At 26.5% G+C, this 72,089-nt stretch overlaps 1 protein-coding gene and 1 long non-coding RNA gene across 3 annotated transcripts; one reads left to right on the top strand and one right to left on the bottom strand.

The window, feature by feature from the left end:
- Window positions 1-15,182: 15,182 nt before the first annotated feature.
- Window positions 15,183-18,713, bottom strand: LOC132920522 (uncharacterized). Its single transcript, XR_009660735.1, has 3 exons — window positions 18,588-18,713; window positions 16,094-16,164; window positions 15,183-15,818 (listed from the first exon to the last, which is right to left on the bottom strand). It is a non-coding gene; the product is annotated as an uncharacterized LOC132920522 (long non-coding RNA).
- Window positions 18,714-18,754: 41 nt separating this feature from the next.
- On the top strand, window positions 18,755-46,351 carry LOC132920521 (ABC transporter G family member 23-like). Of its 2 annotated transcripts, none has more exons than XM_060982979.1 (16): window positions 18,755-19,410; window positions 26,709-26,906; window positions 36,866-36,998; window positions 37,884-38,038; window positions 39,531-39,638; window positions 39,714-39,804; window positions 39,880-40,014; window positions 40,102-40,235; window positions 40,567-40,798; window positions 41,893-42,070; window positions 42,402-42,517; window positions 42,594-42,664; window positions 44,513-44,601; window positions 44,939-45,115; window positions 45,353-45,439; window positions 45,631-46,351. In XM_060982979.1, exons 2-16 carry the CDS (start codon window positions 26,758-26,760, stop codon window positions 45,861-45,863), a joined length of 2,088 nt encoding a protein of 695 aa, XP_060838962.1. In that variant the 5' UTR covers window positions 18,755-19,410; window positions 26,709-26,757; the 3' UTR covers window positions 45,864-46,351. The 2 variants fall into 2 exon arrangements, with proteins under 2 accessions (XP_060838962.1, XP_060838963.1); XM_060982980.1 differs by lacking the exon at window positions 18,755-19,410 and adding an exon at window positions 20,182-20,198.
- The last annotated feature ends 25,738 nt before the right edge of the window (window positions 46,352-72,089 follow it).

Below are 72,089 nucleotides of genomic sequence, written 5' to 3'. Positions count from 1 at the left end.
TGAATTACCAGACAAATAAATAAACGAAAACGATGTTTTTAATTTAAATAAATTGATAATATTATTTAAATATTATTTACCCTAATTAATGTAGAAAACAATTTAAACACAATACGTATATACTATTTATTAGTTTTATTACTTATCGTATTAGCTGTATTAAATATTTAAACTAATAATATTAATTAAATATAACCTTTATTTTTATCATAATAAGCATAAATTAATTAATTTGCATAAATTAAAATGCATAAGAAACATTATTTCAGAATGCTCTTATTTATTGAATTTTAATATCTACGTTTGGTCCAAAATTTTTTTCCAGGTGTTTGTTAGGAACGTTATTGTTTCATTGTTATGACAACAAGATGTTGCCATAATGTTTCCCATAAATATATGCCACTGTAATGTATATTTATGTATATACATTTCACAATAGCAAAGACATAATGGTATTAGATCTTTAGTTGCAATAAAGTGGCCATGAATCCGTCTATTGCGGTCTTTTCTATAAGATTTTTAGTTTTAATGATTTATTTTCTTTCTTTAGGAAATTAATTGGATTTTGTTAATCATAAAGAGACGTTCTTTTTATTTCATTAAACTTAGTATTTGTATTACGTCAGACTAAAATTATTGGCTATTAGCAATCTATGGGTTATTACTTACTTTATACCTAATAATCAATTTTTTTTTCATATAATTATATATTTCCGGCCTATTCTTTCATTCATTTTTAAAGTTGTATGTTTTGAAAAATGTTTCATTTTACATAGCTATAAATGTCCTAAAGTTACATGAATAATAAAACAAATAATTTATTGTTCAATTCAATATATTGTATTACTTTTCATTTTGCTATTGCTTTATTGTAGGTCTGCAGTAATTTTTTTGTTAAATTAAATACGATATTTATTTGTTCTATATTTGTATTAAAGGTTTAATGGTATAATTCATATTTATTCATAAGTGATGAAATTTTTTTTTTTTTTAGAAAAACATTTTATTGAATATTCACAATCTATATATACTTTTTGTACAATAAGTTAGTCAATAAGTTAGTTTTAAAAAAAATGTTTAAATATATTGTGAAATGAGTTGTATATAAGAAGACTAAAGAAGCATTTTTACATTGGTATATTATATTCATTTATTAAATTTACATTAGAGAATTGATATGAGTTATGTTAATAATTATCGAATTCATCGTTATTTAATTAATTTCCTATAATATTTGTAAAATTTGAAAAAAAATAAACGTATCACAAACTTTTATTTAATACGATTCAATTTATTGTTTTTTATGTAAAATTATTTTTATTCAAGAAAGTTACATAATATTATATACCTACATCTTTAACTTTCATGGATTAAACATTATTTATTCCAATTTCTAGTTATATTTGGTAAGTTATAAAGTTACATCAGCACTATTCGAGGAAATTTGACGTTTTTGCAAAATGAGCAAAGCAGGAATCATAAAAATTTGTCAAAGATTGGATATTGAACATTTACGGGAAAACAAAATCACAATATAATTATTCTATTAATAGTATTAAGCTATCAAAATTTCTTTTAAACCGTCTACATTAATTAATCCTTTGATTTCCGTCCTCACCATAGTACTATACAAACGTTATATCCCACTGAATTTAACACACACTCATTACAGTGACCTACTTTGACAAAGTACACTCGACACCTACTGCACAATAGAACGTTACCTATTTGGCCACTTTAAAAAATATATAATAGTTTTGAGAGAAAATATTGAAGTGGAAATGAGTTTTGTAGAGTGTATAATAAATGCATCATCATTAAATAATTAATCCTTGATAAGTTGTGACTTGTCTGTTTAGTGGTAATTATAATAGAGTTAGACAGACTTGTTTTAACGAAATTATTCTGTCTACGAAACCTTGAGAATAGTTAATTTATCATTGAATAATATTATATTTTAAAGAAAAAAATTATATTTTTGTAAAATATAATATGCAAAAATGTCAATATATAAGTGTTTACTTTTTAATATTGCTTTTTTAAAATAATAAATGTATGAATATCTTTATTTTTCCTCAACTTTGTATTTAGAAAGAAGTAATTTCTATTCAAATATAGATTTAAAGTAATTATAATAAAAATATTATTGTATTTAATTAATAAAATTATTTCATTAAACTCGTACATATGTATAATTGTGTAATAAGACACAAAACAATTCCAATAAATAAAACGTTAGGTATATTATGATTATACTTATAAAGTCACTGGTACGTCATACACATTTAAAATTCATTAAAAAATATATGTTTTACTTTTTCGAAATCCAAAGTTTTTGTTACATTATAATTTAATAAATAAACCGCCATTGTACAGCGGAATAACACGGATACACTTATTATCAGCCCTAATAAATATAAATAGTACCATTAAAAAAAACACGTTTGCTGTGGAAGGATTGCATGTTTTTTTGCCCTCTAAATCTTAAAATTATATTACATTTTTGTATATTATTGTACCGAGTCGGAGCTGACTTTCATCATAAACCGGTTTTAGTACTGCTTATTCACGGCCTGTTCATAAATGACATTACGTTTAAATTTTAATATTGTTATCAAACTATATTATAAATATGGTAACCAGATATAAAATTCTAAAAAAGTACATTTTAAAACTTTGCTCCTCTATTATTAAACAACACTCCATCAAAAGAATTGGTCAATGTGTATTCTATCTACCCATTTCGGCCATTATCTACGAGTATATAAATTGGTTTTTATCTAATTATTCTATTATTTCTATTTCTATAATTATCAGCTTTAAAAACTAATTATTGAAATTTTAATTTCATTACTATTTCAACTTATTAGGTGTGTTTTTTTTATGATAAAAATAATTTGAAACTTAATACATTGATAATATAAGACATATTCTAATGTATGATTATTAAAATATAAAATGCTAAATGTAAACATTAATTAATATGTTTCCTACACATTTAACTTAAATAACGTTTGAAAATTTATTATTTACAATTTACAAATATTGTACTAACATTTAAAACTATATTTATTGTTTGTTAATTGTTAGTCTGCGACTTGTTATGTCCTATATAGTATAGATAATATGATTGTAACATTCATAAGTCATAACAAATTGGAATAACCACGTTACCACAACCATAGAATACCTATTCGTTTATTAACAATTATTAAAAATGTTCTCTGATATTATTTAATTATACTATATTGATTGATTTAACCGTTATATTTTACTTATCCGTGGTCCATACTATAGTGACAAAGTACTATATTTTGTTAATATTCATTAAGTCAAACCATAAAATCATTAATATGTATTAACTCGTAATATTTTCAAAAAAAGTACAACTTCACGTACTTCACATTCGACACTAGGACGATGCATACAATAAGAGTACTGCCTAACGAAAAAGAGTTATAGGTAATAGTCAACAGCTACAAAACTATAACATTATGATAATATTAGTGAAATAAATCATTTTTAACTGGACACCAGTTGTTGTCATCGCTGTAAGTTCTGATTTTCTGGCTACTAGTTGTAAAAATAGCCAATTTGTCGTTGTGAAACATATCTTACATTGGAAAGATTCATTATTTTTTCTAATCTCTCATCCAGATAATGGTTTCTGCTGATAATACCTATTAAATGTGTTTTATGATTAATGACGCTAAACTCGAGATTAAACTAAGTACATTTTGTTTTACAGTTGACTGCAAAATTTAAATGGTAGGTACGTAATAATAAAAATAACAATGAGTCGTATAGTTACAAATTATTCTTTTGTAGGCACTGCAGCAGAGTGTATATTATATACTGCGGGCTATGGTAATTTACGTCACCTACAATCGTTACAGGTAAATTAATTTATGTAATTATAAATGCCATTTGGCTGAACTTAAAGTGCGTCCTTAATGTATAAATATACCAATGAGTATTGAGTGGTATATGAATCACGTGCTGGGTTATCTAAACCACCACTATACGAATGAAAATATTTAAACTAATTTATTGAGATGAACGATTTTATGTCAGCAAATAACAATATCCATATAATATATTAGATATATGCTATATATAGGTAGCCATTTTATCAACTATTTTAGTATACCTAGCTATTGAATAAAATTAAAAGTATTTTAATTAATATTTTTAACTAAACCATTTTTGTACTTCATAAATATCACAATATTATTATAAGATTCTTAAATAACTCGCATTTACTAATTGGTTCTTTTAACCTCGAATCGGCTAAATTCAACTGTTTAATTTTTTTCAAAACTTTCAACTGTTTCCTATTTGATATGCAGGAAAAACTATATAAATAGGTATACTATAAATGTTATATTCGACTAAATGCCGTACCTGGATGTTTATGGATATATTTTTGGGAATTGTTCAACCGATCAGTTCGCAGTAACAAAACAACCCACGGTGAACACGATTATAATTTAATTATAATGCGCGATGCTTTGAGCGCCGCACATTATAATAAAGAAAGATGTGCGTATTATTGTTGTTTTGCAACGATGTAATAATAATATATTATATTATATAACATTATATCATTATACTCGAAAACCTTTGTAGTTTGTTTACGGTCGGACCGGACGCCCGTGTTATGCCAGGATGAATGAATTCCCGTTTTGTACCTACACCTATATACTTTACAAGTCTATAATACCACCTACTATTACTGTTCAGCCATTCATAACTGTACGTTTTGCAAGACGAGGACGAATACGACTCTTACGCCACAACTTAGTAGTAGACAGTAGTATTATACTGGTATACGTCTACGACAGCAGCCGTTCTATATACACGACCGTCCACTACGCCAACTACCAAACTACTATTATTATCGTCGTCATGATTTTCTATAAGTGTTCACGGTACACTGAAACGAGAACGAAAGTCGATGGTAGACGAACGAACGACGACGGGAGAGAGCGTTTGATTAGGGATGAAACTGTAACGTGCCTGGAGCATGTGGGTACATATTATAACGTATATACCTACTTTTTATTTTGTTCTAAAATTTACGCGAGCTAGACAAAAGTTGATGTACGCTCTGCGGGTTCTGGGAAATAAACTTTCAAAATAACGTATGTATATATTTTGATACGGATGGTGCATTGTGTTGTACTCGGTTAAGCACTCACAGGACTGCGAAACGTATGTGTATTGCGTATTTATTCACGTAAGACTTTAGCTATATATATATATATATATCGTACCTATATCGTAAGTTTAGCGACTGCGATTGGCCCTAGGATATGGTACGTTTTTGGTGACTTGTAATTTCTCGCATATCGTTTCGATTTCGCTAATTAATTAGGTGCACGTCAATACCATGATAATAACTGAGAACTTAAGTATTTTGAAGACGTTACTACTATATATCACGAATAACCCCACCATATTATATAGTAGTTATTATAGTACCTACTTACCTACCTACCGATGAACTGCACTCGAAATTTGTTACGTTCTTAATTGTATTCGAAGCAAAACACGATTATTTTCATTTCGAATTTACCAATTTTGTTTTTTTTTTTGTTTTAACTAAAATATTATGAATTAAAAGCATTACTTATAATGATTTATATATTGATAATTTTTTTTTTTTTTGAAAAATGAAATATTTACAATCTGTGTTTAACATCACAATAAGTAAATTTGATAATTTATGTACATTTTTAACTTGAATAACTTGAAGAGGGAGGCCAACCAGTGATGGAACCCAACGTGAATTTATTTTAGATTAACAAATCTCTGCAATATTTTCTTTTGAGCCTATGGATGGGATTTATGGGTTGAGTAGATGAGATTTGTGATACTAACGGGTTAGCATGGGAAGGTAGTTTGAAGTAGAAGGATCTGTAGTTTTTGGTGGCTAGTTGGTCAACTGACTCAATTTTTAGGTCGGAGTGCAGTGAAGAGTTGGAAACAAACCAAGGAGCAGACGTTATCATACGGAGGGTAATGGACTGGAATGCTTGTATCGTGCGAATTTGGGACGGCTTTGCGCAGCCCCAAATTTGGATTGCATATGCCCATATTGGACGCAAGAGAGATTTATACATTATAAGTTTGATGTGCACTGGTAGTTTTGACTTTAAAATCGGACGAAGTAGGTGAAGGCGGCTGTTGAGTGTTTTTCTTTTTTGTTTAAGGTGTGGGCCCCAGGTTAGTCTTTTATCAATGGTAATTCCGAGATATTTGACATTTGAAGATGATGGTATTTGAGTACCTTGAAAGTGAACAGGTGGGGGTTCTGTTCTTTTTAAAGTAAATGGTACATAAACAGATTTGTCTGTATTTATTTATTAATTTTTTAAACGTAAAATATTATTTTGATCTATAAAATCATAAAAAAAATTTTTAATTATTCGCAATTTGTACTTGAACAAACTATGTAACATATTTTAAATCGAGAATATTTGATTGTGGTTCAACCATTTTGTCATTATTCAATTTAAAAATTAATCTTTATTATTTAAAAAAATGTTTACATCAAATACGCTGTGATATTTTGCTTTTCTTAAATATTATTTATTTATTTCATTCAATACACATCAACAATTTTTTTTAATATTTATGGTATTTTCAATTTGTAAAGACAAACTATTGGGCCAGAGAAATGTCGTATAGGTTTTAAAAACCATAATATAATATTGATGTAATCATTGAATGATACGACTGTGCATTGATAGTGTAAGTGCTTACAAATACTTAACAGTAAATTAACGTATACATTGACTAAACATGCATTGTTGTTAAATAAATAATGAAACTATTTAAAAAAATATATATTTCGGCTATATCGTGTTTTTATTACACTTTGATAGCTTTGAAATATAGGGACACATTGCACATCTCACGTCTCCAACTAGTCGTTAACAAAAAAAAGCCCAAAAACTTTAAGGTTGATATTAAAAAAACAATTTTGTTTTTATTAAATTCAACTCAAAGTGTCTGCTGACACATAAACGTGGAAATATATTGTTTATTTCATGCGTGCCGATAACAGGGCTGTTCCGCCGATCAATGATGTGGTAGTTGCACACAACTGCACCACCATTTATAGATAGCGTAATAGTGTTCCAGAAGCTAATACAAACACTGCAATTACTTCAAAATGTAGTTATAGAAGTTAACTATTCACATTTTTTTTTATCTTATTCATCAGATACCTGTACTTACCACAAAATGGTGTAATTTGTGTTGGCCGCAACAGATATATTTTTAAGTTTCGTGTGTAAAACGTAACGTCATAATATTAAGTTTATCACCAATTACAACACAAGTAATACACTACGAAGAGAGAAGGATGTAATATGAATATTAGTAATAATAATAATACAATTGAAATAATATTACACGGCTGCATTCTGATTCAATTTGGCTATACGCTCATCATATATCATGCTATATAATATCTAATATAGTTATAGTTGAAAAGATCTAGTACATTTACATATTTGTATAACTTTATCTCGTGTACATAATACTTAATTAGTCCCAACTTTTACCTAAATTATTTTATGTAAACTAATAGTTAGGGTAGGCTAATAACCCATTGGTAATATATTACAGCATAATATGAATTTTAGATTATGTAGCAATGCGACAAATGTATTTGTAATAAATTGTCAATTTGTGATGATTATTTAGAAAACTATTTTTTTCAAGTATTTATTTATTTCATCGATTTAGTACAGTAAAATGCTTGTTACTACTTTGGGGACATAATAATATAGTTCTTAATAATTTTCAAAATAATTAGGTAAAACTAAAAAATAAAAAAAAAGAGTTTGATAAAATTGATTTTAGTATTTTATATAGTTCAAAAAATTAATAGCTAACTGAAGTTTCTTTAAATTAAAAAATAAATTAAAATATTTATTATATTTTATTAGTATAGTAGTCTAGACGTATTATATAATTTTAAAAAGATTTTTTATGTGAAATTTTTGACTTTTTTAGTTGTTTTTCGATTTTTCGAATACATTTATAAAAATGTTTTTCCGCGTAAAGAAAGTTTTAAATTTAATTAATTATAAATAATTGATCGTATACAATTTGTTTTATAAGCGTTTGAAAAATGTTGATTATAGTTTAATGAATTAGAAAAAAGCAAAAAATAATGTTTTTTTTTCTCCATTATATATGTTATTATTTTCTATACATAATGACAATTACAAATAATTTAGACTTATTTTAAGATATTTATTATAATACGGATCTATTTAGCAAACAGTTATAATATTATAATATAAGGTAAATCAGTATTGAACTATAAGTTAATAATAATAATTTTTATACAATGTATATGATGATTTCTATGAATGCATTAGTTAAACATGCCATATTACTAATATAGTAATATTAATTAACTATAAAAATACATTATAGACATAGAAGCTGACACATTGATTTCCATAAATCTTTTTTTCTCATATTTTTCATTTATAATTGAATTCAAATTTACACCACACCTATCACCCATTACAGTGTATAATAGTCAATGACGAAACACACTTAAAAGTTAAAACGTACAGCATAATAAGTACTTCTTTAGTTATTTTTTATTTACATAGTAACTATGTGAAATTATTAAGATCTTGATTCCAGTCGCTTCAATCACCTTGGAATTGGAATCTGCCACCCAGGCGTAAAGCCTAAGGAAATTTAATTTTTTAATATTTATTTTAATACAAATTAATAATCTATTCGCTCGATGATCGGTTTTTAATATTTGTCCCGTACATTTTAACAAACAACTACTTTTTTTTCAACAATTGTTAGCCGAAAATAGTATGAATTATGAGTATCACAAATTTATCGTACCGGCTTCGATGATGAACAGTGGTCCCACGGGCCACAGTCGAATTGGCCATTTGACCTTATACAGTATAAGTTATACTATAATTTCGAAATCGGCTGTAGGCGCATAAGCTATCATTCATACACACTACCCTGCCACATTCATACAGCCCACTGCACATATATTATATAAACTTAATGCAAACGTGAAAAACTATATACGTATAAACAAACATAATATAGTTGATAGTTACCATACATAATATAATTTTAATTCTATGTAAAAATGTGATTGGTAATAATATTATAATCACATCATATAATATTATACGCATCATCGTAAATTGTATCAATAATGTTATAAATATTTAAATGTATATGCTATATATAAGAAAAAAAACTATAGTTATATATTACATTATATGAATTTCGTAATACATACAATTTACTACCAGGTACTTGTGTTTAATTGATTTGCAGCAAGTCGTAGTGTTACGTTGAAATACTTTAAATTGAAGTGTACCTAAAATCTTAAAACAAAATGGTAATATAGCCAAAAAGCGTAACCAACCTGCTAAATAAGAGATCGAATATTCAAATGGGCCTGTTAAGTTATTCCTAAGATGTGACGTAGGTTAGCCATTACTATTTTCATATTATTTCTTTTAAGTACAATTCTCACTTTATATACATTTGCATTTTCTGTATAAAACTTTCAATTTTGTAGGTTTTTTTTAAAATTTATGCTGATAAGGTAGGAAAGCTTGGCAATTAATGAAAAATAATTTCCCAAATAGCCGATCTTAGATCAATTAAAAAAATATAAAAAATACAATGTCATAATTTTTTTTGACTAATTAATTTTTTTACAAACGGTACTCGTTAAAAGTTCAAAAACTTGAAAGTTATTGCGTAGGTAGTTAAAAATGCACTACCTATATTTTCAATTTAAATATTTATGTAACGCAAGTTCACATTATTTTGTTTATAATAAGTTAAAAATAAAATTTTAATGAATTGGATAAGCAGTAAAAAAAATATAACTTGTAGTTGAATTGCTAATATTAATAAATATGTTAAATTTGAAATATTTTTGCATCAAAATATTTCAGATAAAATTATCACAGGAAAAGTAGTTGTTTTTCGTTTAGATATACAGTTGGGTTTTTTACTTAAATTTATATGTAAAATAATAGTAATGTAATTTCAATATTTTTAGAATGATATAAAACCTACGAATAAAAAAAATATTTTAAAATTATACTATGTTTTGGAAGAATTTTACAATTTTTATACAAACTATAAATATTATTATTATTTACTATAATTTTAAATGTAATAATCTTACATTATATTTATTATAAAATTGTCTAATTGGAAATTAAAATAACCTCCAAAATAAATTGAAAGAAAATGATATACTTATTTTATAGCTCGATGTACACCAATAGAAAACATCCTTAAAAGTTTAAAGTTGAAGCATTTTTACAGCCCCAAAATGCGATAACGGGCACAAAATTAAAAAAAACATATACCTATCATACATATCTTTATAAAATAAAATCTTTCGCTATTCGTTTGGAATTTAAAAATTGAGACTTATAATTTTAATATATATATCTATATAGCATGATCATTACCTATCAATTAGAAAATAATTACTTTTAAAATCTCAAAGTGTTGTTTAAAAAATAATAAAATCATAGACGCAATTTGAGTTTTAATTTTGGAGGGGGCTATTATAGTTTGCATGTATGTACTGTGTGTATGCTCCCTGAGATATATAAAGGTGGAAGGGGATATATAAAAACCATTTTGAAGGGGCTATGATTGATTTTGGGTGGCTTAGCCCCCCAAGCCTCCCTAAAATTGCGCTTATGAATAGAATATTCTAAAACATAAGGTTCAATACAATCTACTATATTATAATATTAAAATAGTAAGTAATATAATTAATTATTTTTTTATAATGTTAAATATTTTCAATCTTTATACATATTATTTTACCCTTAAATTTGTTTTTTATATTTATACAAACTACAACAAACTACAACCATGAATCGGTTATCAATTGTTTTTTCAAAACGTCGAATTCAAATCACAAATATCGATTTCGGATCTATGCGAAAGTATAGATGTGTATCTATGAATGCCAGATATGAATAAATATGAATGTCAGATTTAAATCTGTTATCTGTGAAGGCTAAATTTGTACGATTTATATAATAAATACCGCAGATTCGTATCTATATAGATCCGTGTCAATCTTACGAAATCATAACATGTATAAATACATTTGCAATTAAATAAATAATTTTAGCCATTAAAGTTCGAATAAAATTGCAATCACTTAAACAACTGGTCGATTTCTTATTGGATTACTTTAAAATTGTTGTTAAATACATAAGTATAAAATCGTTAATAGTTTGATTTTAATATTGTGATATGGATGGTTAAAGTTCAAGAACATACGATCGACACTAGATATTTATTATAATATTTAAAGGACTCAATTTCCAAGTAATTTCTTTCTTTGTGTTATGTAATTACTATTGGTACTATGGTTAGGTAACACATATTTACATCGATGAGGATATATTATGTTTACAGAATCTAAATTACAGGTTCCTATACAGTTCTTTTGTGACGTCTTCTTTATTTCCCATTTCTAGATAAATGGTGTTAATAAATTACCACATATAGATATTCATTTATTTTATTTTTAAATTATTTTATACGTTGTATACTATTAATATGATAATACTAGTAATAACAATAATTTAATATGAAGACAAAATTCTATTACTTACATAATTGAATTCACTTATTACTAAATTTAAATCAATTTTTAAGCCATATATGTATTGTAATTACCTTACGTTATTATGTAACAGCTTTGGAAAATTGTAGATTTTACCTCTGTTATAGAAGAAAAAATGTATTTTATTTAGTAACGATATAGGTAAAATAAGGACAGCTGACATGGAAGTTAACTTTTAGAGCCTCAACTACAAAATAAATACCAAAAGGTGTCCACTTCTCAGTCACGCCAGCAAAACGGCTTACATAATTACATTATGTAAAATATTCCAAAATTAATCTATCTTATTGGTGATTATGGGCTACAACAAAATATATTTATCAATAATCATAATGATACTGTGTATTTATTTTTATTTTTTAATTTGGAATTTAACATTTAAAATTAATTTGTTTGGTGAATAGTCACATGTGAACAATTTAAAATAAACGCGAGTTCCAATGGAATTATTAAAGGAAAATTTATTTCTTATTTTGCGATTAAAATATACATTAAAAAAAAAATACTTACGCACATTATATTAACACTATATTAGATAGGGACATAAAACTGTAGAAAGTATTTAAGTTTATTATACAGTCTAGATGTTGAGTATCGGTATTCGTATCGCTTAGCTCAGCACAACGTAAGTCTGTATTAAATTATTGTTTATTACAATCAATTTAAAATTAAGGATAAATCTCCACACTGGAAAAACAATTATAAACAGAGCTCAGTTAAGTATAGTTTATAGTACGTTTTCAAAATGTTAAGTGCTCATAAAAATGGTTTATGAGTAAATATTTTCATAATATATTGAATAAGTACCTTCAGATATAATATAGAACTATAGTAATATTAATATAATATGAATAACTTTGTATTAAAATGTCAAGTCTTAATACCTTTAACTACAAATTATACTAAAATAAGTCCTAAGCGTAGAGTACCTATATAATGTTACATTATAAATTATTTTTTACCTTAAAATGTTTTGTTTTATATTCTATTAAAACCAATTTAATGAATTTAATTACAACCATATGTCAATTTAATACTAACTTCATTAAAAAAATATTTAAAAAATCGTTTCCATAGGTAGGTATACCAACCCATTTCAGAATACATAAATTATCGTTTTTCAATAATCTCTATGGAAATCCACCTTATCACTTAAAGCGGCAATGGAGCCGTCGTCTCAAAACTTAAATTGGTCACCGGAGTTCTATAATTGTAGCATCGCCAATTTATTATTATTATTATTATTTTTTTTTTAAATTACATATTATGCTCATTGCACGTTATTTTACATACAGTTTGCGTACTTACCTTTTCTAAAAACATACGTATTAATGTAGTATTATGTTAATTTAATGAAATTACGATACAAATAACTGATATATAGTGAACTTAACCTTAAAGACGCACATCCTTTATTTGGAAGTTAGTATAGGTAATTATTTATGTACATTATATTATGTGTATATATAAATAATAAATAGGTACATATAATCTGCTACATAAAATATTATAAATAATAATATAATTTATTATAATAAATAATGTTCCAACAGGATAACATACGTTTTACAGAATTTGTCATAATATCATCAGTATTTTTGTCACATCATAGTTACATTACAATATTGGCAAGATATTCAAGGTCAAAATAAAGACGAACGGAGACACCAGCAATCGGTGTATACCAAATAAGTAACTTCCGTACGTTTTACTATGTATTGAAAATTTGAAATATAAGATGTATACGAATGATGGGAACCACTACTTATTTTATTCCAATCATAATCACAGGTCTTTCATTTTTTTCAGCTAAAATTCATATTGCATACAATAAGTTATACGCTTGATACATTTTCAAAATTATTGTAATAACCACGACTTAGCTTATACGTTTTATAATTTACTTTAAAGTAATATTTTACTTTAGTAAAATATATGCAATTAATTGTTTTTAATTTTTCAAGTTTACTTGTGTTGAAATAAAGATTTTTCAACGATAAATAATAATGATTAATAGATATCATTCATTATTCATATTATTTTATTTTTCCTTAAGATAATTAAATATTTAATTTGTTTTTGTGAACATTGAGAAATAATATTTTATATTAAAAAAAAAAAATCAATTTTACTGTTTTTGATCAACCTTGCTAGCTAAGAAAAACTTCCATTGTTTAATGTTATTTGCAAGAATTGTTTGAAAACAGAATTTAATCCTGTCCCAAATAAGAATTGTTTTTCATCTTTTGATAATCATCTTTATTTTATAATTTTATGACGAATAAACGGTGTTCATACCGTAAAGAATATACAAGGGTAACAGTATGTTGACCTATAATCTAATGCTCACATAATCTGTATAATCTGTGATTGACGAATACCTATACGAAAATAAAAATAATATTTTTGTATCACGATAAATATGAAAATCAATAGTACAATAGATCGAATATAATAATCGGTAGTGCGATAAAATATATCGATTTATTGGTTTTTAATGTGGATATTGCATGAAATGCAATTTGAGTATAAAAAGATCACGTAGTTATATTGGGAGCTAATTTAAGTGTGCCTCTGTGATCTTTACACGATGCATTGATAAAATTGGAATTAATACAACATTTTTATCATCGATTTAATTTAGTTTTATTCAATGGCTTTTAAATAATAAAAATATATTTAATTTTATATTTTTTTTTTACAAATTATCAATATTCCTAACTTACGTTTGAGCCAAGTTATTAATTAAGCTACGCATTAATAGTATAAACTATTTACAAATATTGATTATGTGTGATATATTTATACAAATTAAAATTAGGCTGAGTTAAACTTAATAAATATAGTTCAGTCTTATAAAATCATATACTATAGGAGGGTCTGCTGGGTTGTGTAATTAATCGTTTGATTACAGTAAACATCAAAGTATATGTTTTTTTTTTTTTTTTTTTTTTTTTTTTTTTTAATAGTCACTATTTTACAGACTAAGTTAGCTCAACAATAATTACAAAACAAAGTGAATGTTAATTATTATAATATACTCAAAATTCTATTAGTAGGTAGCTACTATTTATGGATTTCACTATTTTTTACATTTATATAACGTAAATCTTACATAATATAACGAACATGTCTAATATTAAGATTAATTAACTTTTAAACATAATGTTATTTCTATTTTTTTTTTTTTTTTAATGACTTGTTAGCTTATCAGCAGGTAAAAATTTACTTACATAAATAATATTCTTAAAAATGTTGTCATCATATTTTAGAAAACTAAGTGCCCACAAAAGTTGTAAAGCTAGTATAACTGTACTAACTATGAACATTAAATGTAATAAAGTTGTTGATTAATCTAAGGTTAGAATCAAATTACCATACTAAAATATGATTGATCGAATAATCCCAAGTCTTAGAAAAAATGGTAAAAAGAATGATATACACGAGTTAACTTTTAATAATTTTATTAGTTTTTTATATGTGATTTATCTAATGTTTTGCACTCAATTTATTTGTGAATAATATCATTTTTTTTTTATACAAATACTTAAATATAGAAATGTGTGCAAATTATTTTAAAGGGTAACTATTGTTGGTAATTTTGAATGCATTATTATTACGCAGTATTAATATTTAACAACGCATATTCATTACTATAGTTTCTTAGTATGATCATTTTAATAATTGTAGTTTAATACCATCCACATTCCACGTATGTGTATTTTAAATGTATAAAATAAGTAAGAAAATAGAAAATTTAATTGGTTTAAGGTTTGTTCAATCGTGAAATAAAAATTTGCATTTTGTTTCAAATTTCTTTCTTGGAATATTGATTCTTTATAAATTTAAAGTTAAAAGTTCAGGAATCATATTTTTTTTAGTAACTTATTAAATAATTAATAATTCAGCCATATTTTAAGATATAGAACTTACACATTTCATATGATTTACAATTAATATAATATATTATATCGGTGTCCGCAACGCTATTCTTGTAGATATATCTATCTCATTTCGAATAAATTATATTACGCGTTTTTGACAGTTGTATATTTTAAATTTTGTTGTAGACTTGGTCAGGAACGTTTCGTTTTTGTCTGGACCAGCGCATTGGCGCGCATTGGCAATACTATCATTGGACATCAATAAAACATAATTAAACATTTGATATAATTTTCAATGGAAAATTAGGTTTTACATACGTTTGGATTAAAATTTTATATATTTACTAAGGTTAGATATAATAATAAAAAAATAATTTTAAACATAAAATGTGTAAAATATGTTTATTTATTTGCAATTAAGATATCTAGCTCAAATTTGCATAGAATTGCCTTAAGTATAATTAAAGAATGATAAATAAAATATATAATTGGATTAATTTCCTCTTATAAGAATACTTACTTTATATTTAAGAACTAAATGCCATAGGTCCATGAGGTATGACTGTCGAACATATTATTAATTTTTCGTACCTAATCACATGTTTAAAATAAATATACATGAAATTATAAAACTACTTTTGTCAATAACCTTGATTATAATTTGTAATATGACAACAGAAGTTTTTAAATTTACTATATTATTATAATATTTATTTATCACAATAAATTCAACCGGCAACTATGATTTTCTAATAATAAGTGCAAAGAGTAGATTATGAAATAACATTATAAAAGTTTATATATTGTATAGAGAATTCAAAAACATTATTTTATGTACTTACACTTTTATATTGTAATATAACTGTCAGGTAGTCATTGAAAAGTGCGATTTTATTTATAAATTATAAATTATTATTTACCGGCAAGTGGTCATATAATACGTGTATATCAATTGTAACGCCAATACGTCAAACAAATAAAAATAAATAAATAATAAAAGGGGGAAAGTAAGTAATCGCTCTTGTATATTATTAGTAGGTGTTGAGTGTAATTGAGTTAGTCACTGTAATGTACGTGTTAAATTTGAATTTAATGATGAATCATTGCATACGAAAAACGGTTCTGAGCAAAGACGGGCTATACAACTAAGTATATTAAATTATACATTTTGCTATTGAAGTAATTTATTTTGTTGTCGATAACAAGGTAGGTAAAATTATATTTTTGAGGAAAACATTGTATTTATTATATTTAATTATTATTATGATAGTATATATTTATATAAATTATAACTGTTATTAATTTACGAGCCAATACCGCCTTACCGTTGAACACTACACTTGACTATACTGGATTCGTAGTATAAAATATAGGCAACAGCTTAAAATTGTATTAATAATCTAAATGTTTTGAAAATATCAGTGAATATATAAAATATGAAAATATGCGTAAACGTTTCAAGTCTCCACGAACAATATTTTTAAATTATAACAAAATAATTAAAATCCTTATTCTTCGTATAAATTTAGAAAATTTTCGGTAAATTAATATTGAAATTATTATTTTCTATTCAATATATTTATTATACGTTTGGTAGAAAAATAATTTAAAACTAACGGTCCACAGTTCGCAAATAAAAACAGATTAACGAATTATTCGATCATAATACCTTAACAATAATCACGAATAACTAATGAGACTTGACCTGTATATGTACGAGTGTGTATGCATTTCGAAAAGTAAAAAAGTGTACCTATTGTAAATCTAATCCATTTGTAAAGGTGAGAGAATAGTAAATGTTTCACACGTGTACATTATACAGTTAGGTTATTGTATAAATATATTATATACATAACAATTACTCAAATCTAACCACCATCGTATTATTATAAATGTCGAATGGCTTATCGGGTGTTCGTTTATATACCGATTTTGTCTGGAAATCGGCATTGGATTGAAATCGGTCGGATCAATTATTCCGAATCGTAAGCCTAGGTATAATAATAGTTTTAATGTTCGTTGTTGAGCCGCCGTGGTAATTTATCATTTCCCGCGGAGATGGCGCTCCGAAGGCCGTAAATCCAACAGATACACACAGCTTTACGATCGATACCTCTCAATCGGATAAAATAAATATAATTGTTCGTATATAGGCAATAGGCGCTCGCGAGTTTTTCCTTCCGGCACACTGTGCCGTATTAAAATAACGGCCGGGAAAATTATAATCGCTTAGCGAAATCCAAGCACCGGCGGCGTGCTCGGCTCTCGTGAAAGGCAGGAGGGGATAAGAGGAATTTGTGTATTATTACGTATGTCATTACTTATTAGTAACATCTTGGCGTAAATCACTCACCGCGATGGCGGTAAATATACTTTCATTGCTTTATCACGATATATTTTGTTGTTATCAATCGAATTAAATTTTACGAAAAATCACACAGAAAAAAAATATCGAAAACATGAATTTTTATTTTAACAATAAATTATGAGAAATCAATACATAAAAAAAAAATAAATAAAAATCCAAAGAGGGCGGGTGGGATATGAGATGACACCATCGACCCTCCGAAACTCGCTAGCATGCTGGTGATATGAACGCGTTTTCGGCGTATTTGGGGTATTTTGATCGATTCATATACGGCTTTACGATGAATAAAGTAATGTATTATACGCCACTATTCACTCGCCAGGTTTGACGGTCGTGTGGGTTCGGCGGAGACGTATTTTCCGTTTCCTGTATATATAGCCCGACAGTTCAATATCATTACACACACACACACACACACACACACACACACACACACACACACACACACACACACACACACAGGCGTATTGTAGCATTATATATTAAATCGATCGCGTATTATCATAACGAGGAATTCGCTGCTCGGCGGGTCTCCGCGTCTGCAGTACACGCACAACATCACGTAATGTTATTGTATTATGTACAGAAACCGGTAGAAAAAAACAAAACCAGTTTAGTTGTTGCAATGTGTAGTATTATTACTTACTTTTTATTTTTGTCGCGGGTCGGCGGGCGTAAAGGTCGTCGACTATCCTTCGCCGGTGGCTGTCACCGGCCAAGCTCGTGGTCACTCTCCCGCCGCAGCCATCCGCGTGCAGCAATCGACCTGGCTGCACAGCATCCATCGTCCGCGTCACAGCTGCCGGTTCAGTCCGTCTCCAGAACCGTCCGCATCTTTACAAGACGCCGCACGGCCGCAAATCGCACGCGTACAGACTATTCCCTTTTTATGCCATAAAATATCGTAACATATTATATTATTTAGACGCGTCACAATAGATAAAGCCGGTAAAGGTCTGTTACATGCCATCGTCGTTGTCACCGCGTCGCCACGTGTCCGGGGCCACGACGATAACAATAATAACAATAATATTATTACCTACAAATTCTAAGGCCGACGAGATAAATAGTGTTTTCAAATAGTATTTATCACACCTGTGCGACGGCGGTGTTTACTGCCCATCAGCTGAGTGCCTACCTTTAATATATAATATTAAAAATATCCGACGAACCATATCTCGTCGTCTTCTGCTGGCGACTGACGAATATCAACTTGAAATGCGCTGTCCGCTGATTCTATAATATTATAATCGCTCTCCGTTAGAACGCCGCTGCCGATAAATTATAACCATCGACATTTTATTGTTATCGATAGTGTTACGTGCATCGATATATCGTTTTAAATTTTATACTTACGCTTCAATATCGTCAGACGGCAATAACGAAAAAAAAAATCCGTCATAACATTTCCAAGGACGAATTCCTGAAACCGCGGTGGTTTCGGTTTTTGATTCATCGCACCGTGAAAGGTAGGTATTTGACCTTTTTCCATATCATGTTTGCTGTTGTTATTATTATTATTATAATTATACATGTTTTAATGATAATATTTCGTTAGAAATATTCGCTGTTACTCTCCTCTTATATCGTATAATATAATATTAAATATTCGCAGTAACACGCATACTAGGGTACGTGTACATAGGTGTATTAATTATTATTTGACAGAAAATGGTTACGTACATAATGTTTTGTTTGCGACGATGATAATAATAGTAATTACACGAAGAGCGCTAAAGCGTTTAGGTAAAAACTTTTCGCGGATAGGTTGCATGTAAAACACGTGTAACTTTGACTCTGTAGGTAAACACCGAGTTATTACGATGCGCATAATTATATCAATTTTGTAAAGAAAAAAAAAATACCGACCGCGTGTTGGTAAGATTTTTTCAACGATATATTTTGGTTTATTATCTTTCTCCGTTAAACATTCATGGTCACCACACAAGGTATTATTCGTTATGTAATCTTTGTCGAAAATAATTACATTTTTTCAGTTATAATATGCTTTGTTCGTTTGTTGGTTAGTTGATGAAAAATGTTCAATAAAATAGTATGTTTAATGATTATATGATCTTAACTCGAATGCGCGTGTTTTAAAAATCATATACATGTTATTTTATTATACAAGCTAGTTGTACGTTTATGATTTATTGCATTTTTGTGTGATATTATTTTAATCGTTTTATGTTTAACAATGATCTATTATTTTTTGTTTTTTGAAACAAAACAACAAAACGGTTTCAGGATTTGATCGGTAAGGCTGATATTTTGGTTTCATAATAATGGTGTAAGATTTTATTTTCGTTACTTACCGTTTGAGTGATTATTCAATCATTCGTGGTTTCAAGCAACAACGGCTTTCAATACTCGGCCTATACCATTTGTGTGGTAAAACACTAAACCGAGATCCGTTTGTAATCTTTTTTTTTCTAATTCAATAAGTTCACGCTAGTACCGACCTTGTGAACTACCTACCTCTAGTAATAGTGTAGTAGTCTTGTATTAAACTTGTTCAACTTTATTATAAATATTAATATCTAGAATACATAAGACTAAATATAATTTACTGAATTTCTACAGTTTGGTTTTTATCCATTATAATAATATACTATCAAAAGTATTTCAAGAGTATTATATGAGAAATTAATTATAAATTATGTCACATATCCTCCATAATTTAAATACTACCTATTACTGTTAAACTTAAAATTCTGTCCAATGCTTGTATCATGACTGTTACTGAAAAAATATTTTAATCGATGCAAGTATTAAATTTTCATCAGTATTATTTAATAATTTATCAAATATTATATTTATTTATTTAAGTTATAAAATGTATATATTTTTTTGTACCTATAAAGTTTTAAGTTTCCAGACGAAAAGAATATGAGTCAAGCTCAATATAAAAATAAAAACAATATAAATTGAGGTTATAGAACGAAAATATTAACCTTAACATGTCATGTAAAACCTTATGACACCCAAATCTACCGTCTAAAATCCTAGGATAAAATATGTATACCATATACCTACATACTTAGTTGCTCACATTTTTTTTTAATATCGTGTCAGTTTATCTGGTTTTTTTTTTTGTTGAAAAAAAGTGAATAATTTTTGTTGGTTGGTCTTTTTACCCATGCCACTCTTTCCCTAACTTAAAGGCATTGTGTAACCCTTAAAACCCTTTAAAATGTCGGCACATAAATCTTCGCCATTTCGGTCGCTGCATTTTGCAACAGTCACGTTAGCTAACCGAATATTAAAAATTCTCTTTTCATGTGCTGTCCGATGCAGCATACGACGTTTCATCATTTAACTACGGCGAGTATACACACTACACATAATAATATTATACAAATAACAGCTATTACGATGTGTTGACATATTACTTGCCTAAGTTTTTATTTGTCTCGTTAACCACCGCTGAGTTTAAACACTTCAGTGAAAAAATATTGTATTATATTTCTATTAATTTAAGACAAGACAGCGTAATACGCGTTTATTGCGTTATTTTATTAATACCTTCGCCTATTTGCACAATAAAACCACAATGCACTAAACGAAATTTTATTATTGGAAACAAATAGTTATTATTTATAAGGTCTTTTATTTAAACAACCGCAGTAAAAATATTTAGATCTGTAATTTGTATTTATTTTTTTTAATTTTACTAAAACCAGTTGATATTTATCTAAAAAAACATATTTGTTGTTTTATTAATTAATATTTGGTAATAACGTAATAAATTATTACAAACACATAAATATAAAAAATGATAACTGTTTGGATGACCTATCCGAACTACCAGGTGTAAATAATGAAAAAAAGAGAGACATAACTTTTTGGTTTTTATAATTAGATGGTAATACATAATGGTATTTAATTATATTCATGAACAATAGTTATGGTCTAAGGAGTAGGTCTAAGTACATATTATTATGTTTTTGTTCATTTTGTTAAATTATAATATAATAATATTAATATTTAGTCTTGAGAACGAATGTAGTAATTATATTTTATAATTCATATATTACATAATATTATTATTATTATAATTAAATTGTATATCATATTGTAGATTGAGTGTTTTTTATCTATATAAGACAGCCTTATTACAATTCTATATAAGTAAAATGCACATTTTTAATGGTATCAATATAACTATCATAGATCGTTGATAAAAATGGGGTTTTAATCAAACATTATGCATATATGTACTTAGTAAATAAACAATTTGGTTAATGGTTACAATCATCTTACATTATTTATTAGTGTAAAATAAAATAGATTTATTATACTTGCCCTTGTAATAACAAAATTAAGTACCTCAAATAGAGCTACCTTTAATTTCGTATTAAGAAGTTCTCCTTGCAAATATTTAAACAATATTACTAATAATATTTAAATAGTAACAAAGGAGGTCTTCCGTGTAGAAATTAAAAGGTAAACTAAAGAGGTCTTTTTGCCATAAGAAAAATATTAAAATAAAAGTAACGGAATCGTTATAAAAAGTCCGGTTACTTGTATATCTAATTGAAATTCATCGTTCGTTACAAAAAAAAAAAAAAAATACATACTAATTTATAAATTATCTTCTTGTTAGATGTATTATAATGTATATAGAATATTGTATACAATTATGAGGAGTTGTATATACTTCCTATGTAAAACTATTATGGTACTTTGAATCAATATCCAGTAGAAAAACAACTAATACTCGATTATACATACTACATAAGTCATTTAACTTAAAAAAAATAACCCAAAATTAATAGGCATATCTTTGAACATAAAATTCTTTGATATCCAATTTATTCAAACTAGGTACCTTTAAAATTATTTATTACCATGAAACATTATTATATTCTATAATAATTTAAAACTACCATACTTGTACAAGAAAAAAAATATAAAAAATTGAACATTTCCTATTATTATTAATATTATATATTTACGAATTTTTCTTTTTAAGTTTTGAGTATTTTTAAAACCACCTTTCAACTCGTATATAGGTCTGGCGTAATTGAAAAATAATACCGGTATTTATGTTAATACTGGTATCAAATACTGATATTAATACCGGTACTTACGGTATTTAAAATTTTTATTCGATAACTTGGAATTTCCATTAGTATTGGTTGTCGAAATTTTCAGTTATTTGGAATTTTAAAATTATACTAATTGAATTATTCATATATTTGACTCAAAACAATAATATTACCTCTGATAGCCTGATAATAAGTTTTTCTAAAGATTTTTAGCATCTCTACTATATAGGGCATAAGTATAGAATAGTATATTTTATTATTAATGAAAAATACAATTAAAATACAATAATACAATTATGGCATAAAAATTTGAATATTTATTTTCTTGATTTATAAATTTTATTTCTTTTTGTTATTATTTCGGGTTTTATGAAATCTTTAATTTACTGAGAGATTCGATATTTTTGATACTTCGAAAATACCACTAGGTATCTCTATTAGTTTAATATAACAGTAAGGTCTCTAAGTATCTCCTCTCTCAGCTCTAAATAATAATATAAACAATTATACGCCAATATTATAGCTAATGCATTAGTCTGAAAATGTGAAACATTGAATTTTTTTAATATAAATATTGATGATAATTATTTATTAATTAATAAATAATAGTCTATAAGTTGTAGCTTATGATTAACCATTGATACTATATTTAATAACTGTGTGAATCCGGCACTTGCCTAGCAGGATTATTTTGAACAACTCATATGAAGTCAATGTTTATGACTGTAGTGTTAATTTGAAAAACGAAGAAGAGCAGAGTTTAAATATTGAAATAGATAGCACCGAAATAGATGAACTTATGACAATGATAAATTCGTAAAATAATATTATTTATATATTGTTTTATAAATCATTCTAACTATATAAATATTAAAATATATAATTAATTAATTCAATCCTTATAAGTTATAAGCTTTTGGTAAATTGTACATTTATAAATTAATTGAGAAATGTTCGCAAAAATAAAACTTTTTAAAAAAAAAAGATGCCAATGCATAAGTTCAATTAAAAAATACAATACCCAAATTCCTTAAAAAATGTAAGTCTATCTTTTGACCTTAAAAAATATTACCTAATAACATATTAAATAATTTTCCATCTTCTATTATTTCATAATAATAATTCCTTTATTATTGTATTATTTTATTAACATAATTATCTACAACTTTTCGCGTGTACTAGCTCTATAATCTATATTATTTTTTAAATAGTACTGATATAATACAATAAGTTGATTTCTCAATAATTTTTATATTTTATTTTATTAATTGCGCCATGTCATTATAGAATGAAACAATATCTAACTATTAACGTTTTTCTTATTATTATCTAAATTTGTGCAACAAATTGAGTTATCAAATGTCATTTGCTCATTTAAATTCATTATCATTAATTAGGTTTTAAAATAGTTAATTAATATAAGAAAACAAGACCTACTTCAATTAACCAGCCTGACTTTTTATAACTACCAATTTTGTGTTCCTGTGATATATTTATGTATAATAAAATATAATGGTGTGATAAAATAATACTGTGGGTAATATTAATTAAGTAAATATTACTAATTACGTTCATATTTAACAACATTATGACTAGATTTATACAGGTGGACGTTACTTATAGTGTTTCCGGACCTTTCGAGGTCATGTTAAATGAATTATACAATAAATTGCGTGTAAATACACAAATCTGTTAATACTTTAACTAGTAATTACTGTTATCAAATAATATTGGAATACAATTACAATCTAATAATTCATGATAATTTTTGGAAATTAGGAGCGTATGTAAATATTCATATAACCTATGTTGGGTACTGATATTATCATTAATTTAATAATTATAGCTACTTAGATCTTTTATAAATATTTTGTTTATTATTATTAATTAGTAATTACAATGAATGAAGCTGTACACATAATTTTAAATTGTGATAATTATAATGGAGAATGATGATAAATTACTTATAAAATAAGATTATTATACGTCTTTAATACAAATATGAATTAAGCCAACAAAACAATATATTTCCCTAATGTATTTAATTAGTATAATTATTATAGTTTAGTTTTATATTATTATTACTTACGTATTATAATATTTATATTAGTATCGTATTTAAAACAAATAATTAATATAACAAGTATATACTAATATGTAGAAGCCACAAGACATAATAATTAAATTCATATTACATAAATATGTTTCACTTATTCTATATTTTTAACGTGTATAATAATATAAGTTATTTCACCTTATATTGTATTTAAGCACATTTTAAAATTTATAAACAATATGTTCTTTATAAAATAACTACAAATGCATGTTTAAAATAATTTTTTTTTTTTTTGTTAAATATCCGGTACCCAATTAATAAGTTTTTTTTTACTACATTACAGTGTCGTAAATTCCGGACGTCATTGTTTAAGTTTTTTTAATTATTATAAATTGTGTAGATCGTATTAAATAATAATTTAAAAAAACGATTTATTGTAATTTGTAATTTTTATACCTAGAAAAAAAGACAACGAGTGATGTTGATAAAATGACACGTTTTCTAATTAAATTAAATTAAATTATTTAATAATGATAAGTGTTCCGCGTGCTTTTGGCAAACTGAAAAGTCACGACCACAGATCTATAATACGAGTATAATATTATATACTCGCATTAGTTAAGAACTCTTACCTATGTATTTCTATTACATTTCAAATCAACTCAAAAAATCGTACTCGCCAATGATGTAATACGTTCGTAATATTTGTAAACACTTCCAGGTACCTAGTGTTGGAAATTTAAACGGTCGTTTGTCGCACATTTAGACATTTACATCGATCTCTCGCCGACGCCTATACCAAATACAGCGCGTAATGCCTGTACAGAATAATATATAATAGTGTTGTACACGGGTAGACTAAAAGTCAGCGTCATCGGTTGCGGCGATTTAGCGGTGTAACAATATAATACTACAACAGACCTGTCCGAAAAAAAAATGATTAAGCTCGTCGATCTCGTACCTGACAAATTCATTTCGTGAGGTCTCATCGTCGTCGCAATTAACGGTGTGGGTAATTCTGTGGTTTTTTTTTTTTTTTGGCGATAATACACACGTAGGTATACTCATCGTAATAATAATAACAATAATACGCAATGTGCAGCATAATGCCAGCAAGTTTGGCGAGGTCGACCGTATTAAAAACAATGCGACTATAAACACAACGCGTCAACATTTGGAGTAGGTGATATATAGCTGATATCACGCGTGTCTGCCGCCGTATACGAACATCGTAATATATTAAATAATATTATATTTTATATAGGAAGCGGCGGCGGCGGTCGGTGTGTAATACTACCAGTGCCTACGAGTATGTGCATTTTATTTTTTCGACGACCTCTAAAATACACGTTAGGTATCCGACCAGTTCTCCTCCGCGGATATAGCTGACAAACACGTTCGGACTCATCGTCATCGTCGTCGTTCGCGGTTTCGACGACCCTCCGGAGTCCGGACCGCGTTTTTGCAATGAGCGCGTATAATACAATATAATCGAGTGCGAGTTCGTGTGCACGCACGACGTCTGTCGCGAAAATCTTGTTAGTCTCGACCGCGTATACCGATTAGTTTATAATATAATAATAATAACAATAACGACAACAACAAAAATACTACGCGTATCATAATCGCGTGTTGTAATCGTCTCGTTCGCGTGTTGCAGGCCGCACGGAATTATCGAAAATATCGATAATCACCACCACCCGATCGCCATGGAGGACATCGCGTTGGGACCGTCGGTGACCCGACCGCAGCCGAAGACCGAAGAGGTGGCCATCATGATCAGGGACGCCGTGAAGGTATACGACAAGAGCAACGTGGTGTTCAGGGGTTTGAACATGACCGTGCCAAAGGGTAAAATGTAAGTATTTTTGACGTCGAATCCAAACTAAGCCGCTAGATAGTGCACGAGTTACCGACTTACCGTTGTCGTTTTTAACCTGAAGCATCGGATCTATATGATAATAATGATATCGGATGCATCCTTTTAACTGAATTATTTAAATTCGATTCTGCAGACAGTATTCTAAAAAAAACCAATTTTCAAAGTTTCGCGCGTTTAAAAATGCCCGGTGTAAGCCTACGAAGGCCAAAACAATTACAATTTATGATTTATTATTGCGTTGTGATTTTTTTTTTTTTGAGTAATAAGCATGTACTACTAATATTGTTTAACAAATAAATCCAAAAATATAACAACACGAAATACGTGCAACACGTTTGCACGCATATTCTGTAATAGTTAAAAGCAGTGATATAATGTTAAATTCATAATATATATTATTATCAAGGACTATATAATATTTATATTTTATACGTCTAAAGTTCGCGCGACAGGTCATTTTCGATGACCTTTATTTTTACTTATCTAATGACGAATACGACAGGCATACATATATTGAGATTGAAGTAAATTGAGATATTTTTGAAATAAAAATTACCTATGATGAATGTAAAAATGAATCATTACAGATATCAAATAGTGTTATGTGAATTTATAGAAGAAATATGTTTGCATCAACTTGATCTCAGCATTTGGACAGTTTATTTTTTTAGTTGCTATATCCTTCTTGGTGTTTGTAATGTCCACTTAAAAATAGAGTTTTTTCCAACTATAGTGCCTATTATGGTTGTAAGTTATGGAATCATAGCAGCCAGATGTCCATTCCAATGGACTTTCATTTCTACTCCCTTATAGCCTGATAATTTTTTTTTCCATATAATGCTATAACCTCTAAATAGATTTTCCAGGTTTCCGAACCTCTAGTTTAAGACCACTGCAATACACCACTCGTAATACCAATGAATCTATGATATTGTTATTTTACTGTGCAGGATAGTCGTAAACACAAATCGGCGTACATGATGTTATTATAATGCATTATATGATCTTAACTATCTACCTCTTGTGTTGGGTATAATAACTTCCGTAGGTTGCTATCATTATTATACCAGTGAATGTGTCGAATTTAACGGCATGTAGTTTTATACACCGACAACGAGTAGGTAGGTACCTATTTTATTAAGGATTTTCCCGATCGGTACAACATCAATCGTTTAGTAGAGCCGATAGAACGCCTCGGATATTTTTCACTTTTCCAATTATTTTCATCTCACCACAGACAATCTGATTAAATATTTGTTTTTTTTTTCATTTCCTACTGACATTTCGATTAAACTTGCATTTGACAATATTTTTTATTGTCAATTACGATATGTACATCGTAGACATCGGTAAGATGAGCTTCATAAGACTATCCAAGATCAATATTTATTTTAAATTGAACTTTCTGATATACAACTTCAATAAAAACAATAATATTTTTTGTTATGATAAATGATAATATAGATCTTTCTTCGATTAATATTTTATATATTCAGATATCCCAATATAATATTATTCAAGCCTCGTAATAATTGTAATAATAATCTAAAAAAAAAAAAGAAAAGTTGGGTAAGTGAGTATCGCTCTGCTGTATAGTAGAGATGGGGTGTAGGTCGCTATAATAAATGTGTTAAATTTGAATGCAATGATAGGTATCATTGTATACGAAAAACGATTCTGAACGGAGATGATTTGTCAGTATAGGATGATAAATTAGTAGGATATTATATTATTATTACCTATATTTAAATTGTAATATATCGTAATTTTACGCGATTTCGTAAAAAATTAAATTTCATACTTTCATAAAATTATTTCTATGTTGACGCTAGAAATTTTTTTTATAGTTGCTTGAAGGAAACTAATGAAGAACCTTGTATTGGGTTTAACCTTAGGTATAAATCACAAATATTTTATGAATTTTCAACTTCAAAATTCCTTGCAAATTTACGCGATATTAACATATTTCGTAAACATTTGAACTTATGCTTATCAATAAAAATCGTGACTAACAATTTTAGATTTTTTTTTACTCTGATAAATATAATTTATAATAAACCTTGTATTAAATTTTAAAGATTTTTTGGTGAGCCAAATTTTTTTTATTAGCATTCAATAAAATAAAACTACTTAAATTGTCTATAAATAGCTTAAAAATAGTCAAGATCTTTAGAAAATTTAATCGCAAATAGATTACGTTAATATAAACATTTGGTGAAAATTTAAAGTATTTACAATGTTTCGTTTTTGAGTTACAGCAAAATAAAAAAATCGATTTTGTCAAAAACTGATTATGCGTAAAACTTACCGTTTTTCCGTCACTCTTTTTAGGGTTTTTCCTAAGGTTTTTGAAAACTCCTGGAAATTTTTTACTCTTGACCCCCTCAAAGTACAAACTAGATGAATTTTCCTTTTAAAAGAGGGGCTGAAGTCAAAAATCAAAGCATTATTTCTACTCTAAATCGTAATGACAGGCACAAAAAAAAACATATATCACTGTAAAATCAATACATTCCACACTTCGTTCAGAATCTAAAACATTTTGTGATTTATGTAAATTGATTTAAACTAATAAAAAGTATGTGACTCTTGCATTTTGTTAACTTAATTATTTGAATTGTACACAATGCTTAACGTTTCACATGAAATCTTTTTATAACTTAAAATGTACCTACAATAGTAATAACTCATTTGTTTTTTTTTTTTATCTTAGCGAAATATATTTATATATTCATTTATTATAATAACGCCTAAGAAGGAAAAAATTGCAATAATAATATAATAATGCGTCATACAATTGGAATACATAGTTAAATATAATGTTTAAAACGTAATATTTCAAAACTTAAATCAGAGGTAGTAAAGTACAATAATATACTATTTAGTACTTAAAAATGCACTTTAGGCTAAGATAATAATATAATATATTTATATATTGTTCTTTATCATTATTAAACTACTATAATAAAAATCAAACATAACACACGAGAGTAGTAAGCGATTTACTGTTAAATAATGAATATTATTTTTCTGCTAAAATATAAAATAAAGTGGGTGTTGTTAAATTAATCGATTGACCATAAAATTATATATTATTTAAAATTTTTGGACAATATTTTTTACCTTTCTATAAATTATCAACCCATATTATTGCTCATAAAAAAATAAGTAGACATATCAATGTCATTAAGTTGTATATCGGTGGAGTGGTTTGTTTTATTTAACTTAAAATAAATCGTTTCAAAAACCTGTTTTGTAAGATTATATTTATTGGTTTTAAGCTATAAAGTGGAAACGGAAGTACCAAATAATAAATGCATTTTTAAAAATAAACACAATTTAAGCTAAACAGTAAACATAATATTTAACATAAAATATATAATTAAACTATCCACAGTTTCGGCATAAGAAACATAGGGTACATGAGTTGATCGAGCAAAACTAAGTTTTTTTGATCCGGTGGAGTCTATTGATTCGATAGACTGCTTCATTAGTAATATTTTTTGTAAAAATATCCGAACATCTCAGATCAAAATTGATAAAAAAAAACCATCACTAACATTATACCATCAATTCAATTATGTCATGTGTTATTGAATAATTAGTATATAATGTATACCTAAGTAAACAACTGGAATAATAATTTATCGTACGTAGTCGGCAACGTTAACGCAAAATGTAATAACTATAAATGCCTATGCGATTATTCACATTAACACAATAATAATAATATATTAGTATTTCAAGTTCGTATATTTTGATCAGCTGTTCAGTTGTTGGTGTGTGCGTATTTGTTGAGAACGAATTATTGCCAGCGGTGGTCAGTGTAGTCGAGCACGGTTCGTCTCGCGGGAAGCACGTGTGCGACTACTTAACAGTATTGTACAAAGATAGAATAATTATCTAGTTAAAAAAGTAATAATAGAACATACAATTTAAAACGCGCATTTGTAAAATAGAATTTCTCACGATTTCTGCAATATTAATTTACACTCATCATAACGTGTGTATATATCGCAGAGAATGAAACAATGATATTATTATTAGTACTTACTATAAAATAATTACAGTTAAACACACGTAATAAATGTGCATGTAAAAATTAAGACAACCTAAAAATAAAATCGAATTGCTACGATTAATACCTCATATATATAAAAACAATAATAGATACATTGTAAATTAAATTAAAATCGTGGAACAAAAAAAGTATATAGGTAATTGATCTCAGATAACCATTCTATTTAAGTATATAATATATACGTATATGAATAAAAAAATACTAATTATTGCTATTTAGATAAATTTATTTACCTAATCTAGATTATGCACAACACTGCTATTAAACTGTTTTTCGGAATGTATGATATAATTTCACCTAAAAATACAACGATTCAAACGCGTTAATTCCAATTACCATATTTTCATCTTTTAATTATATTATAATCATTCAATTTTGATTTTTGAAATTTGAAATTTATAAGAACAGTTAATACCAACTATTCTAATATTTGGTGTTTTTTTATGGCGTTTTAATAGTATAACTGTGATATTTTTTCTAAGCCTATTATTAGGAATAACAATAAAATTATCCTTTTACAATTTCATTATTTAGAAAATAATGATAAGAAAATTTAAAAATTTAAATTTAGACTGAACGACATTTTAAAAAATAAGGTATCTGCTTTATAACTTACATTTAAAAAAAAATGTTGTACTGTTATAGGAGCACGGCTTGTACTCCTTAAAGGCTATAAAAAATATAAGTGTTTAAGTTTACTTGAAAATTTCAAAATTAGAATTTTAACAGTGGTACTATTAAAAAAGAGAACGTGAAATGGGAGTGCAGGTCATATTGAGTGAATTTTATTGCATACCTGTACTTATCGTAACTATAATACAAGTAATATAATATGTCTGTGTAATAGACAATCGTCTCGAGGGTGGACGAAAAACATTTTATTTTTGACGATTTTCGTCGTCTTTTTATTAGATTTAAGATTACATTAAGGTAACTATAAGTTATTAAGTTTGTGCCGCACTATGATTTATATGAATAGTTTTAACCGTATTATGTCGTCGATCAGATATATATCGACTGTTCAATATCGTCGTATAATTCCATTCGTATCAACACGGTACAAAATAATAGGTAGGTGCACGAGTGCCACTAAACACGTGGGAAAAAGTAATAAAAATCGTATACTATTATACCTATCGTTGTATATTATATACCACCTAAATATAGGTTAGCGCGACCATGTATAAATTGTATAGAGAGTATTCGGAAAAGTTAACGAACGGCAAATGGAGTTTTCGATGGCCGGATGGCTGGCGGGTATATACCAATTTTCCGTGTCACCGTAAAATCATCCCCACGCGCAGCGGAGCAAAGTGAATTTCCTCGGATGTAAAAACATCATTCGATTTTTCTGCATTATAATATTATATATAATAATTACATTTCGTCCTTAATAGTCGCATCTTCTAAAAACCAATTTTCTTCCGGTTAATGGGTATTTTATTATCATTATATGTATATATGTATATATATATATATATTAAAACAGTATACACTAAATCTTAAAACTTTTTACTTTATTATTTATACCGTATAACGTGGACACCAATTTATGTATGTATAAATATACTCTATACTTATAATATTAAGTAATTCGTAAAATAAATATTAAATTCAATTTTTAACCCATTTTTTAAAATTATTTAAATTATTTGAAGTAATTATAATACTAAATCTTTGCCAAGAGATAAATCTTTACTCAATTCAATCACTATTTTTCTATTTCACTTTTTGGTAATATATAATATATAGATATATATATTTTTTAATAAGCAACAGCTATTTTCAATGTTATGGATCAAATTAATTTATTAAATAATAAACATTTAAGAACAGACAAACGATTGCTCTAGTTATACATTTGAAATTTATTTTAATTAATGAATAATATCCTATATCTAGTGGTACTGGAGTATTGTGTATACGTTTTATTTTTATAGTTAAAAAATATATTGAATTAAAAATAAAAGTATTGATTCAAAAAAAATGTTGTAAATAAAAAAACAAATACAAATATGTTGTATAAAGAATAAAAATATAAAAAATGATATTATGGTGTAAGTTTAAAATACTAAATATAAAAAGTATAATAAAATGAATACTTAGGTAAACAATTATAACTAATTTTCTTAAAAAATAATAATAAATAGCCAAGAGATTATTTAGTTTGGTATAATGGTAGAATCACACTGTTTAAAGTTACGAAATGTGGAAATTGAATATGATATATTATTCGTTTTAAAACACTAACTGTGGTGGATGTTGTTTTAATTTAAAAATGATGGCAATTATACAAAAAATTAAATAAATTGAATTTCCAGTGAAATTTTAATTAAAATATTTAAAAAAATACATATAGCGTACATAATATATTATACTTTATATTCCAGCATTGGATAATACTTATAGTTTTATATTAATATACTAAAATCATGGATTAGTAAAGAAATATAAAAATGCAGATATGACTTTAAAAAATATAATGATTTTTTTTTTCATGACATGTAAAACAATTATCATACTATAAAATGTATATATTATATACAAATAGATTTTTTATGTACCTAATAAAAAAAATTGAAGATTATAAATACTATGATAATAATATATTTCCGATACCAAATCTGTAATATTATATTTCTTCTTTTCAGGTTAATTTAATACATATATTTGATTTAATGCTATTACTAGGCATTGAAAAATAAATCCAGTAAATTAAATATTTTTTTATTTATACTTCGAATGACAAGCACTTTCACGTGACCGTCAGGATACTACTTATTAAATTCCGGTTTTGTTCATTTCCTGTTATTGTAAGAACAGTACAAAAATATACGGATATGTAGATGTTTGGCCTAGCTTATTCCTTATAACTAAACGGTTTTAATTTATTTGATAAAATATTAAATTATAAAATAAATACATAATAAAATGTTCAACTAGTAACGCGACATGTATCATTTTGAAGTAAATACACATTAGGTATATCAAAATAAAGCTACAATATCCATTACGTTAATAATATAATAATATTAGGTATCAAAATTCCAGACATTGAAACGCTATGGATTGAATTATTTGTTAAAAAATTGTATTTTATAACTGATTTAATTCAACCATGTTTAAAAGCAATGATATTTTAATATTTTTTTTTTTAAATGTATCAAATGTTTTTGTTAGACTTTTTAAGATTAATTATAGTATATATTATTATTCAAGAAATTGTATATTATATTTATTAATTTTAAAATTACGTTGTCTAAATTTAATCTTATGTACAAGTTAATAGGTATCAAACTTTTAAAATATATTGCAAATTTAGTGTAAATTGACTTCATGACCTAAAAAAAAAAAAAAGAATATAAATATTAGAGATGGAATAATAGTATTACCTATTTAACTAAATAATACACTTATTGGTATACACAAATAAACTAAGTTGACTACAATAAATTACGGATCATCATCATACGACTTTTATAAACTAATAATATTTCTATGATCTCCAACCTCTAGTTTCAGTTAAAATAAATGTATTTAATAACTGGTTAAATTAACCTAAATAGACTCCAACTCAAATTATTTTATACTTAAAAAGCAAATTTAATCAAATTATGGTTTTTATAATTTTTAAATATTATATTACAAATTTTTAAGAATTTTTTTTAAAAATACTTACTTTTTTACTAAATTGTTTTATGACACTGAAAAAGGTGTCCTATGATAATATAAACAACTTATTTTTTCAAATTCAAACTTCTGTATTTTATTGTAAATTATTAAGGTAATGGTTGTCTTAAATATGTTGATGTACTTGATGTAGGTTTCTATATAAATATGAATCCATTCAATTTGTATACTACCTATTTGTAAAAAATGTCTGAGTATAATATTCAAGTAAAATATTACATATTATATCTTTTATTTTATGTTATACCACTATTAATTAAGGATGCTAATTTTTAATACCTAAATAATGTTTAATATAATATGAACAACTTGATTGAATTAAGCAGATTGCGTAAATTATACTTTAAATACTGTAAATTTCCAATTAAATATAGTTTACTACTCAAAACATTGTATACCTACAATTATAAGAAAATGCATATTAATTAGTATGACAGATAAACATTATTGATTATCATATTTTAAGTACCTTATAAAATACATAATTACACGATATGAACTTATTAGTAAAATAATATGAATGGTGTTGAATTGATAATATTCTTTCGAATTTCGATTTATGTACATCATAATTCTTTTTAAAAAAATTTTATATTTATATAAATTTATTTAACAGTAAAAAATAGTGGATTTTATTCGAAAAAAAGATATTTGTGTCACTGTAGACATTAAATGATAAAAAAAAATATAAGTATTTGAAAATATGGATTTATTTAAAAATTCTAAAAATCAGAATTTGAATCAATTTATTATTAAAGGATAAAATAAGAGGCATATTGGTGAATCACACTGTATAAATATTAACTCGGTATGTAACTATATATAAGTGCATACTACTCTTTCCCCTATCAATAGTAAACATATACTTTTCCTACTCAGGAGAGGACTCTCTGTCGGTTAAGCGATCTAACCAATCTTGTCACTTAGAGTATTAGAATTCTATACACGGACGAACACGAAGATTTGAAAAACCCATTTAATATATCTAAGGAATATACGCAAAAATCCCTAGAAAAAATGTATTTTCAAATAGAAATATAATCAAGTAACCGCTCTTTATCTAAACTCTGCTCTAGAAATGGAACTTTAAATTCCATACAAGCTCAAATTATGTAACATTATGAAATGAAATCTAATTCGCATAAATAATATTATACACTTTATCTAGAAACATGCTATAAATAAATAAGTAGTACATTTTATACAAATTGGTATGGTTTTTGGTTAGATTAATAGATATATGATTTTTTAATTAAAAAAAATTCAATAAGAAATGCAATAGTTTTTGGCAAATGTTTTAATATTTATAATTTTTATATGCTATAGTGTACTTGTGCAATATAAAACAATTATTATGTGTATAAATGTGCATTAAAATTACCAAAATGTGTATTAAAAAAATAAAAAATATACGGTTTCTAATTACATTGCGAGTATTATTAAAATGCAATAAAAAAACTGGAATTAATGTGAGAATTTTTTTTTTATTATATAATTTTAAGTAAGTACGAAGTTTAAATTTAGATATTAAACATATGTTATCAACAAAATTAAAGACAATTACATTTTATATTAAATTTGCAGTTGATAAAAATCATCTATGAATTTGGTAATAATATTATGTTTGATAAATTATTTAAAAAAATAATTTATAATTTATATTTACATAATTATAATTAAATGCAAGTGATGATTAAGGTAATAACCCAATTCTGTTTTACAGTTTTACACCCACATGTTATGTTATATTTTATTTTATTTAAAACTCGAGTTAATTACTCGCATATGCATTATACATATATACTCGTATTATATAATTTTAATATCTGTGAATGTTTGAATTTTAAATATTCACGTTTCTAAATGTGTAATTATGTAATTAATAAAAGTTTATTTAATAAACCATTCTTCCAGAAGTTTTTTTTTTCAAAATAAGGTTTGGTGTATGATTTTCGTATTACTGTCATATTGTTGTTGTTATAATTTTAAAATACTTTTAACTAATAAATTATTCTATCCAAGGGTAGAATTAAAATTGAAATAAGTAAAAAATGTGTACATTTTTTTTCTGTTTAAATAAAGACAATAACGTGTATTATAGTTATATGTATAAATGTATATACAAAAAAATATAATATATTTTAAATTTTTGCGTTATTTTCAGTTATGGACTTTTGGGACCTAGCGGATGTGGTAAAACAACGCTTTTAAGTTGCATTGTCGGTAGAAGCGAACTGGATTCTGGTGAAATAATGGTAAAAGCGCTTAAAAGAGAAGATATCGGATATATGCCACAAGTAAGAAATTTAGTACATTATTTTTTGAAATCATATCCAATGGGTGATAAAAAAGAAAATAGATATATTATCATGAAGACCGTATATATGTACGGCTATTGTTAAAGCGGATATTGTTGGGTACCCATAAATGTCTAACGGGTCAGTTTTATGTTTATCATTGAAAATTCAAGTATAACATTAGGGATCAAAAACCCGCAGAATTATTGTTGGTCCCGATTGATATATTCGGTGTGAATAAATGTTCTAGAATTCTAGATAGTGGACACAAGCATAATGCCGTTTTTGTATGGAATATAATATTTCTCATATTTAATTTTTTTTTTAAATTTTTATTAGATATTATAAAATACATTTTTTTCTTAACTCGATCTTCTTTACTTCAATTTAATATTTTTTTTTCTAAGGACCTCAATTTAACGCAATTATGTGTTTGAATTATAGCCATGAATATGCCTGTTACTTTATATCACATAGATTTATTCAGGATAGAAAATCAGATTAGGCGAAAATTAATGTCTGTAAGACGATTCCGGAGCAATAATTGTGCTCGAGTTAAGCTATTGTTTAGTAACTTCGATCTGGTTTTCTCAGTTTATGCATAATATGACGTGCACAACTGAATACTATCCCTATCTATTCAACTAGATATTCAATTTTAGTTCATTTAACAGAATAAATGTAAACAACTTCGATAAATGTATGCAGATTTTATATATTGTGTCTAAATGTTTATATTGAAATAATACACTGACGTTAAATTATTTGCATGTACTTTGCCACAGCCAAAAAGATAACGGTTATTGTATTTATTTCTTTGAGAATATACGTAATATATTTTATACGTTAAACCTATTAATCTTGTGGAAATTTTTGTTATTTCAGGATTTAAATTTACATGAACATTTAACAATATTACAAACATATAAGTTCTATGGTGGTATGCTTAACATGAATAAAGATGAAATCGCAAAAAGAACCAAAGAATTAGCGTTACTATTGGAACTTCCATCTGATAATAGATTAGTTGAAACACTTAGGTAAATATTATCACTAGAAACTATAATTTTATTGAATAAAAAAACCCAGTCACGAAATTTATTTTAAAATTATAACATATATTTTTTTTAACTTTAATAATACGAAGAAGAAAATATTAATTTGCATCACATTTTTATATTGCTAAGTTGTATTCACTTATAATAAAATATTTTTTAAAATCGTATAATATAATTTAATTGGTAATGATTGGGAATTTCTATAAATTTTCTGTTTCAAAATAAAATGCTACAATCAAAAATATAATATTATCTACAAGGTGATTTATTTAATGCAAGGTTTTGTTATTCAAAAAAATATTGACTTTTTGAAGATATTTCTTTTAAGTTGTTAAAAATACTATTTCTTTAAAAAATAGACAAATTCTTCTGTATTTGTTGTTTATAATTTTTTTAACTTTTTAATATTCCAAACCAAAATATAACTTTAATTTCTTTGATTTATAAAAATCAAATTTTAAACAATTAGTTTATATTATGACATTTATGTCAAAAGTATTTAAAGCTGATATTATTAGAGAAGTGGACAACAATTGTATGTGGTACCTTTACTCAACAAAACGTATGAAACTTAAATACTTATCTTGCTTGTAAACTACTCATCTAAAATTCTTTTAAATAATTAAGTAATTTAAAAAATATTATGTTTAGAAATAATGAATTTAAAAAAAAAATAGTTTAAATATAATAACGATAAAAAAGGGAAGTATGTATTTACTTTTAACTAAAATGTTGTTTTTTTAACGATCATATTTTAAAAATGTACAAATATATTTGTTAACACATTTATAGTTTTAGATACTTTTAGTGTCTTACGTTATGTAGATTGTCTAATAACTATTGTGATTTTTCTAAATACTATAATATTTTTATCAAAAAACATTTATTTTTATTTTTTTTGTTCTTTTTAGTAATGTTCAATTAATTTCTACAATAGTTTTTTGCTTATTATTTATTATTATAAAAAGTACTAATATATAAAGGTACTTATACGTTTTAACTCAAAAAAACTAATTTGCTATTTTTAAAAGTCATGAAAAATCTCAAAGAATTGGCTTTTATATGTACTTATTTAAAAAAGGTATCATTTAAAATTATTTTGACTACTATCAGAAATGTAGTTATGTTATGTCATTAAAAGCGTTCTAGCGTTCATATACTTATTTTCTGTCCTTGATCTTTCAAAATAAAATACAATAATCTAATTTGGGAAACATTTTACATTTCAAACCATTCAATTAAAATAATTATCAACAAATATAAGTGTGTAATTTTAATATGTATTATTTATGACGAAATAATATTATAATTTTTTAACTTAATTATTTCATTCTGAAATTGGAGTGGTATATATAAATAATAAGTATAGTTTAATATATTACGAGCCTGTACTATGCACCTGAGTACCTCTAGGTTAATTGTATAGAAATATTATGAATGTCATAATAGAATAAATTATAATCTTTTTTTTAAGCGGTGGACAACAAAGAAGAGTGTCATTAGGAGTTGCTCTTTTGCATAATCCAAATATTTTAATATTAGATGAACCTACAGTCGGATTAGATCCAGTTCTAAGTCATAGGTATACTCACCATACAATAATAAATAATTAGTATTTTAGATGATTTATAAATAAATCTAAACGTGAAATTTACAGTATTTGGAACCATTTGGTGTCCTTTGCTGAGGAAGGAAAAACTATAATCATCACGACACATTACATTGAAGAAGCCAGACAAGCTCATACAGTGAGTCTATACAATAATATAGTTTATTAGTTATTCGATAATAATAATAATTTAATACATTGTTTTTAATATTAGATTGGAATGATGAGAGGGGGCATTTTATTGGCTGAAGATTCACCTGAAACTTTAATAGCGCGATGTAATACAGCTACTTTAGAAGAAGCCTTTTTGTCACTAAGTTATAAACAAGAAACATCTTCCAATACTCAGGTACCTTTAATTGTATATATGTATATACATTACTAATCATATAATAAATAGGAAACGGCTAATTCATATTTTGGTTTTGGCTTTCAGGTTGATGATTCATACAAAAAGTTACCTTCCAAAAAATCCAACACAAAATTAAAATTCGATGACGGGTTCTTCCGATTAAATCGAATGAATTGTCTCTTGTACAAAAATGTATCATTGCTTTGGCAGCAAAAGTCGTAAGTAAAAATGCAACGAATAAAAAAAATGTTTTTCTTTTTTAATGAAAACTATAATATATTAAACATTATGCTGTACTCATACATTTCCAAATACATTTACGTAATAATTTTAGTAAATATTAAAAATCACATTATTCTTTAATGATCAGATTTTTGAATAATATCTATAAAAAGTATTAGAAATAGGTTTTATTTAATATGTACAATATAAGAAATAATTTTGAATGGTTATAATATTTTAACGGGAGAATATTATTATTATATCAAAATATTTATTTATTTTATATCAATTATTAAAAATATAAACACGTATGTATTTTAATTTTAGGTTTTTAGTTTTCCTGTTTCTTCTGCCTTTAGTGCAAACTTATTTTTTTAACCTTGCAATTGGTCATGATCCGAAAGGGCTGTATATTGCGGTAGTAAATGAAGAAATACAACATAGACAATCAGGGGAATGTAAGCCCGAATATTACAAAGGATGTTTCCTCGATAATCCTCAAGATGTAATAATGAGTTGCGCATATGTCGAACAAATGAAAACTAAATCAATGAATATTGTAAGTATGTCGAACTAACAAAGTAAAAACTTGAAAAATTGTTCATTTTAGCTAGATTAAGCTTTTTATTATTTATTTCTGTTTACTAACTTAAGTGTACAAATGCATAATTATTCTATTATTATTTTTTACAAATTAAAGTATTAAAAGGATTTAAAAACTGCAATATTTTCTAGTTTCAAAGCATTTTATCCACTCGTATGTATATAATATAAACTATACGTATTTATATGAATACATATATAAATGGGTTATTCCAATTTTAAATTATAAAAATTCTAAGGATTAAAAGTTAGGTAAGTACAATAATTGAGCAGGAACTTAATATCATAATCCTAACCGTTTTTGTTACGTATACAAATTTGAATGACCCTGGTGTGTGTAATAAATGTATAATATTCTTTGATAAACTAAAAATATGCTTATAGTTGACAAGGTATAATATATTAAATTCCATTACTTTGTGCTGTGCATAATAAATAGAATGGAATGATATAAAAATATTTGCAACAAATATTCTGGTTTTTTTCATTTCTTTTAAATCATATTTGGTTAACAACGTTAAGCCATGTGTGGTCTCAATGGAATTCATGCAAGGAACTACCATTTTCTTCCAATGTCTTTAACTTTATTCTGAAATTTACAATATATATATATAAGATTTGTTTTCTCATATGGTTACAACATAACATTTGAATTGCTGATTTTTGATTTTCAAAATCATAAAAAAACAATTCAATAGCTATAAAAAATATATCAATATGTTGAGTATACATACTCAACACTTGCTCAATAATAATAATAATAATAATATAATGTAAATATTATATATTATATCAAAATTTTTCATACGATTGCAATGTAATTTTCTGGTTTTAAATCGGAAAAAGTATATTAAAAATCAAATTATCAATCAATAGAAAATAAAAAAAATAAGCAATTATATTCATTTTTTTTTATATTTATTATTATTTATATATTTTTTTTCATTATTATTAATTTAATGGTATTCAAGTATAAATTTATTATGTAAACAAAACCAAAAGAAAGCAATTTTTTTTTTGTATGTAATTTATTATTTTTTTCCTTTTCAGTTACATTATAACGACGTCGATACCGCTCTAAAAGCTGTAAAGAAGAATGATGCTTGGGGTTTATTATATTTCCCTACTAATTATACAACATCTATGGCTGTACGTTTCGTAAACGCCTCTAGGACTTCAGACTTAGACGTAGAACTAAGTACAGTACAGGCTTGGATAGACTTGTCTGGTAAGTGATTGAAAGTTTCCATGTTAAAAGCACATTACCAAAAATAAAGTTTAAAATACATAAAACTTAAATTAGAAATTGGGAGTAATAACTATATTTTAGTAACAAGCAAATACTTTTAAAATTAAAAATATTTGACACTAACAGGTATTTAAAAATAATATATTAAAATTTGTAAATATTTTTAAAAAGCACGAATTTAATTTAATTTTAGAGCCTCTTAAAATGAATAATAAAATTCAACAAAAATACTTTATAAAGTAGATACAAAATCAATTCATATTTCGAGAAGATTTTTAACGTTAATTCATGTGTTTTGTTTTAATCGTAGATCAATACATTGGAAATATGGTCAAAGCGAATGTTATTTTTGGTATGCAAGAGTACTTAGGTGTAGCATTGACTAAATGTAATGTTAGTACTAAAATTGGAAACACTCCTATAACGGTTTGTATATTTATAATAATATTCACGAAAAAAAAAACATAATAATTTAATTATTAATGTATTTGTATTATTATAGTTTAAAGAACCAGTATATGGCTCGATAAATACAACTTTCATTCATTATGCTTCGGCAGCCATACTGTGTCTGTAAGTATATTAATATTATTATAAATACAATATTAAGGAATAATAATAATACTTAAATTACATATAATATTTAAACTTGAAAATTTTAGTTTTGTTTTAAGATAACACATAAAAACAAAAGGATATAATTTTCGTACCTACTTTAATTGTCTTATTTTTGATAATGCAATTTTAATTAAATTAAATATTATCGTTCAGTCTTGAAAACATCGGAACAAAGGAAAATTTCCAAAGAGTCTGGTATTAAAATCTGTTAATACGAAAGTTCGGAACAACTTAAATAGATTATGAGAATATATAAAAGAATGAGAAGGTTGGAATTCTTCTGTTGAAAATCGTATTGCGTAAGGCACATACGATGTGAAAATTGTATTTATCAGATAAACATTTTCTAAATGTTGTAGACATAATATTTTTCTTCATTAACTAGAAATAATAGTTATAGGTTCTTTCAATATCACAGATTATGCTATTTAAAAACCTTTTAAAGTTGCGTGCTAAACATAATTTAATACTTAATACGTTTATTGTTAATTTAAATAGTACGAATATTTTATATATTAATATACCTAACTAAATTTTAATTTATAAAAATTAAATATATTTGTTTTAAATTTAGTTCATATATTATAAATATTATTATTTATTATATTATATTTTATGATAATGTGCATATTTTCATGACATGTTGATTAATTATTCATAAATCTTATTTTGTTAGTATTTATTAATAATATAAAATCGTACAGTTGTAATACAATAAAATCCAACAATATTTAAATTTAAAAAATAGTATTTCTCATCTAGTTAGTAAAGATTTATTAACTTTTTAAATAAAAAAAATAATATATTTACATACATATAATATAATATGGAGTTGAATTATTTTTAAAATACATATTATGAAAGCTTTATGAAAAATTATAATATTTTTTTTTCTTTAGAAACTTAATGGTATTTAAAAATAGAATTTTTTAGTCTCTGTTTAAATTTGAGATTTTAAAATAAAAACTATCTGTAGTTTGATATTTTATGATAACACCATCACTTTTGGTATTTTTTTTGTTCTGTAAATGCATAAAAATCTATGTATTCGTCAAAAAACAACTATAAACGAGTCAAAATACACAATATTTTTTTATGTAGATTTCTGTATTTATTCGAATATATCAACTTTGATTTTTGATCGTTTGTCTTGTACCGTTAACTTTCAGTGTACTGTAGTATAAATGGCCTTGCGTTACTTTTATTTACATAAACAGTATTTTTGCTCTTATCGGTTCATGACACTTTGTATTTATTTTACCAACTTTAAATCACAAAATCTAACTGAGTAAAACTGACATTCATATATTGTTTTTGGTTAGTCATTAGTGATTGACGCATAAGGCAAATGCAAATAGGTGGCTGTATACTCTGTATTCTGTTGGAAAATTGATCAAAAGTCGTTCGCGGGTGGCAAAGAGAAAGAGGGAAGAGGGATTATGGAGTAAGTGGGTAAAATCGAGTAATCAGAAAGGAAAGGGTAATAATACAGCAGCGAGTCGCGAGTGGCGGAAATATGTTGACGGAAAATACGCAACATCCTATTAAACGTTATTTTAACACAATATAATATACGAGCACATAGTGCTTGTGACTTTAGATGTCTTCAAAATAATAATATCGTTTCTCTTGTACACGCGTTCCGTATTCGTGTAATGGAGTATTCTGGTGAGAAGGGATGAGTGCATTATTGTTATTCTGAAATGGTATAATGACTATTTTGTTTGTACATGGCAACGAGATAAAGTGTCATATGTATTGTGATACAAATGATTAAACTTTGGATACGATTTGTTTCGACAGGTGTTGTTACTATTTGCCGGTACTGTTGACAGCGGGTTTGATTTTAACGGAGAAAAAAGAGGGCATGATGGAAAGGATGATGGTTTCTGGTGAGTATATCTTTATTATACATATATTTTTAAATTACAAATTCAATATGCGAATGTAATATTTTTTTGCCCGTATATTTCCCCACGGGGCTAGTGTGGTTACGCATGTCGATATTGGGAAACATCCAATTATAATCCCGAATCGTAAACATGCTCTTTTGCAGGTAAACAATATAAAACAATATAAATAATAAATAGCGGAATCGGGACGGACCATAAAAAAACCCCCCGAAATGAAAATCAAATAAACTCTATAATTACTGTCCGTTCATCACACCTTAGGGCTTGGATAATGATTGTCAAACCATTAAAATATAATTGGCCATGTTTATTGCAGGTATTAAATTCACCGAAGTTTTAGTGTCTACAGTCATAATGCAAATGATAATACACGTTGTACAAACGGCCATATCCATGTATGTGATGTACATATACTTTGACAATCCTTATTTGGGAGATCATTTTCCCACGGTTCTCATACTCATACTCCTAGGAGTGGAAGGAATGATTTTCGGTAAGTTGACAAATTAAAATCACCGTTAACTCTAAACAGTTGTAGTTGTTATTATGACACACGGTTCATCAATTAAAATGTGTAGTGTTTCTCTAATGTTCGATCTAGCTATTAACTTATTAACTATTTATTATTGTTGATTATCATCAGTATTAATATAAATATGTAATTTGTTTTTGGGACTTATTATACAGTCGTGATATTATCGATTATAAAAATGTTTGTTGAATTATACAGGTTTTTTAATTGGTGCCATATGCAAAGATTTCATATTCGCTACGTACCTAGGCACTGGCAGTAACTTAATGATGTCTTTTACTTGTGGTAAGATCTTTTAACAATAATTATCAATAGTTTAATATGTACATACATATCTGACCTTTTTTATAGCTAAATAATGGAAAACAATATTAACCCAATATGCAAATTCTGCATTATATACTTAATACATGATCGTACTATGTTATAATAGTTAAATTAAAAAATATTAATCTATTGGCATTATTTGTAAACAGGATTGATTTGGCCTTTGGAAGGTGCACATTTTCTGCTCAAATCAACTGGTCCTCTGTTTCCATTGACTGCACCGGTCAGGGCTTTGCTGGCCGTCACCGCTAAAGGCTGGTCCTTTGACTCCGAGCCTGTATACATGGGACTGTTGTCCATATTTGGATGGTCAACTATTATGATCATAGCCATATTCATCACTAGCAGAATAAACAAAGATCTATGGATCTTGAGAAAATAATATGAGAATACGAATTGGTCGTATCTATTATGTATATTTCAATTAACATATTATTTGTCATAATTGTATACAGACAGACAGCGGCTAGTTTATATGATACCAATGTTCTACTTACAACCAATCTGAATATAAAATGAATTATTTATTTTTTAATTTTGATAGCAAAACAAGTAAATTAATTTATATTATTGAATACATTCTACCCTATGATACTATTTTAGTATCGTGTAATTATGGCAGACTTCATAGATATTTGGAATGATACTCTTAATCATAATAATTTAAATTTTAGTTTATCCAAACATCTGTGATTTCTAATGAAACTTCGTGTAAATTAAAATTTTGAGTAAAAAATAAAAATAATATGTAACTGTTAAATATTGAAAATATTTGAGTGACTTACTTTTATAAATATTTATTATTGTTATTATAACTTATTGTATTTATTTTTTTTATTAAATATAAAGTGTAAATTATTGATTCCATAATATTGTTTTAATAATTTTTATTATGTTGTTTTAGTACTTTAAATATTTATTTGTGCTTGTTTGTTGTAACTAGGCAAGGAAAAGTTAGTTAAGTACCTAGTTACTTAAGTTTCTAAAGAAATACTTGAAATATCTAGTAATTAATACTATTAAAAATTTGACACAATCGTTATGTTATGTGGCTTATAACATATTATCTGCAACTTATAACGTTTGTGTCATCTACGACCAAATCTATAAAAGAGCACTTCTAACTTTGCTCATTTGCTGTATTAGTTTTTATACTTTAAAAGTATTTACTTACTATACTATATATTATGTTCCCTGCAGTTTCTTAAATAAATGATTTTAGATGTTTTGACACTTTTTCAAAACTTCTCAGCTTATATTCTTAAATTAAGTCTATTTATATAAAATGTTTTTCTGGATATTAAATCAATAGATAATGATTCGATTTCCATTAAACAAATAAAATGCAATTTATACTTTTGGTAATAGTATTGCATATTTTTAATATATATTTTCAATTAATTATATTATAATATATATTTTACTTACGTAAATTGATAATGTTTTTACTAAAATATAATTTCTAAAATAAAGGTTACTATTGATTTGTAAAAAACCCCAAGTATAAGAATACTGCGTTATTTCTAAAAATGATCAGTGTATTTTTTAAAAAAAAAAACCTTATTAAATTATTTTCAATTTAATTTAATTATTAATAGTTATTTTTTTCACGTCAAAATGCATAACATTTAAAATAAAAAAAATACTGTGAAATATTTTTACGTTCATAACAATTGGTTAAATTGTTGATAATTGTTCATTAGCGTAAATAGTCAAGTATTTTATAGTTTTTGTTCTCAAAGAAAAGTTATTAAGTTTATTATTTATAGCGTAAAATCTGTGCTAACTGGATTACCTATACTTTATTTATTTACACAACTCTACGATGGTTTAATATCTTTTTTGGATTTATAATGTTACTCAGAGTGCTATAATGTGTCGTATATTATGTAATAGTAAAATGTTATCATTAAAATTATACTATGTGTGATAGGTGTAATTATTTATTTTATTAAAATAAATTAGCCAATTAATTGTACATTTTTTTTTTACTTTTTCAGAAAAAACTTTATTGTATAAATTAAAATACAAATAGTATATCTTTTGATACAATAAATATCTACCTCCTATAAGCATGCTTATGTTGAAGGTAGATATTTACATTAGGTAATAAGAGTGAACAGAATTAATAATTTATAATTATCATGAAGAAATATAAGTTAACAAATAACTTCATTGGTATAATTAATATAATATAAATTAAAATATTAATCGAAAAAAAAAAGAAACTTAATAAGTATTTTTCGTTATAAAATATAATTAAAACAGTACAACAATTCTTAATAATTTTTCAATAAATAAAATTATAGTTAGGTACTTCATACAGTTAAAATGATATACTGAGGTCTATAGTTTAGTTAACGCCTACACTGCCGGAAAACTCGGCTCTGGTAATATATTACATCTGTTTAAAATTTGTAAATATTTTAAATGGTTTTACCTATTGTTGATTATAGAGGTTTTGTATAGTAGCTTATTCATATACAACAACAGTTATTTATTATTGTTTTTATTTTGTCCGAAAATCTGATAGCATGATATCAGAACCATATTGCGTCTAAGGATGTCAACAATTTGTCTTTAAAACCCCTAGTAGTCAATCGTGTGAGTTTCACGATGTAAAATAAAATAAAAATACGTATATCGATACTTTATTTTATCATGTAACCACATGGGACACAATATTCACGTGTTAAGGATACGGTCGGGGTTACGCTACTATTCCAAGTAGATTAATATGAAAAGTTTCAAAAGCTATAAGATTATTAGATTTTACATATAGAACCGAAAAGAAACTTGACTCATCCATTTTTTTTTTAACCGCGGAGAAATGCATGATTGAGATTCCGAAACCTTCTATAGAAATACAAAACTATTCTCCAGCCGCCCACGTATGTCAACCGGGCTCTATATCTATATACGCTCTGGCACTAAGCATGCGATTTGGGTTTAATCTAATATGTCTCCATGTCACACAAGATTCGTAATAAGCGCACGTCGTAGTTCCACTGTTGTCATTATATGGACATTTCTAGACACGTTAAGAGCACTTGAAAATTACTGTTTGTATAATGTCACAAAAAATAAAATAATTCAAAAATCAATAAAGAAAAAAACAATTTTAAATAAAATTCTCTGGCCTATCTTATTGTGTGACCTATAGCGATAGCCGTTATGAGCGGACATAGTGATCGTGCACACCAGCGTTACAAATCCAAAGGTATTTTACGGGAAGATAGAAATATAAAGAAAATACGCCGTGAGCCAAAAATAAAGTTTTGCCAGTAAAAATGAGCTTAACACTTATAGTCCACGGTGAGATGAGACTTTCATTTGTATCTTACGGAAATCGGCGATTCAATCCGCGATAAGTAAATAAAAGGTTTTTGGGAGGAAGGAAAGAAAGAAAAGAGGAGTATAAGAGAGAGAGAAAGAGAGATAAACTAAAATAAAGATCTCTACGGAAAAACAAACAGCATTAGAACCATGTGTGGCGGTGCAGGTGGTAGAGGGGAAAAAAGCAAAAGTCAGTTGCCATTGTGTGCGGTGGCGTTTTCGTTTATCATCGTTTGGGCGGAAGATAATATTCTCTTTCAAACTCCCCATCTCTGTCCCACCGTTTCTCTGCACTCTCTGTCTTTCTCGTTGCTCGTGTTCCCTTTTTCGGACTCGGCCTTACCCTTTCCCGTATTACACACCTCCACCACCATCATTTTCGTTGCGGTTTGTTGGAAAAGTCAATATTTTATATATTTCATCGAAGAAAAGAGACTTTTCGACTGCCGTAACAGCATCCGTATAATTCTCTCTCTCTCTCTCTCTCTCTTTCTCGTCTGTTCCGCACGCCACCGATCACTACACCCACACAACACTCGTACACTATAATGTATACCTATACTACCCCGCACGTTTACTGCGTTCCGCTGCAGTAACACACTGTGCCCGGCGCACAATACATACACATATTACACACCCATGAAACGAGTGTTAGTTTTGCAGAGCACGGGGATGGGAGGTGAATTACGATGAAAATTATATACAATCCAACCGCAAAACATAACCTTCAGTCGACCGAACAATGCATGTATAGGTATAAGTATGCGCACATGCACACACATGCAAAAAAACTTATATATTATAATAGTAATAATATCTGTGTGCACCGTAGAAATATTCTACATTTTGACACAATTATCGAGATAAACAGGAAAAAGGTCGATTTTACACGTTATTTATACGCTCCATCAAGAATCAAGGTCCTTCAAACGATTAGGCGTATAATATTTATAAATTTATAATATCATATTCCCTAAACTATCATAATGGGACCCGCAGATGGATAAAATATATTATGTTTTTACTAAACCACCACCGCCTGGCAATAAAACGAATTTACTATTGTTTATTATCAACAATACTATTATGGTTTTCACTATCGGTACACCATTTTCTGCAACGCGTTAAGTTGAAATTGTTTTTTAGTTTTCTGAAATTCTGGTCAATTTATTAGATAGGTAAGTGTATTATTATAGCAGCAAACGCTAGCCATCATGTTATATAATGCAATTATGAGTATACAAACAAAGTGGTTTGAGATTGTCACGTGGTACACATGCTATAATACAGGAATGGCCTGCAAGAAGAGACTCGTGAGCCGCTCAATATATAATAAATATGAAAAAATCGAAATGAAAAAAAGGTCATATCATTAAATATTCTATAAATATTTTTTTTTTGTAAAAATGTTTTGTATCTTACGATAAGATACGAGCCGCATGAGTCTATGACGCGAGCATCAGTATGGCCATCCCTGCTATAAAAATACACCACTAAGGCACTAAGCATGCTGTATGTAATACAATAAGGTTTTAGTATAATTTTTTGTTTGAAGCGAAGACTATGTATTCGCTGAAAAAAATAATCGAATTAATTATTTAAAAATTGTCTATATATAATAAATATACTACATAAAGTGAAACATTTAAATTTTTTTAGAGTAACTGTAAGTTAATAGTGGTATACCAAAAGAAAAATTAAACAACACGTTTAAAATATCAACTAAAATACTAAATAGCTGGGGTACCTACTTATATGTATTGATAAACTTTTATCCAAATAATTTATGATAAAAGATTTTTTTTTAAACTATTATTCAGTATATTTTATATTATAATTTTAATTTGTTATTTATTATCCATGTTTAATTGTTTTTATGTTACAATAATTAATTATTTTATAATATTAGGTAGACACAACATAATATTAGGTAAAAAGTACTGTTACCGATTATTGAAAATATAATAATATGTGTTATTATATCTTTTGCAACTATTTCTCACCATATAGATAATAACATATATATATATATATTATTAAATATAATTTTATTTTATAATGATTTATATTTTATTGTTACAATTTTATTAAATATTTTTTTATCATTAGAACCAAAATATTTCAGTCTATGCGTAAATGGTGATTGAAAAAATAAAATGTATAATAATTTATTGTTTAATATATTTTAATTTTTAATTAATTTTCAATAATATTGAATTGGATATCGACATATCTTCGTTCTTCAAGCAATAAAATGTAATGGATTTTATACCGTCGGTTTAAATTTAACAAAGAAAAAGTTCACTTCTGTTTAAAACTTTAAAATACCATTTTCTTTGGAAATTCATTAAAGTAATTAGTTGGTTAGTCTTTTATTTTTAAGTATTTATTGTTATTTCATTGGAATAAATAATCAATACATCAATAAATAATTTCGAGACTAATAGATGTACCGAATACTAATCGAAATAATTAGTTTTACAATCATAATATTATATAATATTTAGTATGAGAAATATAAATATGAATACTGGAAACTTGCATCAAGCCTGGTATAGTTATATGGCTGTAAATTATATTGATTAGATTTTTAAAAATATTTTATAAGCTAATAATACCGTTGTATATATAAAGACATAACGTAGGTATATGTAAAATTGTATTAGTTTGAATTTTATCAAATTGGATTAGTTTTCGTTGTAATTATAGATGTAAATATTTTATTTGTATCTTGTGATAAAATTGTATAATTTTTCATAAATTCCATAGTATGTTAATAGGTTTTTTTTAAATTAAAATTTTATTTTCCAGATTTTTATAAATAATCTTAATCTGTTAATTCCACATTTACAACATTTTTTGAACATATTATGTACCATATTTTTTATTAAATATGATTAAAATTATGAACTTATGGAAAAATATTTAATTTTGCAAAGTCTTATAGCGATATTATTTGTTATTTAAAATTTTAATCATTATTAATCTTAAAACATAATTATTAAAATAAATAAAACGCTCACTTAAATTTTCTGGAAAAAACATTACATATTAAAATATATCGTCGCTCTGTTTTGCTAACTTTACAATTTAAATAAAATAATAGATTACTAAATGTATATTTTCAGTATACTATATTTTAATTAACAATAAATTACGGTATTAGGTTTAATGTAAAAGCTTAACTAATATATTCAGAAATGTTGACATAATTAAATCAAATGTTATTAACGTTCAATAATATCTTAAAATAATGAAGAAATCATAATTAATATAAATGATTTCAATACTATCGTTTTTCAAAGTGAAACCGCATCTCTGATTTTCAATTTATTAGCGTCAGTTAAATATTGGATGTAACTAAGAAATTCGTCTGTGGAAATAAATTCGAATTAATTAATTATAATTCGCTAAGAACAGAATATTATATCATACCAAAAACGTCGTTGTGTTAATGTTCGGAACAAGTTAATCGAATCCAAACAATAAAATAAGATGTATGATATAATATATCTTATTGTATAGTTTGTATTTGAAGTTGCCAAAATGCAATAAAAATAAATAAAAACTCCATAGTTTTTACTGTGTGGAAGTAACCTGGAAATACTATATGATACGGGTAGAGGGGACCAACATGAGTTTAAAAATATGGTGAAAAGAATTGTAAAGAAAATATAGCTTCAATTGTGCACCTGAACTTGATTCATTTTAAGAACATTATATTTATATATAAAATGTATTTTGTTTTGTTATATTGCTAGAAATATGCTCTATCGACAGAATTTAATAGAAATTTATGTAACGGTACTCCCATTTATATAAAAGTCAACAACAACAAAAAAAAAAATAGCCCAGATAAGTTGATAAAGTCGAAAGTCGTAATTTGATTAACATGTTATTATTGTTCTCAGAGTAATTTATTCCCAAGTCATGTCGTGGAGTACGTATTATTTTGTTTTTTAGTTTTACCATAACCGAGTTTTATATAATATTATTATTGTTGTTATTATTACGTGTATAACGAGAAAAAATATTTTAAGCCAACGAACGTCGTACGTATAATACGGACAATTATATTTAAATATAAAACGCAGTAATAATAATGATGATAATAATAATAATAATAAAAATAATGAATAAACGACGACAATAGCATTACCTAGTCAGAAAATATTATGTAGTATGGACGGCGCAGTCCAGACGAGTCCTGGGTCCAGTACAATTAGGTTGTGGTTTCAACCTTTCGGACCGCAAATATCACGTACCTGCTGATGCCCACTGTAACAGTTGTATTGGGAAAATACTTCGTTTCGGTGAGATTTTATTTATTTTTTTATTTTTCGTTTCTCATCTCGACGCACGTCAGCTTGACAACCCTCGTGTACGGTGTAGCACCGTAGTCGATCCTCATTACGAGTCACACCAGGATAACAAACGCGAGGGTTCGAGACGTTGTTGCCACCATTAACGTGGTGGTTTTGGGATTTTTATTTTTTGACAAGAAAATCCTTTGTGTTTTATGCACATATATATATATACATATTATTATACATGTTATATACATATTTTCGTAATAATATAATATTATGGTTTAGGGTTTTTTATTATTTTTTATTTTTTTATATCATTAATGTCACCAAATCGTCTCCCCCTTACACCTTCACCATACAGAGACTTTTGTCAAATCTGTGGAATAGTAGGAACAATTATTGTTATTATTATTATTATTATTATTGCCAGGTGTACGGTATACTTTGTGTTTGGAAACCATTACGCGGCGTGGTAGAACGACAAAATACACTCGGCGCACACAAATGTTATTATTTATCGAGTTTTTCGAGTATACGACCATTGCACATTGCTGCTATGGCCCTTGATTTTGCAGCGTGTTAACATAGTTTACCTACATCGAGTAAAGTCGTTGCAACAAACTTCTATTATTATTATTATTATTATTATCACTATTATTTCCAAATACATATAGGAAATAAATAATGTTTACGACAGTTAATTGATTATTTTTATTATTGTTTTCTGAATTTATTATACGACTTGCGTATATAAAAACGCACTCGATGTTTAACGAATATCTGTCCCCGTAGTGTTTTTGTAAACTTTCGAGTCACTTTATTTAATTTTTGAAGTCCACGATAAGGGGCGAGACGCAGAGGGTCGGTGTGAAATAAATTGAAATCGTATTTGTTCGGCGTATTGCCGATATTTTTCACTGGTAAGTATCCGTTTCACGCACTACATGGAGTTTTATTTAGTGCCCGTTGGCTTTCACAGAGAACTAAATGAACTTCAATCAATAATATTATAATCTATTGTCTGTTATTTTAGTAAGACTTATCGGCGATCATTTACAACGCGAGTAACAAAAAATTAAACGACTCCAATAATATGTTTGTAAATATAATGTTCAGTTGTTATTTTCACTTAATCCCCGCAAGAGTATATTATATGTTAACGTGGCCCACAGTAAATACCTACAAATTTATACTGCAAAGTACTAATGATGCTGATTTTATTTAGTGACTACTTCGGGAAACAAACAGCGTGACTTGTTCGAATTTTACTGTTTTCACCTTATTCGTTCTCTGTATAAACTGAACAAGCAACACGTATGACTGTATGAGTAAGTCTACTGCAATTTGTTTGTTATTACGTTTAAAAGAACACATCGTTGTCGTATTTAGTTATTATTTAATAGACGTTAAGAACGAAAAAACAATTTAGTTTTTTTTTTACATGTTTTATTATTTGTCACATATTGGTTCTAATTAACTGAACACTGATTACGTATTGTTAATATCCGTTGTGTTCGATTATAGTGACTATTGTAATGGCCGTGGTGATGAACTGTAATCAATATTGGAACAGCCATCGTATCGGATGATGTCAAAATAATATACAAATGTACATTTTTCATCATAAATAACACGTGTGGATTTTATTCCTTACCGCGATATCTATTACAATGACTCGTCTTAACCACAACGTGAAACTTAAGGATGAAAACAATCATTGGTCCCTTATTCAATTAAATTTTGAAAACTGTAGATTATGTTATAATCCGTTTAGCTTGGTAAAATTATAAAACAAGTCATATGAATAATTTTTCTATAAATTATTTTTAAACACGTTATTTTATGAAATTATTGTCGAATCACTATTTTGGTTTCTAATATTTTTAGTTTTTTTTTTAATTTCTTGATTTTTAATCAAGTAAGTATGGTAATTAAAATGAAAAAAGAAAAATTTCTGTTAAATAGGAAAACGATAAAAATTTAACTCAGTTGTAATAAGTAGGTGGTTAATAATTAAGCTAGCTTTAACATAAAATATTAATGAGAGGGATCCCATATCACACCCAAGCGGTATAATGATTTGAATCCAAAAAAAACGTCGGCATGAACAGTCTCAAAATATCTATTTTTTAACTTTTCTCAACTATTATAGCTAAAAAGTTGGTTGATAGCTCATTAAAAAGGGATTATCAAGTAGATACAAAATGTGAGATTAAAAAATTTAAAAAAAAATTATTTAATTTTTCACAGTTAAAAAATCAGTTATTTTTTGCCAGATTTTCATTTAAAGTGGTAGATTACTGAAACAGGAGAATAGATTTTGTTATTCGGGGTCTTGTTAGATTTACATTGGCTAGAAGAAGTGCTTTGTAGGTTTTCAGAACTTTATCTTCAATCGTTAACTCACTACAAAGCTATAAAGCTGAAAACATAAAAAACGCCCAATAAAATGTGTTTTAATTTTTTTTGAAGCTCTGTAGTGAATTAACTATTAAAGATAAAGTTCTGAAAATCTTCAATGCACTTCTCCTAGCCAATGTGAATCTAACAAGACTCCAAACAACAAAATTCGCTCTCCGGGTTCAGAAATCTATCGCACTAAATGAAAATGAAAATAAAATACATTATACATACATATCGCATACAATTAATAAATTTCTAAAAATTGAAAATCAAGAAAGTTTACATGCCGATCTCTGACTTGGTAAGCGTTTTTTAAATAGGTACGAATTGACCATAGTGCGCATCGTTCTTCAACAGTTTGTTAAATATGGTGAATTAAGTCATTAAGGGACAGTGTCTTATAATATGTCTATCACTTTTTGAAATTTGATTTTTAAATAACTACCTTATCAAAAATTTATATTTTTTTAATTTTAATTAGAAAACCAATCATTTGTTATTAGTATTATGCAAAATGATGATTTATATAATTGTTTTTTATCATTTACAATGTCTAAAACTAAAATGTGTGTACAATTAGATAACAAAAACTTGCAAATAGGTACATGTAATTAACTGTTAAATTACTGAAATAAGTAACGAAGGTAGGTAAATTACAACAAACTTTCTTGTCAATACGATATTCTATACAGTTCAAGACGTTTAAGTGCATGTGTAATGTGTTATTTGTATATTATCTTACTGTAAACTGTAAATTATAATATGACCACGGCATCAATCAGCATTTTTTAATTTTTTATTGACAATTCTTAAACAATTAAAAAAAATAAATTCTGAATTTTTTGTTAATATAATGTTTTAGTTTAAAAAAATAAAAAATATATATTTAATTCTATATTTTCACATACCTGATATTAATATTTGGGTGATATTTATAAAGGATATTAAAATCATAAAAATACACACTTTAAAATTAGTAATATAATTATTTGAAAAAAAAAATAATCATAACGGATTTCAACATAATATTTCAACTAATGATAAAGAACAAGATAAAAATAATCTATTTAAAAAAGCAATTACATATCAGGAAAAACTAAAAAAAATGTTTGTATTTTATTAAAACGATATATTTTAGAAAAATTATAATCAAAAATATATTAAATTATGTACCTTTTTGCCATTTTATAAGCTATTATTTTCTATACACAATATTGTCAAAGGATTTGGTTATATTCTTATCTATAGATACAACCTAGCGTTATATTCTCACAGTTCTACGTTACATTTCGTTAAATTGACTCATAATATTTAAGAAAAATATTTTTATACTAGTGTTAGGTATAGTTTTTAAAAGTATTTTAAATACCCTTATAAGAATTATTTAATTACTTGAATGAAATTTTTTTAATATTATATATTTAAGCATATTTTAAAATAATAATTTAAAAATAAATACATTCAAAAGTGTTTTCAAATATTTACATTTTTTTTAAAGTCTAGTGAAATTTGTGATTATGCCAGATTTTTTATTTTTAGGTTTAGTTATTTTTTTTTTAATATTTATTGTACTAAAAAAAAAGATCCTATATTGTTTTTATACTTAGTACGTACATAATGTATTATTACTTATGCTTAGGTTTTATGCTGGTTTTAAATTCAAAATGGAGCAATTTTTGTGTCACACGGTGTATAATAGATAAAATATTTTGTTTTTCAATTATTGGGTTGTTTCTGTTTGTATTGAGTTGGACAAAATAGAAAATTCCAAATTTAATACAAGATTTTTGATACGTTGTTATAACTATTGACGGAGTTCGTTAAAATTACAAACATTTTCTAAGTTACTATTTTTATAGTTAAATACCTATGTATGAATTCTATGTATGTATTCAATTTTCTTGGTTAACATTTGACAATTTAACACCTAAAATGTGGCTTACAAGTAGGTTGTACTAAAATAAAAATATTTTAAACATATTCCGTCAATATTTTAATTTCAAAATTCGATAAAATTAAATACTAATAACGATTATAAGAATTTATTATTTATTATTATTATATATTTTATACATGTAATGACATTTTAAAATGCAATGTCTTCGAAAAAAATATAGTTTTGAACTTATCGTACAAATATTAAAATACTTTACTAAAATAGCAACATAAATATATCATAAAAAATAAAATATACTTATTAATAGGCTGACAGAACGTCTTTACTCAGAATTATTTTTTGTATGCAATAACTTTTCATTGAGTTCAAACAAAACGAATACATTACAGCGATTTACTCAATGATGAGGTATATTCGAGGCAGTTTACCAATTGCGCATAAGATTACTTTTTTATATATACCGATTGCGCTCAAAACATTTTACAATACCTAAGGAAAATGTAATAGTTATTTATAATGATCATTATATAATACATGAAAACACTAACCTGCAATTTGTTTGTGAGCATTAATTCATAATATAACAGAAATAAATAAATAATTTTTTTTCGTATTTTACAAGTTATCTTTTAATCGTCAATAAATTATTCAAAATTAAATACCTTCAGTTACATTACATTATAATTCGTTTCATAAAATTACCGATACTGTTATAAAATGTATTATAACCAGTCGTTACTTAAACCAGTAATCAATTGATCAATAAATAAGTTTTAATTTTCAAACATTTTAGTACTTATATGTTTTATACAAGCGCAATTGATATACTTATCCTAATTTATAAGGAGCGCAATTAGTATACTGACCCTAAACAAACATTTTGTGTTAGGCGCAATTGGTCAATTCCCATATTCGACACCTACAACTGAACAACAAAGCGGTTACTTACCTATTTCCTCCTGTTTTACATTATTTTCATAGTTTTAGCAGCTTTAAAATGTCATGAATTAACTTAATATTTTTCATTTTTTCATTATAAACTTTTGAACCTTATCGATTTGTAACTTTAATAAAAATATGATATTATCAGTAGATTTTAAATACTTAGGTCTTAATACTTAATCATTTTCATAAATATATATTTTATCTGAAAATTTACCTATCAATATCATAACGTATAAAATATAATTTTATTATTTTGCTGGTCTATATTTTAATCATACATTTTTATATTGTTTTTAGATGGATTAATGACTTGTTCTATGGAAAGACATTGAATAATGTGAAAATTAATTATTTTATATCTTGAATTAGTTCATTCATGCGTGTATAGTGTTCACATTACACTTTTTTAGATTTTCAATTAATCATAAATATAAATTATTCGTATTATTCGTTATTTAAGTGAGAATAATATAAACTAATCATAAAAAAAAAATGCTTAAATATTTAGTATTCAACATTTTTAAACTATATTACGTTAGTTATTTTTAAACTCCCTAATCTGCATAAAAATATGTTGTTTGAGAGAGAAGCGATGATGATAAAAAATATTTTAAGTACTTATTAAAGATTTTGATAATATTTGTAAGTTAACAATTTAATACTTCGGTAATTTGATTAAAATATTATTACTAACTAATTTAAATCACTATTTTTATAAGGAAATAATTAGTCGATACTTTAATATTAATAGCCAATAGGAACCCATCCCAACTATTATTAATACACTACTGGATGTAGTTTCAAAAATGTACTATTTCAATATGATTTGATACTGATCATTTTGTTGAATTCATTTTTAAATCAATAACAGAATAACTACACATTAAGTTATTCTGTTATTGATTTACTAATATTCTTACTAAGCATAATTTTATTGTATTTTACAATGTACATTAGAAAATTAAACAAATTTTGTAATTTTTGCACATCTAAGCGAAAATGTTCAGAGTGTAAGTAAATAATGTAAACATTTTAAAAGCCATCTTCAACTATAATTTATTGTATTTGTATTATGCAACTAAATACTATTTAAATTACCAGTCAAAAAATGTACACACTGTAACATAATAAATTGAAAATTTTAACAGAATACTTAATGTTTGTAAAGACACTAAGATAATATGACGGATATAAAAAATGTTTGTTTTGTTCTTAAAAATCAAAAAAAAATATCCAAAAATGTATGATAACATTTTTTTTTTAATTTATGATTTCACGTGCTGGTGAAAGTATGCTTTATTAAATTAAAATTATCTACAAAACAAAAAAAAATTGGAAAGGTTTTAAATCTAATAGTCAAAATTATATCTTTTCTTTCACTATTAGGGATAGCTAATACTTCTGTTGTATAATATGCTTTAGGATTTTCTTTTTTTACTATCTTAAACTCAATTGAAATCCACGACCTACAGTGAAAAGACTTAACGAATCTTTTTTATTAGATTCAAAAAATCCATTGCTTCCCTGGTAGACGTTATTAGACAGTTTTATTTCAAAAGCTTCCGGTCGAGATTTTTTTCGTTGAGAGTTTTTTTTAACCTTCTATCTCCTTATACGTTGACACGTTTTTCTTTTATGTCAAAATGCTTTTACCGTTCATTTTCTGCTCATTAGTTGTTTTTACTGAATTGTGGAAAAATATTAATAGGCTTAATACTGTTTCACTCCGACCTTTTCGCCGAGTACCAACATTGATGCGAGTTTCATCATGGCACGCAATATATATATAATATATATGTACACTAATCGTTCCTTATTATGTGTGTCAGACTTGAACTGAAATGTTTTATTTTTATTATTGTTAATACTTACCATGGTCAGTTGTCATGATGAATTGTACATGGCACACGAAGTTGGTATTTTTCTGTTTTTGTTATTTTTTTTATTTGTGTATGCGTAGTCCGTACGGTAAAGGTGAACATTTGAAATGATAAAAATGAACTACACTGATTGGTAAATTTCCGAATGGTTGAAAAAATTAAAATTAAGGTAGTTATTTTATTAGATACGATGATTAAACATCAGTGATAATAAATCTTGATCCGGTATGATCTCGAATTTATCAAAATATTTCTATATTAAATTCAAAACTAGTATTAATCCACTTTTTGTAAATTTAAATTGATTGTACGTGATAAATATTTTTTATTTTTACATTATGTAAAATGCATTTTTTACGAATTACACCCAACTGGATTACTGTCAATCAATGGTCTAGAAAAATAACTTAATGTCTTGCTATTTTTGATCATGCAACCTACACTGCACAATGTCTCATAAAAATAATATTTGTGGACATTCATGTTTTCACAATATCATTTAGGGCAAAAAATTAAAAATAGAAATTAAATCTAAAATTTACAATGTGCATCTTGTTAAGATTATTCTTTTTCACATACAAAAAGAAACATATTACATTCTTTGGCTTAATATCAATTTAAAATTAATTTGTACTATTCATTTTTAAAATGAATATTATATTTTCTACGCACAAGATTTCCAATCTAAAAATGTTATAAACAAAATTTAATCAAAAACAAGTTTTTCAATAAGTAAGTTGATTAAAATATAAATATTAAAATGAATAACAACTATTTTTTTTTTATATATATTATTGTATATTGTATATGGAAAAATCTCTTTTAAACTGAAAGCTTTCAAATTACAGAAGCCTCATAATAATAGTGAAATTTTATATCTGTCAGGATAATTATATTTCCTTTATAAATGTTAAGCCTCAAGCTAAGTATATGTATGAATACTCTATTTCGATTTATTATGACGTGAGGTTCCAATAAGTTATTATGTATATTGAATGTATATCGCAAATTATATAATTTAACATAATATAAAGGCAAGGAGAATATCAATTTGAAATATCACTCTAGCAAATGGGTAAACAATCGAATTCAAAATACCTATAAATAGTTATTATGGTTGTTCATAGCCATGAATAATTATTGTAACAACTGCTTAATTTATTTGAAACTAAAGTATGAATTTACATATAATACAAATAAGATACAATATATTTAGACCCAATGTGAAGGATTGATAATGATATTAAATACATTTAATTTCCAATTTCTGTAATAATCCCTTGTAACGTTTGTAAACTTTGTCAGTTTACGAAAACATTTTTTAATGACGTATTTTTACAACATTTTGTTACTTAAAAAATAAATGGTTTATAAATTTAAAATATTTGTATATTTTTGTTTGTGTTTTGTACAAAACGTTATTTTGTGAAATTTTAAAATAACAATAAAGCCTTTTATAGTATATTAATTAATGTAAAACTACATTATTAGTGGACTCTATTTTCTTGTGTAATCTACCCCTGTTTATTTTTGTCTATTGCTATAAATAGCATATAATAGATGTTAAGTGCACCTCGTTATCGGATGTGCGTTCAATCATTCAACATTGTATACAAAATATAGGCCGAACGATGGTGGTGTATCAGTCTATATATTTTCTCATGTTATTTTAAATTAATTTTTATTCCAATTAGTAATTTATTATTCTAAAAATAATAAAAATTGCCATTTATCGTTTAAAAAGTTAACCAATATTATTAAAATGTGAACTTAAATTGCTTGAAAAAAATATATTGTTTTATACTGATTTTTTTTAATTTCCAATAAAAAAAAAATAACATGAGGAATGTCGGTATTTATTTTCAAGCTTTAGGTGTTGAAACTTTCCCAATTGTATACATCAATAAACGATGGCAATATAGAGGAGTATTTTTCACATAACAGTTTTCCTTACTGTCGGTTAATTAGGAAAAAACAGCGTTGAAACTTAAAATTAAAAATGTTATAATTATAATATTGGAAAGCATAGAATAAGCCGAATAAGATAGGTTGACGATTATGTGTAGATAAACACCAGTAATTATATAACTAAATTATAAAAATAAGCAAGCAATTGTGGCCCGAGCATAATACATAAATTTTTGTCACTGCGTAGGCAGAGCCGTGCGACCGTGCCGTCATAATTTGACGTCTGGAGCAAAATTAAAAATATTCGCCCCCTCCATTAACTAACCTGACTTTTGGCGCTCCCTTAAAATTTGCGCCCAGGGCATAGGCCCCCTTGATCTCCCTACGGCACGGCTCTGTGTGTAGGTATAGGTTTATCTTTATAGATTATAAATAATAAATCTTAAATCCAGTAATACAGTTAAGTCATATACTATTTATTCAATTTTTGATTGGTAGATTACATGTCATACGAATGAACAAAAATTAATTTGTAATTACATATTTTCGATGTATTATTTTTAATTGCTATGAGAATTACTTTTGAGTTATACTTTATAAGGAATCTAATTTAATTATTTAAATCTAATCAATGATAAATATATTGTGTATATTGAAAACGATTCTGATCGGATTTCGTCAGTCTGTCAATAAATTACATTGTAATACAAATATAAAATAATATAACTAACTGAGTGATCCATTTAACGTTAGATAATCATTATTTTAAAAGCTATTAACGCTTTTGAAAACATAATTACATAATCTAAGAAATTTAAAACAAAATTTTCATAAGTAATTATATTTTATAACAATAGATAGGTGATATGTATATATTTTATTTACGAATAATATTTTTTGAATTAATATAAAATTACTATAAACGGTATTATATTATAATATGTTTGATTATTTAATTCCAATTTTCGTTAAAACTTGAACTTTAATCTCTGATAAAAAAATGTTCGTGGTTTTTAAATTTCAGAAACGAAGACATATGAGGAATCTTGTACATATAACATGTTAAAGTTTCAGGTGTCAAAAAATGTTAATAAAAATTGTCGGTATACAAAAACATACATCATTATATTATAACCAATGCATTCATCAGAATTCAAAGAGTCTAAAACTAGAATATTATATAATACAAATATCAATTATAATGCAATACGATAACATATTAATTAACATAGGTAATATATTTTTATGTTGCAGTTTAAGATATATGACTTAATAAAATATTATTTTAATTTATAAATAAACTTTCGCTGTGAAGCCAAGAAAAATTAATTAATATTGTTTAAATTATATTAAACAGTGCATAAATTCCTGGATTGAGTATAGTTTTACAATTATATAAATTTATAAACTATTGGAATATTTAGTCGTCATAAGGGTTTTCAAAGAACTTTTGATCTTCTATTGTTGTCGGCTCAGTGAATTATAAATCAAGAAGTTCAATAATATACGCATATATAATATAAACATTATAAATCATTATATAATAATATGTAAATTACCTAATTGTAATTTTTTTTTTTTTAACAATACATATACTAGAAATACAACATGGAAAGTTATTGAAGTATATTGTTATTTATTATCCACTTTTTAATTATATTGTGAATTAACAAGTATAAATTGAAATTATATTTTAACCAGAATACTAGGCATGAGGCATCAGCTGCAGATCGTTAAAGTTTATACATACCACCAAGAGTTTACGACGTACCCGTCAATATATTGTTGTAAATACACAATGTAAAGTTATGTTTGATTTTAATTTTAAACGACTGATGAATATTATTATACTAAATACTAATATTTCATAATATTATTACATGTGTGGTTGTTAATATCTTAATTCAATAAAATGTAATATGAAGAGAGGTTTAAAATGTAAGCTAAGTAGTTGTTAAATGTGGGTTTAATTAGTAAAAACAATATTTTATAGATATTGTTATGTTTATGAAATTAAAATAGTGATAGCTACAAATGTTAAAAATCATCACTACTTAACATTGTTTGATGGTGAAATTCAATAGCCACCTGGTGTAAATTACACTGCAATTACTAACGTCTCTATAAAACCATTCGTCAAACGTATAAAGGTTTATTAATTACAAACATACGTATTTATTTTATTTTATTATTAATTTGATGACGAAAAACTGACCTCACTATATAAAAATGTGTTAATACCAGCGAATATAGCAAAAAAAAAAAAATAATAATAAAAGAGAAATAATATGCGATTATTTTAATATCAACAAAAATTCTATGTAGGAATGACCAGTTCAGAGGTAGAAAAAACTTATGTTAGTTTATTAAGCGTTAAATAAACTTAAATGATCAGTCTTCATTAGTCAAACGCATTAAGCGAAACACAGACGCTTATTATAAATCTACTATACAGCAGAGATACTTCACCAGTTTTTATACTTGAAATATATACTTATAGTATACTTGATATAAATATTGTGTAGAATAACCAAAGTTTTTAACTCATCGCACACACGCGCACATACACCAAGTCCGTGTTTTACGCAGCTATGCGTATAGGTGCGTAGGTAACGGTCAACGCGGACCGCCTTGCGTATAATGTTCTTGTTTGCAGCAATATTTATTATTATGGATATTATAATATCACGGTCATCGCGCCAAACTTGACAACGCGTGAAAACAAATCATCACTGCCAAACGGAGTATATAGTTGGAGAGTAGTGAGTTCGTATAATTATAATATACGAGTCCCTTGTAAACACACCGCAAAGATTTTTCGAAAAAAATAAATCAATACATAATATTTTATATAAACATTTATAGTGTTGGGCGAAATCGTACGGAGGGAGGGGAAAAAGTGCGTTCAAGTCTGTGAATACCGCGCAGTGACCTGCACATAGTACGTCCACTCCCCAGACAGAAAAAAAATACAATATTCCGGTCGGACGAGGCAAAACAATACAATAGTACGCGCAAGCACATTTAAACTGTGGGAAACCGATGGAAAATACAGGCCGATGGCACTGTGGTATGTGTTGGTCGCATCGCTTCAATAATAATACAGGTCGTGTGTGACTCTTGTGCGTTGATGATATATCGTCGAATCCGTGTGGAAATCATAGGACGATGGATATATTTTGTCAAAAAAAAAAAAAAAAATGTGATTTTCGTTTATTTATTTACTTTTTTCCGATTCAATATTTTCGATGGTGTTTTTTTCTCGATGTTCACGGAAACCATTGAAAGCTTTTATAAAATTACGGTAACGTCTTAAGACTTGAGGAGTTTTTCAACCAAGCCAAAAAAAAAAAACGTTTCATCCCACTCGGATTCTGAAAGTGGCGGATTATCCAGCCATATTTTGTAGTTGAAGTGTATACATATACGTTTCTGGGCTGGTGTTTTTACGTTTTAGTCGTCGAGACAGGTTAGGCGTGTTTCGTGAACAATGCATAGCATCTGTCGTAAATCATTAGCAGCACTCATTGGCTGCGGCGGTGTTGTATATTGTCACGAGTCGCGACGCGCGGCATGTTTACGATTATTATTATTCGCAGTATGTATAATGACTTTTGTTTCGTCGGAAGAAAACCGTTAAAAATTAAATTACTTTATTAATGATTTTTCTTTCTTTTTTTTCTTTTTAATTAAAGAACGATGTCTTTTAAACACCCATTTACATTCTACTGTTTGTCGGAAAATGTAATACATTCGAGTCTCGTGCAGACACTGAATTTGTAGAATTATTCAACTTGCGTTTTACTTATGGAAATACTGTGGTTTACCCCCTTCCCACTTAGTTCATTTTAAAAATATAACTGACAACAAGAGGTCAACTTACTTTCTACCAAAAATTGTAGTAATTTTTTAGCTATAACATAATAATAATTCATAGTTTGGAGACGCATTGTAGATACCAATACACACATTTCGATTTATTTTCACTAAGAACATTCCAATAAAACCGATAGATTACTGATGATTACACTATACATAACACAGAATAATATGATTGATAATAAATTGACCGCACGCCCTAAGCGATATAGTCCAGATGTGTGCAATGTGATCAGAAACGTTCCCGAAAACACAAATGTTTTACGCGTTCGTTGCAGATTTTGTTATCGTATCGAGCAATAAGTTTTGTTTGTTTTTTACGTTGTTTCGTTTCCAAGTAAAGTTCAAAGGGATAAAAATCTTTGTACGCGCCCGCGAATATGATACAGTGTTATTCAAAAAATATAAGCGCGTAGTAAAGAAACAACACATGCAGAGTTTAACTTCAAAGTTAGTCATATATTTAGTTATTTGATTTAAACTATTGATGTTATCGATGTTCTGTGCGTTCGTATTACATCCGTACACTACGCCATACTGTGTTTTATGTTTGATACGAACGATTTCAATCACAACGAAAAAAAAAAACTATAGGTTCGGTGCGTCGATAGTATTTAATTATTTACTTTATGCACTTTATGTTATCGATAGTGCCTTAACAATATGTAGGTATACCATATTTCCCATATTTTTGCCAGTGATGTATTGAGAAACTACAGTTATTGTTGTTTCATTATGGACAGATACATAAAAAAAAAAAATAATAAAAATAGGACAATCATCTCGCACATGCATTCGATATGTCACTATACGATTATAGTACGACGTAAGAAGAATGCGTTTTACACAAAACCATAATGGGCTGATAGTAAGTGGTTTTTTTTTAATCACTAAATCGAGTTTTTTTTATCATTAATATGTGTTTTTTGGGGAAAAAAAACAATTATTTTGAACTATTGATTTAAATTAAAAAACAGAAAATTACTGTTCAATGATAATATAATTTTCGTGGGTGACCCGAAACAACGGTCGAGTCGCAATAGAAGAAGAATGTATTTTTATTTTATTAAATATTGTCTTTGTCGATATAGGCAATTCAACGTAATACAATATATTAAACACATCTCGCGGCGTATCTATTGCGATTAATTAAACCGCGGGTGCAGTAGGTGTAATGATACAAATCGCTGTTAAAAATTGTAATCGAGTCCGCGCACGGTGAGTTTAATTATAATAAAAAGAAGCGATGTAATTATACGAAAATACGCGCAATGAGTTCTCCGCAGTAAAAATTGATGAAATCCGCGACCGTCACCGCTGCCGCGTTTTTATTGTATATTATTATTATTATTACTATTATCATTATCATTACTATTATTATCATCATCATTATTATTATTATTATACGACCACGTGAGGACGAACCGGCGCGGTGGGTAGCAGACGGCTGCGGTCGGGTATTTAGTATATAATACACCCGGTCGTTTGGGTACATTATATTGTTATTACGCGTTTAAAACGTTGTACTTACCTACCGTATACTAATACTATTACACGGGAGTGGTGTGTTTTCGTTGTTTGTATTATTATTATTATTATCATCATTATTATTATGTACGCGGAAATATTGCAGCGGATATAAGCCGTTCGTTGTTTGCGAACTACACGTGTAAACCGGATGCGTTGTGCCCGAAACGAAACCGTTTCGTATACACGAAATCCGGTCCAGTCCGTAAAATATCGCAATAGTTATAGGTAACTATAATATGAGGTGCCTACCTCATAGGTATAGTGACCTACCTATAGATTATGGATACACCGGTATTTGTTATATTATTGTACTTCATCGGATATCGAATCGATATTTGGTGCGGACTTGCAGTTTGATCGTTGACGCTGACACACAATATATACTTACACTATACTTGTATGAGGATTTTCTTCCTGCGGATCTAAAGACCATAATATTTCGTTATACGGATTATCGTCTTCGAGCTGTATTAGCTGCAGTGTTTGTGGTATGATGAAAAGCTTTAAATTAGGTAATAATTATTTTTTTTTTTTAATTATTAAAATAAATAATAAAAGTCGTTTAATGAAAAATTATTAATTTTCTTATAAAAATCCAATTACATCAAAACTACGTACAAGTTATTGTATATTATAAATATTTACCTATAAAATAATTAGGAAAATATGTTGTTGAATATTTTTAAAATTTAAAATCGAAATAAATACTTATAAAAAAAATGTTATCTATAAGGATTGTTGACATCTTAACTACTGCAAAAAGAATGAAAGCAAACCTTGTATTTAATTTTCATGATAAATCAAATTTATCAATACATGACGAAAAAAAATAAAATTCGTATTGTATGCGGAATGCAATTCAAACAGATGCCTTTAAGATAATGGCACGCAATTCAAATGCAGTAAAATTTCTGCAGTGATATTCGAGACGGATATATTATTATATTACTTATTATTTGTACTGTACTCGTACTGATCGTACTTCTCGTTTCTTTTTTTTTTTTAGGCACGATAACCGAGAATGGTTTGAAACGATAAATTTAAAATTTATCACATGCACTTCATGTAAAATTATTTAATTATTTGCATTATTATTAATCGTGGATGTAAATTCCAGTGAATATTAGACACCATATACTACTATCAACACCAACTGCACACATATTTTCACATAAATATCGGCTTTTTTTGATGCTTTGTATGATGTATTAAAATTTTAAATTGAAACCTAAACACGCATATTTTTTATTCAATAATTTAAAATTTAAATAACCTGGAATATATAGAAAATGTTTGAAAATTTGTTTTTTGAGATTTTTTACCGTCAGAATTTACTATCAACATTAAAACCGTAAAAATACACATCGTATACTTACTTATTTATATCTATTATAATATATATATATATCTGATAAACAAAAACTGAATAATAATTTACTTATTTTGTCATCAGTAAATTTAAGTACAAGATAATTATAAAAATCAATTAATATATATTTTATGAACATTTTATATTTTTTTTTTTATCAAACTTTACAGCATTATATAATATTTATCATTTAAATTTTATCAAAAATAAAACCAATAATGTAATACCCACCATGGCTACTAATAACGTTTTAATGTAATATTATTATAAAATGTACGTTTCGATACACCGTCCAATCGCATAGACATATTTTGAACTGAGTCGGATTAGTATACTACAGTTAATAAGAGGTTTAAATATAATAGCCTATGTTCATTAACATCGTTTCGATCATTTGGAATAACCGACATTATATTTTCATGAGAAACAAAGTTTTTACTGTTTAGTTAGAATTGAATTGCGTTTTTTTTTACAATATTAATAGAATTGTTAAACGATTTTATAGTATTACTAAATTATATTGTTTTTTTTTTTTTTTAGTATTTTATTTTGATGAATATTTCTATAAGCTTCGTATCCATTTTACTATACACAGTACGATTAAATCGATTTTTTAAATTAATATAATTATTATACTTGTAATAATAGAAATGCATAGAGAAAATAATAATTCATATTTTTTCTTCAAAATATGATGCAAGTTGAAGCTACGTAAGCGTATCATATGTATATTGTATATACACGCGTACTATAATACATATTATAATTTCTTTATAATAGTGATAATAGTTTCAGCGTATTATATTTTGTTATAGCAATAATAATGGCAGTAACAAGTCAAAGCAGACCTATATATTTATTTTTACGAAAGAATATTTTGCATTGACTTCGAAATTGTCTAATGCGCATACTTGAAATATAATATTATTTACTTCTTTTTATCGCAGATCGCGTGATATATGCGAACTTTTTTTTTCTTGAGAAACGTTCAATTCGATACATCGAGATGTAATACTTATCTAGTCGTTTGTGGATCCTTGCGTAAAATGTTTCCAACGGCTTTCATCCGCCCCACCGTGGCGTGTATGCCTTTGTATGCGATCACGACTGAAAGCCATCGGAAAGCGAATTAAAAGAAAAAAAAATGCCATGTTCCTTTATAGGTATAATATATATATTGTACCTGTGTGTGTGTATTTATACACATTTCGTAATATATTTTTTCTCCTTTCGAAAACAACGGAAGACGGATATCATTGCCAAGTTAACCATTAGGCCGTCCAGATATTTGTTATTTTTGTTTTCCCCTGGCCGTATCGCAAACAAGTATCCGAAAGCGATATAAACGCTTAGTTGTCAGTAAACCGAGCACGACACGCGACCTCCTATCTTGGCACGGCACACCGGTTGTTTCTCTGTCCCCGCCGACATTTATGGCTATAAAATCGTATAAAAGCGTTGTTCTTACAACTTTTTTTCCACACACACTCTCCTCGTCGTATCGTTTTTCTTAAGAGTTTGTATACTCCTACTTAGGGGGAAAGCCAAAAAAAAAAAAAACACACACACACAAAGAGAATAATACCAACGACGGTATTTTTATTGAAAAATAATATCGGATTGACGGTGGTAAGAGTGGGGAACAGTGGTTTGGATGTATAACAATAACACTATTTGGTCGATGCTCAAAAAATAAAACGAGAAAAAAATCTTCGGGTCGTCGTTTATTGCGTACGTCGACGCTTCAAAAACAATCAGTGATACGGAGTTTTATTTTCAGACGTATTTTGCACGCGAGACGAGATGACGATGAAGCCGCAACCACGGCGTATAATGATAATGCTATAATAATAATACACGATATTATTCTTGGGTATGTTCAGTTTTATTTTTTTCGTGAAATCAAGTACCTACAATGTGTGATTATTAAACAAACAAATAGTAATTATAATGATATTACTGAAAATAATAATGATAACGAAAATGCAACAAATTTATATCGTGGATCCAGTAGAAGAAAATAAGCGAGTGCAACAACTGTTGGCAATAATCACTAAAAACTAGATTATCACCAATTTTAAGTCCGTTGTCCAGTAAGATTAAACTTAATTTTATTCTCCGTAAATTAAATAAGAATGTCTAAAAATAACTATTGGGCAATATTTTATCGCTAACTAAGGAATAAATTAAATTCAGTACAATACAATAAACTAACATATTTAAAAAGAAAAATTATTATTTATATATATTAGTGATATCTATCCTGTATAATAATAATAAAATTTGACTATCTGTAAAACTAACACACAATATTGCATAGAGATTAGAGATAACTGTTCATTGTTAAATATTTTATTATCTTAGACAGGTCTAACGGCGTAATATATATATATAAATGTATTTCAAAGTTATTAAAATATACAGGCCATTTAAACTACAATTCAACCCTCTAGTTAGCATAACTACATAGCTATCAATATTTTAATAATATGACATATAATACAGTCCATCACAAGAGACAGTTTACAGTATTATATTGAAAGAGGCAGCTTAGTGTAACTAAGACACTTCAGCAGTCTATCGTGACACCCTGACACTATTCAAAGTTCTGATATCGATCGTAAGACCACTTGCATATATTTTTAAAAACATTGTAAAATTTTATATTTTATAATTATTATTACCAGAAGTTAATTAATTAATAGAACTATATTTTAATAAAATATCAAATTTTTGTATTTTGCATTTTTCGGACTGAAAAATAAACGACTGGTTGACAAACAACAGAAATTATTAGTGATGAGAATGATCTGATCAAAAAATATTAACAACTTTAAAATGTGTACGTCCTCCATCGATTAAATGATTTTGTGTTATGTTTCCATTGCTAACTGTTAATTATAAATCCTCATTGTCTATTCAAAATCAATTGAGTCTTGTTAAGATGTTTTTTAGTTGAAATATTTCTTTTTTAAAGGTATTTTTAAAGTACTTGTTTTCAAATAATTTTTTGTAAGATTTAAAAAAATTATCATCAGAAATCAAACAAAGAGACAATAATTATTGATTATTGAAAAAATAAATAGAAAAGTAAATAATCACTTAATCGTTAAACTTATTATACGTAATAGGTATCTATAGTGCACCTCGT

Source organism: Rhopalosiphum padi, chromosome 2, assembly GCF_020882245.1.
Source record: "Rhopalosiphum padi isolate XX-2018 chromosome 2, ASM2088224v1, whole genome shotgun sequence".
Classification (NCBI taxonomy): Eukaryota; Metazoa; Arthropoda; class Insecta; order Hemiptera; family Aphididae; genus Rhopalosiphum; species Rhopalosiphum padi.
This window is presented reverse-complemented; position numbering and strand designations above follow the sequence as displayed.

Coding starts and splice junctions, on each gene's coding strand:
- LOC132920521 (XM_060982979.1), top strand. CDS start 26,758: ATGGAGGACATCGCGTTGGGACCGTCGGTGACCCGACCGCAGCCGAAG. Junction 40,799..41,892: donor AAACTAAATCAATGAATATT/GTAAGTATGTCG, acceptor TTTCCTTTTCAG/TTACATTATAACGACGTCGA. Junction 44,602..44,938: donor GGAAAGGATGATGGTTTCTG/GTGAGTATATCT, acceptor TGTTTATTGCAG/GTATTAAATTCACCGAAGTT.